Source organism: Lactuca virosa, chromosome 4 (assembly GCF_052849685.1).
Source record: "Lactuca virosa cultivar CGN04683 chromosome 4, Lactuca_virosa_CGN04683_v6, whole genome shotgun sequence".
Lineage (NCBI taxonomy): Eukaryota > Viridiplantae > Streptophyta > Magnoliopsida > Asterales > Asteraceae > Lactuca > Lactuca virosa.
In genome coordinates, this window is record NC_136429.1 from 142,445,494 (window position 1) to 142,517,582 (window position 72,089).

Genomic DNA, 72,089 nt, shown 5'->3' on the forward strand with positions numbered 1-72,089 from the left:
TCTTCGTAGGGACTAAGTTAAGGACATGAGCGGCAGTTTCTAAGGCATACCCCCAGAATGAGATAGGTAGCAAAGCACGACTCATCATGGAACGAACCATGTCTAGCAAGGTTCGATTACGCCTCTCAGCCACACCATTCAACTGTGGTGTCCTAGGTGGCGTTAATTGCGAAACAATTCTGCATTCCTTGAGGTAGTCGTGGAATTCAAGACTTAGGTATTCTCCACCTCGATCAGATCGAAGCATCTTGATTTTCCTGCCCAACTGATTCTCCACTTCTTGCTTGAACTCTTTGAACTTTTAAAAGGTTTCTGACTTATGCCTGATTAAGTAGATATAACCATATCTGCTATAATCATCGGTAAAAGTCACGTAAAAGCGGCACGCATCCCTTGTGGTGGATCTAAAAGGTCCACATACATCTGTATGTATGAGATCCAATAAACCCTCAGCCCTTGCACAAGTGCCAGTGAAGGGTGACTTGGTCATCTTTCCAAGCAAACAAGACTCGCACACGTCATCGTCCCTAAGGTCGAATGACTCCAATACTCCATCCTTTTGGAGTTGGGCTATGCGTTTCTTGTTGACATGTCCAAGACGACAATGCCACAAGCATGCTTTATCCAAATCATTGGAAGAATCAATACACAACACATCATTTCCTAAATTGTCTACAACCATCACAGTTTCATATATTTCATTACAAGGCAATGCTTTAAAATATAAAACACTATTAAGATAAGCATAAATAGAACCCATTTCATTATCAAATGAATATCTAAATCATTGTCTATATAAACAATGAAATGAAATGATGTTTCTTTCCATATCTGGCGAATATCAACAATTATTTAAATCTAAACCTAATCCATTACTAAGCACTAAGCAATATACTCCAATCTTGGTGACAAGCGACGATCTTCTGTTTCCCATGATTAGGTTTATCCTTCCACGCTCCACATCCCTATTTCTTCTTAGTCCCTGCAAATCAGAACATATGTGAAAACCACATCCTGTATCAAGAACCCAAGAAATAGCATGCGATGAATCATTAGATTTAATAGTGTAAATACCTGCGAAGGACGGCTTGATCTTCCCATCCTTGATAGCTTGCAGGTATTCTGGGCAGCTTCTTTTCCAGTGCCCTATCTTGTGGCAGTGGTGGCACTCTGCCTCCTTAGGGTTAGAGTTGGGTTTAGCAGAAACAACTTTGGTTCCACTAGAAGAGGTTCCATCTTGGGACTTTCCCTTGTGGTGGCTCTTTGAGGGAGCCTTCCTCTTCTTACCCTTCCCTTGCCCTATTGCCAAGACAGGGGCAGCAGCGGGAGTTGGAGTTGATGCAACATATTTGTCCTTGAGGTTGCTCTCAGCAGTTCTCAATAAGCCCTGAAGCTTGCTCAAAGAGACCTCCTCCTTGTTCATGTGGTAGGTGATGCAGAACTGGCTATAGCAGGAAGGCAAGGAATGAAGGATGATATCAATTTCCAGCTCTTCATCAAAGTTCACATTCAACTTTAGTAGGTGATCGACATGTCTCTGCATATTTTGCAGATGAGCGGTAAGGGACTCTCCATTACCCATTTTGGTAGTGATCATCGAAGTGATGATCTCGTACCTTTCTTGCCTAGCGCTCTGGTGGTACCGGTCCAACAGATATTGATGCATCTCATAGGGGTACATGTCCTCATAGGACTTCTGGAGTTCTGCAGTCATAGTCGCCAGCATGATGCAATGGACTTTCGTGGCATCACGCTCGTGGGCCTCAAAGGCCACGATCTCTTCAGCAGAGGCCGTGTTGATGTCAATCTCCTTCAGCTTCTCATTGAGGACATACTTTTTGTCCTCGTAACGAGTGACCATTTGAATGTTGCGGATCTAATCATTGAAATTGGTCCCGTCAAAGATCACTCTCCCACACAAGTTCATGAGTGAGAACGAGCCAGAGGAAGTTGAACCAGAAGCGTTGTTGTTGACGTTCGCCATCTAAAAAGAACAAAGAACAAAGTTTGGTTAGAAATGAATCCCCAATTAAACACCCAAATGAGAAATTAGGGCTAGGATCCAACAACATTATTTATAAATTAGAAGAGGGATGCCGTAATCTAACAAGTAAATAATTTGAAGGTAAGTGAATGACGATTAATTAATTCTCCACCATGAAAAACGAAAAAGAGATTAAGTTTTAAATGTATTGAAAAACTCCTAGATCTTTTGAGATTCATTGAACTTTTCAATGACATGTTTAAATCTCGATATGCCCCTCTAGTTTGTGACTGGGATGCCGAGGATCACAAAGCGGGCGTGAATAACCATGCAAATGTACATGGTGCCCTCATTGTTACAGTCACCTATTCGATATGCCGGTTAGCCACGCACGCTCCATCGAACTATGACAAACATTGAGTCACCCTTTGCCACCTTTTCTTAGAGCCCAATTAGTGTGCCGGTTAACCACACACGTTCCACTAACGTCTTAGCAATGGTACAAAGTGTAATTTCATGGAATTGCATCAATTCACTTTTGCCTAATGTAACTAAGATTGAGAATTGTTTTGAAAAACATTTAGTTACTTTTATAATTCATTATACTTTTAATGAAGAAAGGTTTGCCCTATCCTACCCGTTCGGCTAACAACCCTCCACCAATCAAGGAAGCGGTGGGTGAGAGTGGACACCCATTAAACGGCCATTTTATAGGCCATAACCTTATACCCCCTTATAGATCGGCTTCGTGAATGAGGCCTACTAACGATAAGACTAGCTTAATCTAATACATTTATATAATGATTAATCTTATAATATTATAATAGTATAAGGGTGTATTTTAAACATTTCAAAATACTAGGGTTTTAATCATATTTAAAATTTTCGAAAATTATAACCTTTTAATTTTAAAATCTTAAATATTAAAACTTTGATTTAATAATTATCCCCAAATTAAACAATTAATTTAAATTATTAAATCTTGAAGGATTATCTTATTAAATTAAACAATTAATTTAACCTAATCCCTTAAATCCCCTAAAATTCAAAAATCTGGATGGGATAGTTCAAAAATCTTTAATTACCATATTTAAACAATTAAGGTATAATTACAAGATATGGCATTATCCAAATCCCTAAACTTTAGGGATCTTATCTTGGGGAGGAGGCAAATTTCGAAACCCTAGGGTTGGATAACCCTAAAATTCGAAATCTTGGAGGCTAAGGAAAGGGTTTGGGAAACCCTATCAAATTTCGAAATCTAGGGTTTATGAACCCTAATTTCGAAAATCATGCCTTTAGGGTTTATTGGCTATAAACCCTAATATGTCAAATTCATACTTTTGGATAAAACTAATTGAAAACAAAAACCAAATGCTCTGATACCACTGATGGGTTTTATACAAACAATCCTATGTGTGCATGCAACCCTAGTATGGATCTATGTTTTACTATTAGTCATACAACATTATCAACACAAAAAGAAACCTAGCATGCTCCTAGTAATTTCGAAAATCATAAGGAAGAATGAATTACATACCTCTTGTTGTTATATTGTAATAACAACTTGTTTCTTGAATCTTCTTATCTTTGAAAGAAAGTACCACAAGTGTAGTATCTCTAATGGCTCACAAACACCAAGAGCAATTGAAGAAGCAAGAGAGAGAGAGAGAGAGAGAGAGAGGAGAGGTAAAATTCGGCTCTAGGAACTCTAGGGATCAAGTGGCCGAATTTCTTATGCCAAGGGTCCTTTATATAGGTGTAGGAATTAGGGTTTCAGTCCTTATCCTTATCTGGTTGCTTAGCCACAAAGCAGCCCAAAGGATAATTCTAGAACCCTTATTTTGGACGATTCTAAGGCCTTATCCCCTTGAATTCGTCCACCCTATCATATAGGGCTTCCTTGCCCAACTTTGTAACTATCACATAATTACAGTTCAGTCCCCTAAGTTCAATTAACTTCTTTTTGATCACAAAAATCAATTCTTAATTAATTCTTGACCAATGTTAATTAACCAAATATGATTTCTCTTTTAATATATTAATCTTATAATATATTAATAAACCATAATAACCTCCTTCTCTATTATTTCTCCAGTTAAGTTGCTTTGGTGAAGGCAACCCAAAAGGACCATGCACAACCGGGTCAAGTACTTACCAAATATGGTTACGGGCTTAGACACTAAACCAACAACCTCCACCAGTCCTTCGCTCCCAAGCGAAACTGGTTCAGCGTAAATCGAACCTTCAGATCCTCAGGGCATGAGCAAGTATAGAAACATCTCTCGATATCAGAAATCTATCTCATAGCAGAAATCAGGGCCTGGGTCCCGTCGAACTCCGGTGGCTTCGTGTTGCTGAACTCTCGGAGCAACAACGAATCACCCCCTATGGCCTTGCAGCTGCAAGGGCTGCGGCGGCAGCCTCCGTGACAACAACATAACGCTCGTCAAAAGTCTTAATGAACGTGGTCTTAATAGACCCGAACATCTCTGGAATGGCCTCCCTGATAGTTACGGCCACCTCCTCAGCAATGATCCTGCGGATCTCCTCGTCACTGGTACTCCCCCCCCCCCCCGGGGGGGTTGCTGTGAGTAATCACCATAGTCTCTCACTAACACATAAATCATCAGGGACTGGCTAAAACGCACACATAGTTACCCACCCCTACATGCTTCTTAGTATCCTAAGGTTCTTACTTGGGTCGCATATATATCCGGTGCTTTCAGTAGTACGGGCCCAATACTACCTTCCACACAAACCCGTAATTGTCCCAAGTCCTCCTCCAAGGATCCTAATTCAGAAGTACTATATCCCTCACGGATATCAAACTACTCTCTCGGTAGATTCCTCAAATGAACATCTAGGTATCCCTCCTAGATTACTCTTTGAATCAAAACTATCTCTTAAAGATTTCCTGCCATGTACCCCTACTCAGCACACACACACATAGCAAATAGCAGATAATGTTAATCAATAGCATCCTCCTAGGCTAAGGCATCATGAATCAGGAAACTCTAGCTCTAAATTCCTGAAATACCTACCCTACCATCTAGCATGTAACACTAATATCTCATAAGTGTCTCATCTCATAATATAACAAGTAAGGGTATTTTGGGAAATCACCGTTCAGGCTCTGGCTGATTGTACACACTGCTTCATCTCGTTTCCTCTTAAAACCTTTTGCTCGTTTGAAAAATCATTTATTTTTAAAAAAAATTCTCGAATCCTCAGTTTGAGTCCAGACATACCCGAGCGTACATCCTGATCCCTCAAACCAAGGCTTTGATACCAACTTGTTACACTTTAATTTTTCAAATAAAAGTTTCATTTTTAAATCCACACAAAACACAATTTAACATCTCTCATACTCAATTTATAAATATTTCAAACACAAGACATGAAAATCGTTTGTAAAATATCCCATAATCCTCCAAAACACAAATCAACCAGCTAGTGTGTACAATCATGCCGATGCCTTCCCGCGATCCTGAGATGTACCTGAAATACATATCACACAACACTGTAAGCACGAAGCTTAGTGAGTTCCCCAAAATAACACAGACAATAATTAGCCTCTCATGGCTATATCTCGTTAAGGACCCTCCGGTCATGTGTCGCAGTGAAGACCCTCCGCTCTCACGACTCGGTTTGGACCCTATGGTCCTAACTCAATAAATGCACAAAATAATATATTGCATAAATCACAAAGACAGAATGCGTAATATCACATAACTCAGTATAAACACCTAAGACCCTCTGGTCAGTAGCACAAATAAGACCCTCTAGTCGCACAGTAAGTACCACTCAGTTACGTATAGTGAGAAGACTCATCTCGTAAGTAAAGCAAGTATGTCTCGCACTCAAACTGTCGGTGTAGACTCCACCTACATATATCACAATCATCTCTAATTAACAATCTATATTAACAACTCCAAGATGTTAAGCTAACTCCTCTACTAAATCTAAGAAAGGGTGAAAGACCATTTTACCCCTCCACGATCTCCAAAGTCCACAACATGACCAAACCCTAAAAAGTCAACGGAAGTCAACACTCAAGTCAACAGTCCATGTTGACTCAACTCGTCGAGTGCATCTATGCGACTCGTCGAGTTCCTTCTGTTCTCAGAAAATCAGGAAAATTCTAGTCAACTCGCCGATTTGTCTCACCAACTCGCCGAGTTTGTATAATGTCCAGAATATCAAGGAAAACCCTAACCAACTCGTCGAGTTGGCTAACCAACTCGTCGAGTTGGCTAACCAACTCGTCGAGTTCCTTCAGCCCTTTCTCTCATTCAGACGCTTTTAAGCGAGACTAAGGCCCCAAACTCTAGATCTAGCATTCTAGGGTTGAGATACCACGTAAAGCTGCAAGCTTTACCTCCATGCATGGCATTTAGGGGCTAACTTTTCCAAAACAAGGCTCAACAAGGGGTTTAAGGCATGGAGATTGGACAAAGCTTGATAAAGCTTGAGTCCTTAGGCTTAAAGGGCCTAATAGTATCCAGATTTGAAGTCTCAGCTTCAAAGCATGCTCAAAACCAATAATGACTCAAGAAGAAGCTAGAAATGGCCATAAACTCTCTAATGGAGAGATCTAACAAACAAGTGATCAAGGTAATGGATTTTTACCTTCAAATGGTTGCTACAACTGAATGGATGCCGGATCTATAGACTCCTACTTGTTCCAAGCTCTTCACTCTTCAAGGAATGCACCAAAACACACACTCTTAGCCTTACACACTCTCAAAATGGAAGGTAACTCGATTAGGGTTTGTCTCTGGGTGATAAGGTGATGAGGGAGGCAGGATAAAGGACTTAAGGTCCTTTAAATAGGGTGCAAACCCAAAAATTTAGGGTTTACATACTCAGCTCCAACTCGTCGAGTTGGTTCTAAAATCGCGCGGCCAATCTCAGTCTCTACTCGACGAGTTGGGGCCTCCAACTCATCGAGTTGACCTATCAATATGAATATAATAAACATTTAAATTTATACCTGGGAGTCGGGACGTTACAATCTAGACTACCATTATCATCAGGGAATAACTAGACTAAGACTTAGTGACATTCGTATCTAGGTCACGTCAGAAGAAAAGTCAAGGAGTTTGGGGAGCGCTGCTGAATTCTCCTGTCACCCATCTAAGTCAGGTGAGTGCATAGTCCCTTTCATGAACATGATTTTAATACAGGTATTAATTAAAGTATTAAATATTTGTTGGAAAGTTTATATGTGAGCTATATGCTCATTGCCTTGTTTATATATAAGAATGTATTTGAGGATATACGATATGCAAACCATATATATATATATATATATATATATATATATATATATATATATATATATATATATATATATATATATATATATATATATATATATATATATATATATATATATATATATATATATATTATAGAATAACAATAATAGGGATATTATTAGGCAAAAGAATAAAAGTATAATAATGCCTAAATTACTTTGTGCTAAATATATACACCAAGATAAGATAGTGTAGATAAAGTTGGTATTGGGAGTTTAGTAATTATGCCCGTTAATAAAGATAAAACTTATTATAGATATCTAGTTCAATTAAGTTTGATCTCGGATAGTCTCATTCGGGATATGCTTGTGTAGGCTAGGAACGGAGAGTAGAATTTTGTTCCTTGACACTTTCAGGTGTTGATGGTACGAAATACATACCATAATACAATTGTATTCCTTTTTGGATGACCATGAATGGTAGTCCAGATCAGACAACTGTAATGATACATCTGCTTATTCCTTTGGGTGACCAGTAATGGTGGGCCCAGATTAGACAACTGTAATGGTATATCTACATAATCCATTGGATGACCAGAAATTGTGGGTCCAGATCAAGCAACTATAAAAGTATGTTCTGGTCATCTTCCAGATGACAATCTCTTGATTATTCTAAATGATTCGTCAGGAAGGATAATCCTTCTTGATAATCGTAGACTAGGATATGTGAGGATCGATTGGGGTGGGTAAGTTTATATATGAGGGTTTATAGATATCCAAGTCGGAAACACATCTATATATTGTTTGATAACAAATGGTTTTAATATTAAGATATATATATATATATATATATATATATATATATATATATATATATATATATATATATATATATATATATTATAACATTGTGGGATTGAAATCCCTATGTACTCACTAGGTTTCCAAACCTTACTCATTCAGTTTCTTTGTATCACAGGTAGTGATACGAATGTACAATTCACTGAGAGATTCGAGGAGTTTTAGGCCATTAGTACAATAAGATAATGTAAGCCCTGCACTGATTATGCTTATGTTTTGTATCAATTATGACATCCCAATATTTTTATAATCAATGAAAAACATTTTCGAAAATACTTTTACGGGACCCGTTCTACAATTATAAACGAACTCTGATTTAAATAAGCATAAATAAATTTTTTAAAATGATCGTAAATTTGGGTATGTCACAAGATCATTCCAAAAAAATTAAATCCATTTTCGTAAGACCGAATTAAGTTTGATTTATTTTTGAGTTCTTATACTTTGACCTTAATTTTGACCACCAATTAAAGTTTTTGACTAACTATTCATACAGGAAACAAAACATCATAGATCATTTAGCTTCAACATAATTAGATCAATTTTCACCCTTTATACCAATTTTCATACTAACCATGGTATCATCATGTTCAATTCCCACTTTGTTCGATTCAATATCAACAATATACATACATCATATGTTAGAATTGTTAATCAATTTTTCAGCAAAGTTGTGATCAATCGTATACTGACTTTATCATCTCATTTGATTAAGGACAGTTTCAACAGGTGAATTCCCTTGAAAATCCTTTAAAAAGGCTAACTAATCTCTAACGATACTAATCACAATGATCCATTACTAAATTCACAATTTGGACAGTAAAATTTAACATTTGATCATGCTCGGATTGGGTTAACAACAATGTCAGTTAACAATTGTGTAATCAAACTTGATTGAATTAAGCACAATTGAAAAAGTTACATATTATCGAAGGACGCAACCAACGAAAGCAAGGAACTGTCAAACCCTAAGCCACCGAGCTTAGTGACACGATTGAACAACGTCTCATTGACAAGCTTCAACTTAAAGATATCGGCAATGAGTATCCCTGACGTCACCTCGTCGACCTTCAATGTTTAAATGTCACTCTTCACCATTTTCACACTCGAGTTAAGAAATTTTTGTGGTTCCGGCGAAGACAACAACCACAATCACTAGCAACCAAAACTCTGGGAAGCTTATATCGAAACGAGAAGAGAAAGAGGAAGGAAAAAACCGAAGATCGATTAGCAGATCAACGATCGAGCATGACAGAGGAGATGTGAACAAGAAGCAAATCTTCCCAGAGGTTACAAAGGAAAGAAAAACAAAATTGTCGATGAGTGATCAAATGCACCAATTTGGTGGAACGAAGGTGTGATGTGGATGGATGATAGATAACATGGGGTGGATATGATATTGGGGGTAATTATGTATATATAATTTTAATGGTGCTTCTTTTTAATCTAATGGTTAAAAATTTGATCCTAAGATTTCAAAATAGCTAATGATCTCAATAGAACTTTATTCTCTCTCCCTCTCCCCCCCCCCCTCTCTCTCTCTCTCTCTCTCTCTCTATATATATATATATATATATATATATATATATATATATATATATATGAGTAAACTTAACAAATAACCAAATTATGTCACATAACCATATAAAATTGATCCGTATTTATTTATGAACATATATTCATAGATTAACATGAAAACAACGAATGTTCATAAAAAAACATAAGTCATTATCATGCAGTTATGTTGTATAATTTGGGTATATGGTTTATATATAGGGAAATCTACAGAAAAGTCCCAAACTTTTGGGAAAAGTTTCAATAAAGTTTTAAAAGTTTTTTTTTTGAACATAATAGTCCCATTATTTTAAGAAAATCATATAATCTGAATATGTTGTTTGGTAATGTGAATACGTTCAACCTCACACAATTATCGTCATTATCATGCATTCTCATTAATTCTGATTCATTTTTATTCTCACACATTCATTTTTACTCATTTTCATTCTTGCAGAATATGATTATCAATAACACATTCTGACAGAATAAGAATCGCACAAAAAGAAGGTGTATAATTCCCTTTTAGACGATTTAATTAGTGAGAATGAATGATAATTACAATAGTTATGTACGGTTGAGTGTATTCAAATTATCAAACAATATATTTTCTTAGTCATTTTTAAGGAATAACACTAGAATAAGACTGTCTAGATGTTCGCACAATAGATTTCCATCTACATTTGACCATATATATATATATATATATATATATATATATATATATATATATATATATATATTCCAATCATTTTTAATAAACTAATTATATATAAGTTCAATTCTCAAAAAGAATTTGACCAAGTCAATCTAATCCATTTTCAACCATGTAAAAACTTTATTCGTTTTGATCCGTCCAACATCTCATTTTGCTATTATATATATATATATATATATATATATATATATATATATATATATATATATATATATATATATATATATATATATATATATATATTCCAATCATTTTTAATAAACTAATTATAAAAACGAATTTGACCAAGTCAATCTAATCCATTTTGAACCATGTAAAAACTTTATTCGTTTTGATCCGTCCAACATCTCATTTTGCTATTCTATTACTTGTGTAATTTTGAAAATATATAATTATTGGTTAAATACTTTTATCAAATTATAAGTTAAATAATATGTTTTATGTGTCTTAGAGCAAATAACATATTGCTATTTTCACCTTAAAAATAAAACATTTAAATTTATAGTCTAACTACACATAAATAAATTTATTTTTCAGTAGTTTAAATAGAATATATTAAAAATGATATGTTTTAGACTTTAAAATCTATAATATAATTAAAGAGTTGGTTATTAAAAGCATTTGTTTTGGTAACTAGACATTTGTATCTATAAATTTATAATATAAAATCTATATTTATGATTTTATCCACTACAAAAGTTCTGAACTTTTTTGGAAGTAAGTACCACACGTAGCAAATCGAAACTGCTTGGAAGAGAAGGGCGTGGAAGCTTCGTGCCGATTTATAAAGTACCCAGGGGCGTTCAATAAAATATGATAAAATAAAGCAAAAGTGTCACTTACATCCCACAACTATGTGAAGAAAACGGAGATTTTTTGGCCCTCATGTGATGGTAGGAAGCTTCGTGCCGATTTATTCCCAACGGATATAGGGAGACCTTCTTTGGGGGTGAAGCTCCTTGGGGGGGGGGGGGGGCTGTTAGCAGAGACGCAGGGTTTATTAGCGGGCTGGCCATGAAGAGAGCGGTCAATGTTGTTGATTTGATGGGCCTTCTTCCACAACTATGTGACCCGCAGAGTGAACTCCTTTTGCTTCGATCATGTATGGGCATTGCAAAACTTTTCTTTGGTTTAAGAACATGCCAGTCGGTACACATAGAAGAGGCAGCGTTATTCTTTGACAAAGGATTGCGCAGGTCTATCGAGGATATGGTGGTATGTGGAGGCCCCTTCTTTGGAGACATTTAGTGGCGCTTGGCTTCCTTACCTATTCGTTTCAGTGGTTTGGGTTTGTACTCGGCCTACGAGGTTTCCTCCTACACATTTGTAGCCTCGACGGCCCAATCTTGGGCATTACAAGACCACATCTTACATGACAGTGGCGTATGTGGTATGGACTCGGATTACCTATGTGCTATGACTCGTCTTCGCGATACGATTCCGGGATTTGACCGTAGCGGTTTCACTAATAAGGACACCGCTCCCCCTAAATCCCAAAAAGCTTTGACGTGTGCCCTTTTGAGCAAAATCATCCAAGATATGGAAGTCGACTTCGACATGACTGTCAGACAGAAAGCAGTCTTTGAGTGTCTGCGGGCGCCTCATGCTCAGGATTTTCTGCTAACTATCCCTATTGATGGTCTTGGCCAGCATATGTCTCCTGTGGAGTACCGAACTATCCTTCGTTACCGCCTCATGATTCCTATATTCCCAATTGACGAGATATGCCCAGTTTGTCGTAAGGCATGTTTGGATACCTTTGGGGAACACGCGGTTCATTGTAGAGAGCTCCCTGGTTTCAAGTATAGACATGATGTGGTTCAGGATGTCCTCTTTGATGCTTGTCGGCGTGCTGATATTTCTGTGAAAAAAGAAGCGGCAGTGAACTTTTTGACGGACCCGCAGGATGACAGGTCCACACTTAGACCGGCTGACATTTTGGTCTTTGGATGGATAGAAGGGAAGCATGCGTGCGTGGATCTTACTGGGGTCTCTCCTCTCGTTGGTTTGGGGAGCGGGGGTTTCACAGCTGGGCATGCCGCTTTGAAAGCCGCTGCGTGCAAAGTGGTAAAGCACGAGAATGCATGTATAGAAAATCAACGTATGTTTGTTCCTTTTGCATTAAATACATTTGGTTTTCTCGCACCAGAGGCGGTGGAGCTCCTTAATAGATTCCAACGGGTCATGCATTCTAATGTCATATCTCCTAGATCCGCAAATGTTGTTTTCAAAAGAATTGGTTTTGCCATCCAGAAAGGGCTAGCGGCGCAACTTGTTGCCCGTTTGCCTTCAATCGATATGTATTGAACTATAATTTGACATTTGCATACAAATCCCCAAAAATAAGATCAATTATCTTTTTTTTTCCCTCAATGTTATATTCTAAATTTTACACCCATGTTACACTTTTGGTCAATATAAGATTTGGATAATTGTATCCAAAACACCTTTTATAACATATGATTACGAAACTTGTTACTTTAAATATCACGAAATCCGATTTGAATTAATAAGAATGACAATTCGGATTTATATCTCTATTTGGAATCTTAAATAAATATATAATACTTTGTTTGTTTCTGTGAACTTCTGATGAGACAATTATGCGGAGAGAATACACAATTTTGTCCATATGTTTTCTCTCTACAACATTGTAATCTCTCTCTCTCTCTCACACAAATATATATATATATATATATATATATATATATATATATATAAAAGACAATTTTAGTAGAAAAGACGCCCCTTTTGTAATGGACGCAAACCTTGAGTTCTAGCATTATTATTTAGGTGGAGGCGTTGCTCTGCACCTGGCAAGGAAGATCCCTTGATCCTGTCCATTAGGGGCTCTGCCCCTTAGACCCCCGCTAGGACGATACCCATTGGAACCACACCGTGGATGTTGTCTTCCGACCCTTCGTGTTTCCGTGTCCTCATTAGTTATTTGAGTGTGCACTCTACACATCCTATCTCATAATATAACTGTGTGAACTCAGTGTGTCTCAAATACAATCATGACTACACTAAATGTATTGATTCCATTAAAATGACTAACACCTATTAGTCCGCGCATGATGATCCTTTAAAAAGAGTTGAATAATAGAATTATGATCTTACATATTAACAAGTTTTTAATAAAGAATGATGTTTTTGTTGGTATGTAATGTTAGGGTTTAGGCCTAACACCCTTAGGATTTAGATGCTGTCTTTATATATTCTGGTGTAATTAATTAAGAGATAAGCAAGTTATTATATTTAGGCCGACAATCTCTAGTTATCATCGGAGGTGACTTCTCTTGCTATCATTGTTGTTTTTCTTTTACATGTCTAATATTTTCCTTTCTTCATTATCTTTTCCTCTTTCTCATCTAAAAGAAAACCTCTCTTGTAACATCCCAAAATCACGATAAAAGTTTTAATTTTTAAATCAAGAGGAATCATTATTTTGAGACAAAACCCAAATCAAAACCAAACGTTTACAAAACATTGTTCTCAAAAGTAGAAATCATATATCAGAGTCTCCCAAATCAGTATCATCAAAACCAAAAGGATGTGCACAATCACACATTTGCTTTCCCACAGTCATCTGAAGTACATGAAACATAAAGCTAAAACTGTAAGCCAAAGCTTAGTAAGTTCCCCTAAAGTACCACACTCAGCCATACAGATAACGATATGCATACATGAGCCTTCAGCCTGACTGGACCGCCATACCGGGCCTGCAACCTATCTGGACCACTCTCGGAGCCTTCAGCAAGACTGGTCCGCCGCACTAGGCCTACAGTCTATCTGGACCGCTCTATGGGCCTTCGGCCTGACTGGACCACCTCGCAGTCCTTCAGTCGATCCAGACCACCATGGGTGTCTTGGCCTTCAGCATTAAGTAGGACCGCCTCAACCCAACAAACCACAACATGTCAACATATATAATAACATTCAATAACCAACACCACAAATAATCATACAGATCTACTAGTCTAGCACTTACTCAGTGAACACAAGTAATCATACAAATCTACCAATCTAACACATACTTATCATAACATCAATCCAATATACTAAGATACATAATCCAGTGGGCCGACATTGGTGCCTTCGACCCATAAGTACAATGAGGAAAACTCACCTCACAGACAGACAAGATAGGTAAACAGAAAACAACTCCAGATAGTGGCTCTACATGTCACCTAATCAACAAGAAAGGGACATATCTTAACCACAACTCCAAAATACCCAAATTACCCCTAAGTCAAACTTTGTCAAAATCTAGTCAAAGTCGAAAGTCAAAACGTCAGCCGAGTTGACTCAGCTGAGTATGCCTATCGTATTCAGCTCATACGCCCAACGTACTCAAAGCTTGACCAAAACTAGGATGTTGACCACGTACGCCCAACGTACATGCCAGCTATCTTCACCATTAAGAGCTTAATCCCTTAAGCCCTTTTCATCCAAAATACAGATCTAGTCCTCAAATGATGTCCTTAATCATAAAGTTTCCAACTTTATGATCTTGCATGAATATTAGGTGCTCAAAACCAAAACCCTAACTTCTTAACTCATTAAGACATCCTAGTCCATGCATGGGGGAAAACTAAGGACCAAGATTACATTTTTATGGCTCTAAACACTCCAAAATGTCTAAAAGGGCAGCTCAAATGAATTAGAGTAACCCATACTCAAATATATCAAGCTTACGGGACCAAAATGAACAAAATCCATGGCTAATCAATATCTAAGCAAAACTTCATCAAGATCAGAGCTTTTTACCTCCAGGTGGTGTCAAATGATGATGAGTTTCTGGATCTAAAGTGCTTCACTCCTCTAAGATGGTATCCTCTTCCTTCTTCCTCCTTCAAGATCACCAAAATAGACACTCAAGGGTCAAAGATGCTCTAAAAATGGATTAGGGTTTGTAAAGGTCAAATATAAGGCTGAAGGCTGATGAATGAGGGGAGCCTGGAGACTTAAGGATGTATAAATAGTGCACAAAACTTAAATGTTAGGGTTTTGGTCTAGGCCACGTATGCCCAACGTACGTTTGGGTACGCCCAACACATGCAAGCAACTCCCAAAATTACAAAAATGCCAAGTGGGACCAAATTTGCAAATAATACTCATACCAAGGGTCAAAATGTAAAATACCTGGAATCAAGATGTTACATATCTCTTATAAACATCCGCCATAGATGCCTTCTCCTTCCACCATCGTGAGTTTCTGATTCCCTTCTCTTTTGTTGCATCAAGATCTAACCGTCGCCACTGCCTCCGTTTCTTGTCATTGTTGCCGTCGTCTCAATTCTAGCTTCCACTTCCTCGAGACACGTATCTAGAACCGAAAAGCATGTGGTTCCTTGTGTAAGTTAAACCAAAAAAAATAAGAAAGTAAAGAATAATAGTGGCGGCCTTGCGCCTGGCGGAGGGAGGATGGTGGCTGGTGGCGATGCTCGGACGGTGGTCGACATAGGGAGGAACTGGTGGCCGGTGGGAGCAATCAGCTGGGCAACATTGTATGATGCTTTAGAGATTTCGATCACGCCTTAGGCCAAGCGACGTTTCAAATTTTAAGAATTTTGCTATTTTTTTTCTTTTTTTTTGTTTAATTTTAAATAGATCAGACTATTACCTAATGATTAAAGTTTAAGTGGGTTGAGACATTGAGATATTTTAAGTGGATAGAAATATAAATTGTGGGCTTCATATATTTTGATCCATTTTATTTTTAACAACGTTTATAAGGCAGGTCCTTTAAAAACTATAAGGTAGATCCCCATTTTTTCATTAATACCTTATACTATCTTTAAAAAACATAGGTGGGTCATAGGACCCACCTTCACTCTACTTAGCTACGCCCCTTCTTGCAGATGTAGCGCCGTCGTAGCCACTGCTATTAACTCTAGATCTAGTCATCGGTGTTGCCTCCATTTCTTGATCACATTATCTTGGAATCTCCTGTCTCTTTCTTTCTCTTCATCCAATAGTCTCCTATTAAAACTGTGAGAGGATGTTAGCATGTAGGGTTAGGTTTTAAAGCTCAGAACCCTTAAAACCAGATATTGTCTTTATATATTCTGTTATAATTCTTAATTGAGAGACAAACAAGTAATTATATGAAAAAAAAATGCAAAAATGGTCCCTGTGTTTGTCAAAATTATGTGGTTTTGGTCCTAAAAAAGTTTGATGGTGCAACAGTGGTCCGATTTTGGATATCTTGTGTAGTTTTGGACCTTATGGTTATCATTTTTTTGTGGTTTTGGTCCATACCCTACCTAAAATAACGATTATGCCCTTAACTGATTGTTTTATTAATTTCTTTTAATTGATTTCTTATTACTTTAATTAAAAAAAACCAAAAACACCCACCCCACCCCTCTTAAGTCAACACCCCACCCCAACCACATCTCTCTCTCTCTCTCTCTCTCTCTCTCCCTCTCTCTCTCTCTCTCTCTCTCTCTCTCTCTCTCGCTCTCTATCTTTAATGCTGGTAAAGACCCATAATTGGCCTTCAAACGACCCTCGACCTTCAACCCACCACCTCCACCGTCGTCGATAATTGCCACCTCAAACACTTCAATCAACCACCGCCACCACATCTTCCTTCCTCAACATATTCAAATCCATAAAAATCCCTATCATATCTATCATATCAAGTGTTTATGGTGGCATACGATTGGGTCACAACTTCTGCCTGACATGTGAGTCTTTTCCGGCCATATAGAGTCAAGGGAATCTTTGCTCTCGGTATTCCATTGTTTTCTAGATCCCCAATTAATCCAACTCAATTATTCACCAAATCATTTGGATATGATTTATACATATCTCAATTCCAGGTTCTTCTTCTTTCTTTCTTTCACTATGTTTACATGGAGATGAATTTTGTAAAGTTTAGGAAATTAATACATAAATTAGGAAGAGTAGAGAGGGCTTTTGCAAAATATGATTGCTTGACTGTAATCAAGAAGTTTTTGAAAGGGGTAAGAATAAAAGTTCCATCGATGCTATTTATTGGAGATGAAGATATCAGATTTGAAAGCTGGACAAAGGAATTTATAGGAAGGAGCTTGTAGTTGTGAATGATGCAGTGGTGACGAATGGCTTTACTGAAATCATTGGAGTTGTAGGAAGGAAATGGATAGTGTTCTTGTGGCCTGCCTATTACATAAGTTCAACAATGATTTTTGAGTTTAATTTATGGGTTTGTTCTGGGCATGATGTTTGGTTTTAATTTTTGGGTTTGATCACCCCTTGCATCATTGGGTTTAGATATGGGCAAGAAGGGGGGCAAGTGGTGTTGTTTTCCGACTTGTTTTCGGTGGTTTCCGATTTCTTGAGAGGGTGAGTGTGTGTTCTCAAGACTATATGTTTGTGTGTGTGTTTTGAAAAGGATAGAAAGAAGTGAAGTTGGGTGGTGTTAGGTGGAGAGAGATGAGACGGTGGTAGTGGCGAACCATGTAACCCTGGTGAGAATGGAAGCCGTCGACGATGGTTATAGACACCAATGATGGAGGGTGGTGGTGATGATTTGGATTCTCACCTCCTCAGTACTATAACATAGATGAGAGGGTGGCTTGGTTATTTATTTATTTATTTTTTGTTTTAAGTTAAACATAATTAAAATTAATTTAATTAAAGCATTTCAACAATTAAAAAAAATGGAAAATTTAAATTATAAGGGCATAAAAGTAATTTCAAGTGCATAGGGACCAAAATTACTAAAAAGATAAAAATTGAACCACTCATGCACCAACAAACATTTATCGACCAAAACCATATAATTTTAAAAAACACATAAAAAAATTTACAATTTTGTCTTATTATATTTACACTTTTACTATGACAATGTCACATTTGAATAATTATTAATTATGCCCGGAGTATAAAAAACATCATTTATAAGATCAAAACGAACCTTGAATGGATGCATGAAGCCATTTTTAGTTTTGGGTATAAATTATGAATATGAACTAACATGTTACTTCATAAGGCTAAAGGGAGTGGTAGCACTCCTAACACCCTGCCACATCATTTTTTTTGCTGCCATGTCATTTTTTGGAATGCCACCTTGCTAACATCTTTTCCTTAACATTTTATAGGGAGTTGTAGCACCCCTAGTATTCCTTGATTTTTTTTTTATAATTTCTTTACCAAAATTAAATAAATTATATTTTTTAATACACAAACATTTAATATTAAATAAATTATATTTTTATAAAACATAAAAGTTTAATATTAAATAAAAAGGTTTCTATTTTTGGACAAAAATACTAAATGGTTGAAACTTTGGGGACCAAATGTATAACTTTTTTATTTCTTCCTCAATAATTCTCTGTTAAAGGAACAGGAACGCATCTTCTTCCCCAATTCTCTAAACGAAGCGCAACAAAAGCAAAAATTGAACAATCAAACCATTGAAAAGAAATAAAAAAATAAAGCCAACAGCCAATGATTTCCCTTTCTTTCCTCTTGCTCTTTCTCTTTCTTCTCGTTGCCTGGCTAGCGAGTTCTCTTTGACGAGTGACCTAGCGACTTCAATGGGAATGGTGGAGACGAGGCTAGCGAGCTGCAGGCGAGCTTGGCTAGCGAGCCACTCCCTCCAGCCTAATAGATATACACCACCGACTCTTTCTTTTTGGGATAATTTATGAATATCATAACAATGATGTGACTCCAACAAATTTATTTATTTTGTCTTCAAGTAAGGTTGATTTAGATATTAAATGTCATGCATATCACAGCAAATTATGGTTAATTTTTAAGGGGTGTCTTTGCTATATGCATAGAATATAAGATCTGCAGATTAAACTTTTAAAAAGAAAAACATCACCAAGAATATAAGAAAACAACAATTTATATTCATTGGTCGCAGGTTATCTTATTCTTGGAATCTTGAACCTTCTGTCTTTGAATGGTAATGGCCACTTGTCAAACGATCACTACTACCAATAACAAAATTCTATAATAAATTATTTGATACGCTACCTGATAAACTGACACAGATCACCGGTATAGAAAAACGTTGTGTGGCATATCTCCATAGTTATTTGAAGGGTCGAAAAATATTGTTTTAAATAATACATAAATGTGAATCAAGATTCCGACTTTCAGCCAAACGATATACAAACATGTTGTCATGATTTGTAAGTATAATTATATATATGGATTTTACTAAATTAACCTTTGAATAAGCACATGCCATGTTTTTGAAACCAGGGAATGAGGGAAATGAAGTAAATAGTGGGTTGTTTATTTAAAGACATGACATAACACCATACAAATTGTTTTTCTTCTTTCTAACTTTGAGTTTGTATGTGCTTATTGTATTTTAGTGGTTTAACAAATAAGAACCACTGAATTATATATGATTGATGATCAAATAATGACAGTGAAGAGAACAATAAAAAGGATAGGGTACGTGGTTAGAATTTCAAAATGGCTTTGTAGTGGAAGCCCTCATGATAACACCCAGACATGCTATTTTTGGTGTATATACTAGTTGTGATACCCTTTTATATATATATATATATATATATATATATATATATATATATATATATATATATATATATATATATATATATATAGTAGTTGTGATACCCTTATATTATACGAATTGATTAAAACAAAATATCAAATGCAAATGATTAAACAACAAGTTTATTTGAATTTGAAATTTGAAATAAATAAAAATTATGAAAAAAATACATGAAAAAATTAAATTAAAATTATGTGTTTAATTGTCAGACCCGTGTATTAAATGTGGTAATTATAACAAAATGTTAAATACGAAGATTTCAACTGTAAATTTATTTAAAATTGAAATTGAAGTTTGAAATTCGAAATTTAAAATTTGAAATTAATATAGTTATTATGGTATTTTAATGTATAGAAACTAAATTAATGATAGATTTAAAAATGAAAAACAAAGTAAATGACAAGTGAAAAATAAATATCTCAAAATTATAACAAAATGACATGTGACATAATGTATGAGAGAATGACATGTGGCAAAATTATTTTCATTTATTAGGTAGGATATATATATATATATATATATATATATATATATATATATATATATATATATATATATATATATATATATATGTGTGTGTGTGTGTGTGTATGACTTTTGAAAAAATCCCGACTAGGTCCCGATTAATCTTCGATTAATCCCTAGGCGCTACTCGACCGATTAGAGGGCGCCTAACGATTAATCTCTGCATACATAATGAGTGAAACATTATAAAACGATGAAATTTTAACATTTTGAAGAAGTTTTATCTCAATGGAAACTATTTGAGGCATGATTAGTGTTGTACTAATCATATTAACCTATTTTGTTATCATATTAGTGGTATTTACGAACTTTAATATGATATTAGTCATATTTAATTTTTTAAAATTCAACAAATTAGCAATTAATGGTACCCGATTAATCTCTGCCTAGCCGATTAATCCCTTGACCCCAGTCCACCGACTAGCTAACGTCGAGCGGTTTTTGCAACCTTGATATATATATATATATATATATATATATATATATATATATATATATATATATATATATATATATATATATATATATATAGAGAGAGAGAGAGAGAGGAATGATCATTTGAGAACTTAAAGTTTTCCGAGAACCCGGGAACCAAACCAGGGCCGTTAGATCAAAATAATAAAAGGTTAGGATCCTTTGTGGCATTTTTGTAAATACTTGGGAAAAAAACAATACGGGGGCATGATAATTAAATGATTCAGGGGCATTTTAGTGATGAATTACCCTGAATCAGGTCAACCCCCACCCTTCTCTCTCTCTCTCTCTCTCTCTCTCTCCCACCTCCTACCGTCACATCGCCTCCAAAGACGGCCCCTTCACTCATGTTCTTCCTCATCGTCGTTATCTCTGGTCGCCGGAGACGACGTCTTCATCCGTCATGTGTCCAGTCGTTAAACATGGAGGAGCATCGCTTCGGTAAATCATATGTGTCACGGGAAGAAGACGATTACAGGTTCACTTTCTTCAAAACTAACCTCCGTCACGCAAATCGTCACCAAAAGCTTGATCTGTCGACTTATCCATGACGTCACTCGATTCTCCGACATGACTCCATCCGAATTCTGAAAGCATCTCGGACTGAGATCTTGATTTCATCTCAATTTCCACGTCGACATCAGCGAGGCTCTGATCCTCCTGAAGAACGATCTCCCAGAAGATTTCGGTTGGAGAGACCTGTTGGATTAGTGTCTAAGTCCATAACTATAATTGCTATGTACTTGACCCGACTCGGCATGGTCCATTTGGGTTGCATGACATCGGAACATTTGGATAGACCGTTTATGAGGAAAAGACATTTTGTGACATATTAATATATTATAAGTTCTAATATATTAATATGAAATCATGTTATTTAATTCATATTGATCAAGAATTAATTTGGACTTAATTTAGTGATCAAAAAGAGACTAATTAAATATATGGGGATTGATTGTGTAAATCATTCATTCTTATATATGTAGGCTTATGATCCAAGATTCCTTTATGTTGGGTTTAACCCATGTGGTGATCCATGGATACTCCATGGAGGTTAAAACCCATGGAGCATAAGGAATGGGTAAAGTCATGAGTTACATGGTGTAACCCTAATAGCCACACTATATAAGAACCCCTTTAGTTCAAGAAATGGGCACTAGTGATACATATTTTGAGGGCTAGCCAATTTGAACATGTATGTCTTCTTCTCATGGTTATTCCAAGAGTTCATGATGTTGTGTGAACCATTTGAGGTGTCACACTTGGGGCACTAGGCTCTCAAGCTTCATGGAGTCAAGCAACAACAACAAGGTATGTATTCTATCTATTTTAGTATCCTAGTATCAATGCTTTGATATGCTAGTTAGGATAATACCTTGGATAATCATATTTGCATGTATAATAGAGAAAACATAGATCTAAGGTATGTAGGGTTGCATGTACACTTAGGAGTGTTAGAATGCTCAAAACCCAACAGTGGTATCAGAGCCTAGGCTTGTTTTCAATTATACTTGATGCAAATTGCTGAAAAATGCTGAAAAAGTCGAATTTCGGGAATTCTGGGCACTGTACTCGCCGAGTCCACTGATGAACTCGCCGAGTACATGAAGAAAATCATCCTACTCGGCGAGTAGGTTGATACACTCGACGAGTAGGAGCCCCAGACAGCATATTTTCGCGTTTTTTGGCTAGAAATGGACTAGAAACATTACCCTAAGATGTTTTTGAACTTATAAACTTGTTTTTGATGTGGTAATGTTCATACTAATCCAATTTCAAAGATAATTGTCAATAGATTCCTGTTTTGTATTAGTTTAGTGATTAGGCTAATTACATGAAAAAGTTTGATTTGAATTATCTTGTTCTTATGAGTTGCTTAGATTAATAGAAAAGTTAATTGATTATGTGTTTTCAATCCATTTTAATCTAAGAGTTGATTCTAAAATGTGTTTTTGTAACTTGTCCTCAAGTTATATGAAAAGTCACATTTAAGTTTCATAAAACTCATAAAAGTTGGCAATGGTTACAAAAAATGAAGAGTCTTGTCCTCAAGTTATGGAGGTTCAAGAGTCACTTCATTAAGTAATAAAATGTGTAACCTTAATTCATTCCATAAGTTATAAAATAAAGAAAAGTTACATTCTTTTATCAGTTTAAAGTCTTCCATAACTTGTCCTCAAGTTATGGAACTTGAAGAGTTTTTTAATTAAAACTAATTTAAACACATAAGTTATGGAATTAATTAGTTTTGAATAGTTTCAAAACTTGCCCTCAAGTTTTGGAATTTGAAAAGTTTCACTTATGAATACTTTAATTCCAAGTTAGCCCTTAGAATTTTAAAAGTTAAAATTCAAACCCTTATACTATTATTATAATTTTAATTATATAGATATGTATAAGATAAAGTCAATCTTACCGTTAGTAGGCCTCATTCACGAAGCCGGTCTATAAGGGGGGTATAAGGTTACTGCCTATAAAATGACAGTTTAATGGGTGTCCACTCTCACCCACCGCTTCCTTGACTGGTGGAGGGTCGTTAGCCGAACGGGTAGGACAAAGACTATAATTCTCCCTTCATTAAAAGTATTAATGATAAATACTAAGTAACTAAACATTTATAAATTCCCAATTCTTAGTTACTTAGGAAAATGTGAAATTGGTGCTAGCCCATAAAATTACACTTTGTACCTTACCAAGTCGTTAGTGGAGCGTGTGTGGTTAACCGGCACACTAACATGGACTAGTAAGAGTGGCAAAGGGTAACTTAACTTTATTATAGATCGGTGGAGCGTGTGTGGTTAACCGGCACATCGATTAGGTAATATTGTTGAGGGTACCAAGTCAATTTGTATGGTTATTCACACCTTGTTTGTGATCCTCGGCATCCCAGTCACAAACTTGAGAGGGCACAATCGAGATTCAAACATGCCATTGAAAGTTCAATGTATCTCAAAAGATCTAGGAGTTTCAAATCCAATTAAAACTTAATTATATTTCGTTTTTCTATGGTGGAAATTGGTAAATCGTCATTTACCTACCTTTAACTATTTTATAACTTGGATTACAGCATCCCTCTTCTATTTATAAATAGGTTATTGGGTCCTAGCCTTAATATTTCATATTGGGTGTTATATTAAGGACTCTAAATCAACTAACTTGAATATCTCCCAAAAGATGTCTAAGTTCAGACATCTATGATCTTCCCAAATCTCTTGAAACAAACTTTCCTAAATGAAGATGATGTCCCATGGAAATCATACCTCTTTCACCTCCTCCAATTATTCTCCCTAACCCACAAGTTCTTGAAAAGTTTAAGGTCACTCAAGCCCTATTGGCAAGCAAAGGTCTATGTGTGATCACATCTTGGAGATGTAGTCACATATTGACAAGCCGGGAGAGTTGGGTGTCAAAGTCTAGAGGAAGCTGATGATCAATCACTTTCTAAGTCACATAGTGAGTTCCTTTGGGACTCCTATGAAACAGACTATGACAAGACCCTTAATGATCTTATCTATTTGCTAAGATCAACTTCCTAAAACTTTATGGACATTGACAATGATGACGTTGGATATCCAGTAAAGCTCTCTCTTCCCAATGGAAAGGGATCGCCCATAGTCAACTCGGTTGACCAAATGGTAAAGAGAGAGGCTAAGTCTGAGATAGTCCCATTATCAAGGGTCCATTGCCAAAGAAAGGGGCATTAGTTGCGAAGCTGCCAAATTTACCTAAGGATGTTAAAGTCAATAAGTTTGACTCTACTTCAGGTAAAGTCCACTATCTAACTCTACTAAGTTTCTATTATGAGATTCTTGATACATGATGTGACTGGGTCACATGTTGATGTTTTAAGAATCAAAGAAAAAAGTGAAGAAACTTAAAGAAAGATTATGCTGAATCTGATCGCGTAGATGGATTTCTATCGCATAGTTTGAAGATCGGATTCTTAAGCTACATTTTAGGAGTTATGATATATTGCATAGGATTAGATAACAACAAAGTTTTCATGTGCTTTTGCATTGTAAGGATAGTTTTTCCACAAAGTTTTTTAAAATAAAAGGAAAAATGATGATTTTATTTATTTATTTTAAAATATCCTTACAATGGCATTTGAGGAAAAAATTGTTGCTTATAAGATTCCATTAAGAGCAAGAGTGGAAATATGAATTTGATTCTTTCATTTGTGGTAGTGTCTAAATTTACCAAATAAGGAAAGATTCTCATCACCTAAGTTTCAGTTGGATAGAAACTTGGAATCATGCAAGTTGTATAGCATGATGAATAAGAACTTTCAAGCATTGGAAAAATTAAGACTAAGTACTTGTTCACATGGATGTGTGAGTCAAGTAAAGGATCGAGTACACATTCTTGTGCACTGATCAAGCCCACCACGAATAATCGTTGAGACTATTCGTCATTATTTACTAAAATTCAGTAAATATGGTTATACTTACAAGCTTAAGTGTAATTTTGAGACATTGGAAAAGGTTTCAATGTATGGCAGAGCGAATAAGAAGAATCAACTTAGGCAGAAAGATAAAATTTTCTCAAATCTGAAAAGATGGGAGAGTACTTTAGTATCACGTTAGATAATCATCTTAATGATTAAGAGACCTTATCACAATTCATCCTCTAAGTGCATTCTGGTAGCTAAGAAGAGGAGCTATGAACTGTTGAAGTGGTTAAATCAAGAAGATGATTTATACTTCGTTCTAAAAACAATTCTTAGAGTTATACTCTAAGATTGTAACTTGAGTGACATGTCTTAAAGAAGGTTTAAAACACTTGTCAAATGTAAGAGTAAAAGTTTTCTACTCTTGTACATTTGAAATTGGTAAGTTGTGATGTTTTGGATAAAACAAAGACCAACTAAGGCCAATTGTGTGAAGTGTTTGTCCTGATTAGGATCCACACTATCTCTTGAATATCTTACAAGAAAGTCTTATATGTCAAGAGGACAGTGGGAGTCTTAAAGGTCTTGAAAGTCTCAAGAACTAATCAAGAATAAACCTGAAGTTCTTCACTAGCACACGACTTGAGGTTTATAACCTGTCGTGTCGACATGTCTGTGCCTATTCAAGTTGGCTTTGCATAGGAGTTCTGAGAGTTCTCAATTGGTTGCACAGCTACTTGGAAGCAATGGCAAGCCCTTGAGCTGCCAAATGGAAAGAAATTAAGATTGAGTTCAGTCCATATGAGTTTGAATTTGTCATTATCCTTGTGTTGTGATTATGGTTTTGATAAAATTCATATGGATAGGAACTCATACACCATAAAATCTAAGTGTCATAAGGTTTCTCTCCGATTCATGAAAATGATGGTGAGGAAACGCTTTCACTAAGTAGATTTTATATAGATAGCAATTGTGATATTTGCATTCTCAAAGTCGTTAGTGGAGCGTGTGTGGTTAACCGGCACACTAACATGGACGTGTGAGAAGTGGTAAAGGTCTAAACAATCGAGACTATGATTACGGCATCCCTTTTCATAGTTCTTAAAATTGTTTAGACACACCTGTGAGCTATCTAAGATAAGGTGTATGATATTGATAAAGTTTTATCAAAGCAATCTAGTATTAGAAATCTGAACTTTGGTAAGAAAGTCAATAAAGTATTGATTTCTAGAAGTCCAGCTGATTTCTGATTACATGTCAAAGCTAGTGGGAGCATGAGTGTTATGCTAATAATCATCATGTTAGTGGGAGCATGATAATTATGATAAAGATTGCAAGTTAGCAATGTTAATTATAGAAAACAAAAGTTTCAATTCGTGAGGCTGCAGGGGTTGAAAAAGTTGTTTTGCTATAATTAAGGGAGAGAAAATTATACTTCATTTCAATTCTAAAAGCTTAGATTGAGGTTTTAAGTCGTATTTAGTCAAAGATATATATATGAATTTCATGTTGGAATGACTCAACATAAGGAAATTCTATATATGGGTCCATTATTTGCGTTCTAAAATTCGATTATGATTACGGCATCCCTTTTCATAATCTGAATTATGAGAACTTGGCAAATAGAAATAGAAATGTTATAGCAAAAGACTGGTTTAGTCTTTATGTGAGACATCATGACTCGAGTCCCATATGCTTCGGATATAGTATCGATTACATGTGCTATATTTATCCTTTCTAAAATTTTCCAAATGCCTGGGGCATTAAGAAGGGAAAAGGTCTAGAACTGGATATGACTAAAAGGATTAAGCAATTGTCGAGGACAATCTAAGGTTTACCAAAGATTGATTGCTCAAGGACAGTTGGAAGTATAGTGTTAATTCTGGAAGGACCATATTGACATAATCTGTAAGGAGGCAACTCTTGTTCAGAGGTGATAGTCAAAATGGAATAAGGAAATGTTTCAAAGTTGGAAATTATTCAATCTGTGTAAGATTAGGAAACTTAATGCAAGAAGGATGTTTCCAAGGAGTTGATCTCCTTGGAATGCTCTGTAATGGTTGTTGTCAAGTCTTTCTGACTCTGTGCATAATCATTACAGGAGGATCAATGCATATAAGTTTAGAATCTAACAGATTTCAGTAAATGGCATGAATTTGGAATTCTTGCATTTGCAGTAAGGATTTGGGACTGTGAAAGAGGATCATTGGAGGTATGTTCAATTGATCTAATTCACAAAGTGAAGATCATAGACAAACATAGTATGCATACTTGGTGTATGGCATGACTAGTGTTTAGAAAACATAGTGTACATGCTTGGAGCATGGGACAACTATTGTTTTAAATTCAAGAATAAAGTTGATGGCTGAAACAGTATACAATGAATAATGTGTAATCATATGGTGATAAATAAAAGGTGTTTTATTTATGTTCATAGGTTTTCATTGATGGGTTTTATACAAACAATCCTATGTGTGCATGCAACCCTAGAGTTGGATCTATGTTTTCACTATTAGTTATACAACTTTATGAACACAAAAGAACCCTAGCATGCATCTACTATTTTCGAAATTGACATAGGAGAATAGAATACATACCTTTTGTTGTTATGTAGTAATAACAACTAGTTCCTTGAATTTCCTTAGCTCTTGAAAGCAAGTACCACAAGTGTAGTACCTCTAATGGCTCACAAACACACTAGGTGAAAGGATGAATATGGGAGAGAGGAGAGAAGGATATCTTGCCCTAAAATTCGTCCCTTTTAGGGTTTCCCAAGGCTTGGACGAATTCTAGTGCCTTAGGGTGCTATTTATACTTGAGGCTAGCTAGGGTTTCAAGGTGGAAACCCTAATCCCTTAGCTTAGGGCCTAAGCAAGTCCATGGACTCCTTTCCTTAAGCCCTTGGACGAAAACTCCTAGATCCTTCTAGGATTTTCGTTCAAGCCTTAATAAAAGTGATCTAATAGCCCAAAGTCTCAACTATCAAATAATTACAAAACAGCCCCTGTACTTTTAATTAATTCCTTTATTCCCGAAATTAATTCCTAATTAATTTCTGATTAAATACTAATTAATAATATGATTCCAAATTATTATATTAATCATATAATATAATAAATAAATCATATTTATGCCCTAATCAACCTCTCTCCTCAACTGTCATCCTGTCTAGTCACCAGTGTGAAGGCAACCCAAAAGGACCATGCTCACAATCGGGTCAAGTAAATACCAAAATAGTTATGGACTTAGACACTAATCCAACAGTCTCCCACTTGGATAAGTCTAATAACTATTCTGCGTATGACTTCAGAACCTGATCAGCAATCGTAGCTTCCAAAAGCGCTGTCAACTCTGATCTTATCAGATACGCGTGTCCTTTAGATAAGGGATCATATATTCCTCCATTCTACAAGATATCGTATAGACATGAGACATGGATTGAAATCATTCTCTCAGTCTATGTGTCGTTTCCCGATTTCCGATTTATGACGACTGACTAATTGAACAAATCAAATCAGTCCTGGCCCGGCCGAGCACTTTCCTTTGTCATCACTAAATCATCGAGGGGCCCACAGATATCGCTTTTATCCCACCTTGGGTAAAAGGAATGGATAAACTTCGACTCAAATGCTTGCTTGCACCTACTAATCGAATCACACACAACAATAAGTTTTATAACACCAAGTTACTGGTACGTTTACTTATTGTCAATGTGCAACCGACCAGCAAATAACAACTCACACGTCTCGGTTTCAAGAATATACAATGTTATCGTCTCACCAATCACTCGTGATAAAACCATGAAGTGATTCAAATGAGCGTGGGTTTAATCCAATACTCTAATCTTATCAAAGCACTCATGAACTCTGCAGCAAACTTGTGCTATGTCTAAACACTTTAGACAATCTACAGACAGATTCATGACAGTCTTCCTTCATACCTACTTCCAACGTATGACCGACTGTGGATGTTTGAATAACCTAGTCATTCTGGAAGTCAAAACATGCAAAGTGAAACGCAATAATAATATTAATCCTATATGGCCCCAAAACTTTTGAGCGTAAATAAAAACACTTTTATTTAAACACCATATTGATTACTCATTATTCATTGTTTACTGTTTCAGACAATCAACTTATTACTCGAATTATAACCACAATTGTCCCATGCTCCAAGCATGCACACTTTGGTTTCCTATGGTCCATACTTTGTGAAATAGATCAATTGAAAAACTTGCCCAATGAAACTCATTTCACAATCCCCAATTTTTTTTTATTATTAGTATAAGAATACCAAATTCTTGCCACTTTTAGAATATGTCAGATTCTAACACTTTATGCAATGATTCTTTCGTAATGTCATAGCACAAAAGTCACCAAGACCCGGCTAATGAAATTACTAAGTTCTCTATCAGAAATTGTTACAAAACAATTTTATAGATGTGATGTCTCTCACTCAAAGTACATTCCTTTGAACATCCTTTTGCATAAAAGTTTCTAATCTACATAGAGTCTTAATATCCAACTCCCATTAATGGAAACATTTCCATATTTGCTATATGACAACTTATTCTTAATAGAATCTTATCTATTCATAATAATATCAATATAGTCCATCCAGTACTATACTTCCAACTACTCACAAGCGACAAATCCTCAGTGAACCTCAGACCGTCCTTTGATAGTTGTTTAATTATTTTAGTCAAAACCGATTCTAGTCCTTTTTCCCTCTTAATGCCCTAGGCATTTGGAAAATTTAGAATGGTCAAATATTATAACATATGCAATAGGTCCCATACCCGAAGCGTATTAGACACGATGCATAATGTCTCATATAAAGACGTGATACTTTATCAGCCTTCTGCCATAATATTTTATGTGCCATGTTCCCGCAATTCGAACTATGAAGAGGGATGCCGTAATCATAATCGAATTTTGAGAATGCACTATGTATCCTTGACTAAATTTATTAACATTTCTCGATCTAAGCTTTAGAATTTTGAAACGAAGTATAATATTCTCTCCCTTAATTATAGCAAAACAACTTTTCAACCCTTGCAACTTTGCAAAGTGAATCTTTGTTTTCTATAATTAATATTGCTAACTTGCAATACTTACCATAATAATCATGCTCCCACTAACATGATGATTATTTTCTTACCAGCACAACACTTATGCTCCCACTAGCTTTGACATGTATTCAGAAAACAATTGGACTTCTAGAAAACAATGCTTATTGAATTCCTTAAGTTCATATTTCTAATACCTAATGCTTTGATAAGCCTTTATCTAAGCTTTTTAAGCTCATACACCTTTGCCTTAGATAGCTCACATGTGTGTCTAAACAATTCAGAATTTATGTTACTAAGTCCCAAATGTTCAGATCAATTGTCAAATCTCACAATTCGAACTATGAAAAGGGATGCCGTAATCATAATCGAATTTGAGAATACAATTTTCACAATTGCTATCTTCTTAAAATCTCTCTTAGTGAAAGCATTTCCTCACAATCATTTTCATGAAGGAGGAAAACCTTATGACACTTAGATTTTATGATGTATGTGTTCCTATCCATGTGAATTTGTCAAAACGAAAGTTTGCGACAAATCCAAAACATTATGGACTGAACTTGTTCAATCTTGATTTCTTGCCTCATGGTAACATGAATGCCCACCATGTCTTCCAAGCAACTCACCCTTTCATATCAATGTACTTTCCATTGATCGAGGTGCTTTGTCTTTATGCATTCAAATGAGAACTCATAGAACTCACACGCATAATTAACTCAATTGGAATGGCACAGAAAAAGAGTATGTCATCCACGATAGGCTTTAAACCTCAAGTCGTGTGCTAGTGATGATCAACTAGGTTTACTCTTGATTTGTTCTTGAAACTTTTCAAGACTCCCACTGACTCCTTGACATATAAGATTCTCTTGTCAAGAACCATTTCTTGACAAACAAATATTCAAGAGTTAGTGTAGCCTTTTGTCAAGTTCAACACTTCACACAATTGGTCCTGGTTGGTCTTTGTCTTATCCAAGACATCACAACTTACCAATTTCAAATGTGCAAGAATAAGAAAACTTTTCCAAATTCCACATTTGTCGAGTGTTATAAACCTACTTAAGACTTGTCACTCATGTCAGAATCTTGACTCTACGACTTGATATTGGAACGAAGTATGATTGACTTCTTGATTTAACCATTTCTACAATTCTTGATTCCTCTTCTTAGACATGCAATTGTACTAAGACTCACTTAGAGGATCAATTGAGATATGATTCTTAATCATTAAGACTTATCATGAAACACAATAAAAGGTACTCTCCCTTCTTCTTAGAATAGAGAAACTTTTATCTTTCTGCCTACTTAATTCTTCTTATTCGTTCTGCTATTGATTTAAACTCTTTCAATCAACTCAGAATTATACTTAATCTTATAAGTATAATCATATTTACTAACCTATAGTAAATCATGACGAATATCTTTATCACTCTTGTGGTGGACTTGATCAACGCACAACCTAGTGTACTCGATCTCCTGGTCCTTCTCTTGACACTTTGCCAAAGAATTAGTCTAATTTCCAAAATATGAAGTTTCTCATTCATCACGCAACCAAGTTGTATGATTCCAAGTTTCTGTCCAATTGAAACTTGGGTGATGAGAATCTTCCTTTATTTGGCAAATCCTCGACATTTCACAAATAACATAATCAAGAATCACATCCAATTCAAGATTGCTAAAATTAGAAATACATAAACATCCATTTTCACATATGCCATTGCAAGGATAAATAAATAGGACGAAATCAAAATTCATTCTATTGCGGAAAAACTTGTCCTTACAATGCAATTCAAATGAAAACTATGCTATTTCAATTTCTAAGCAATCTATTCTAACTCTAAAGTAGTAGCTCAAAAATCCGATCTTCAAGCAATGCGATCGAAATCCATTTCTTCACGATCAGATTCAGCTTACTTCTTCCCTTAAGCTTCCTCTCTTTTCTTCGATCCTACAAAACATCAAAATGTAATCTTATCACATCATGTATTGAAAATCAAAGAATAGGAACTTATAGAGTTAGTTATTGGATTTTACCTGAAGTAGAGCCATACGTCTTGACTCTCCCATCTCTTAGATCTCTCAGGTAAAAAGGGCAGCTTTGTCTCCAATGCCCCTTCTCTTGGCAGTAGAAGCAGATGGACTCTTTTGAAATGGCACAAGGAACTATCTCAGAATTTACCTTTTTCTGGATTTCCAATGTCACTATTTTCAATTTCCATTGAAGTTTGAGAGTTTGATTTGCCAGACAAATTTACTCGATTAGCACGCCAAATCATTTCTGATTCAGCAGCTATAAGCAAATAGGTCAAATCAATGAGGGTCACGTCATGGTCCATCATATAGTACTCTCTAACAAACTCACTATATGATTCAGGAAGTGACTGAAGAACCCAGTCAACAGCCAACATTTCTGAGATATCGACACCCATCATCCTTAACCTATCAATGTGTGACTTCATCTCTAAGATGTGTGCACACACAGGTTTCCCATCTTCGTGTTTACTTGCCAATAGGGCTTGAGTGAGCTTGAACTTTTCAAGCCTTTGAACTTGTGGGTTAGGGAGAATAATTGGAGGAGGTGGAGGAAGTGAAGCATGACTCTCATTTCCTTGATCGTATCGTGGAACGTCATTTTCATTTGGAAAGCTTGTTCCAAGGGATTTGGGAAGACCATAGTTGTCATACTTTGACATCTACAAAACGGGAGAAAATCCAAGTTAAGTTGATTAGAATCCTTGATGTGACACCCAAATGAAACATCAAGGCTAGGATCCAACACAATACTCTACAACCTAGAAGAGGGATGCCGTAATCTAGTTGCAGAATATTTGAAGGTAGGTAAATGACGATTTACCAATTCCCACCATGAAAAACGAAAAAGAAATTTAAGTTTTAAATGAATTGAAAACTCCTAGATCTTTTGAGATTCATTGAACCTTTCAATGGCATGTTTAAATCTCGATATGCACTTCAAATTTTGCGACTGGGATGCCGAGGATCACAAACAAGTTTGTGAATAACCATGCGAACCAACATGGTGCACTCAATGTCTTCATCACCTAATCAATGTGCCGGTTAGCCACACACGCTCCATTGATCTATGATAAAACATCGAACCACCCTTTGTCGCCAATGTCAATCCCAAATTAGTGTGCCGGTTAACCACACGCGCTCCACCAACGATTGACAGGGGCACAAAGTGTAATTCCATGGATTAGCATCACTTTCACATTTTATCCTAGAGTAACTAAGATTTGGGAATTTGTAAAAGCATTTAGTTACTTTGTACTTCATTATACTTATAATGGAAGGTTTCTGTCCTATCCTACCTGTTCGGCTAACGACCCTCCACTAGTCAAGAGTGCGGTGGGTAAGAGTGGATACCCATTCAATCGCCATTTTATAGGCAATTTCCTTAAACACCCCTTATAGATCAGCTTCGTGAATGAGGCCTACTAACGGTAAGACTGACTTTTACTCATATATAATATTAGACTTTTAATGTTACATATATAGTATAGGGTGTATTTTATACTTTTAAAATACTAGGTGGTTTTATTAACTTTCCAAAACCATAAGGGTGTAATTTGAACTTATTCAAAATACGAGGGTTTTAGAATTTAACATTTCAAAATTAAACTTTTAATCAACTTTTAAATTCCAAAACTTGAGGGCAAGTTTTGAAACTTTTCAAAACATAAGCAAGAACATTCTAGATCAAATTATTAATAATAATTAACCAATTAATTAGTAATTATCTTAATATGACCTAATTCAATTTCTTGCAAGATAATCTATCAAATAATTCAAATAAATCAAGTTTATCACCTAAAGAAATGATTATCTAATTAATTTGACAATTATCTTTTACTTTGGTAAGGATATCTCTTAAATTAAACAATTAATTTAACCTAATCCCTTAAATCCCCTAGAATTCGAAATTATGGGATGGGATATTCAAAATCTTTAATTACCAAATTTAAACATTTAAAGGATAATTACAAGATATGGCAATATCCAAATCCCTAAAATTTAGGATCTAATCATGGGGAAAGAGGCAATTTCGAAATTCTAGGGTTAGACAACCCTAAAATCGAAATCTTAGGGCCAAAGAAAAAAGGTTTAGGAAATCTTACCAAAAATTTCGAAATCTAGGGTTTAGAAACCCTAATTTCGAAAATCAAGCCTCCAGGGTTTATTAGCCATAAACCCTAATATGTCAAGTTCATACATTTGAATAAAGCTAATTGAAAACAAAAACCAATAGCTCTGATACCACTGATGGGTTTTATACAAACAATCCTATGTGTGCATGCAACCCTAGAGTTGGATCTATGTTTTCACTATTAGTTATACAACTTTATGAACACAAAAGAACCCTAGCATGCATCTACTATTTTCGAAATTGACATAGGAGAATAGAATACATACCTTTTGTTGTTATGTAGTAATAACAACTAGTTCCTTGAATTTCCTTAGCTCTTGAAAGCAAGTACCACAAGTGTAGTACCTCTAATGGCTCACAAACACACTAGGTGAAAGGATGAATATGGGAGAGAGGAGAGAAGGATATCTTGCCCTAAAATTCGTCCCTTTTAGGGTTTCCCAAGGCTTGGACGAATTCTAGTGCCTTAGGGTGCTATTTATACTTGAGGCTAGCTAGGGTTTCAAGGTGGAAACCCTAATCCCTTAGCTTAGGGCCTAAGCAAGTCCATGGACTCCTTTCCTTAAGCCCTTGGACGAAAACTCCTAGATCCTTCTAGGATTTTCGTTCAAGCCTTAATAAAAGTGATCTAATAGCCCAAAGTCTCAACTATCAAATAATTACAAAACAGCCCCTGTACTTTTAATTAATTCCTTTATTCCCGAAATTAATTCCTAATTAATTTCTGATTAAATACTAATTAATAATATGATTCCAAATTATTATATTAATCATATAATATAATAAATAAATCATATTTATGCCCTAATCAACCTCTCTCCTCAACTGTCATCCTGTCTAGTCACCAGTGTGAAGGCAACCCAAAAGGACCATGCTCACAATCGGGTCAAGTAAATACCAAAATAGTTATGGACTTAGACACTAATCCAACATTCATACCATATTAGATTCTATTATTATTGTGTTTCATTTTGCATGTTTTGACTTCCAGAATAACTAGGTCGTTCTTCCTGATTGACTAAGTTATTCAAACTATCCACAGTCGGTCATATGTTGGAAGTAGATATGAATCAAGACTGTCATGGGTTGGCTTGTAGAGGTCTAAGATGTTGGACAAGGGGCTACAACACTCATGAGTGCTCATAAGTTCTGAGTATTGGATTCAACCCGCGCTCATTAGAATCACTTCATGGATTTTATCACGAGTGATCATGAGACGATAATATCTTATATTCTTCAAACCTAGAGATATGAGTTGTTACTATGAGTTGGTTGTACATTGATTGCACGAAAACGCATTCGGTAACTCGGTGTTATAAAACGTGCCTTTGTGTATGATTCAACAAGTAGTAGAACAAGCCATATGAGTCGAAGTTTATCCATTCCTTTTACCTTCGGGATAAAAGCGATATCTGTGGGCCCCTCGATGATTTGGTGATGACAAATGTAAGTGCTCGGCCGGGCCTGAACTGATTTGATTTGTTCAATTAGTCAATCGTCATAAATCGGAAATCGGGAAACAACAAATGGACAGAGAGAATGATTATAATCCATGTCTCAGTCCATATGATATCTAGAATGGAGGAATATATGATCCCTTATCTAATGGACAAGTCATTGACAAAGGTCAGAGTTTATCTACAAGGTCAGAGTTCGACAGCGGCTTTTGAGAGCTACGATTGCCAGTTGGTTCCTAAAGTCATACGCAATAATAGTTTTAGACTTATCAAAGTGGGAGACTGTTGGATTAGTGTCTAAGTCCATAACTATAATTGCTATGTACTTGACCCGACTCGGCATGGTCCATTTGGGTTGCATGGCATCGGAACATTTGGATAGACCGTTTATGAGGAAAAGACATTTTGTGACATATTAATATATTATAAGTTCTAATATATTAATATGAAATCATGTTATTTAATTAGTATTGATCAAGAATTAATTTGGACTTAATTTAGTGATCAAAAAGAGACTAATTAAATATATGGGGATTGATTGTGTAAATCATTCATTCTTATATATGTGGGCTTATGATCCAAGATTCCTTTATGTTGGGTTTAACCCATGTGGTGATCCATGGATACTCCATGGAGGTTAAAACCCATGGAGCATAAGGAATGGGTAAAGTCATGAGTTACATGGTGTAACCCTAATAGCCACACTATATAAGAACCCCTTTAGTTCAAGAAATGGGCACTAGTGATACATATTTTGAGGGCTAGCCAATTTGAACATGTATGTCTTCTTCTCATGGTTATTCCAAGAGTTCATGATGTTGTGTGAACCATTTGAGGTGTCACACTTGGGGCACTAGGCTCTCAAGCTTCATGGAGTCAAGCAACAACAACAAGGTATGTATTCTATCTATTTTAGTATCCTAGTATCAATGCTTTGATATGCTAGTTAGGATAATACCTTGGATAATCATATTTGCATGTATAATAGAGAAAACATAGATCCAAGGTATTTAGGGTTGCATGTACACTTAGGAGTGTTAGAATGCTCAAAACCCAACAAGACCATGGTGCAGTCACCGATGTGAAGAATCAGGTACTCTAATTTAAACTATCTGTATCTCGATACTTTATTTCTAATTTTGATTTTTCAAATGATGAATGCTAAATTAGGGTTCATGTGGATCATAGTGGTTGTTTAGTACAACTGGATCACTTAAATGTGCTAATTTCCTTGCTACGGGGAAGCTTAAAAGCCTTAGTGAACAACAATTTATTGATTGCGGCCATGAGGTTTGATTCGATTGTGCCTTTATGTCGATTTTTGTTATTTTATTGATAATAATAGTTTCTAAAGCTTGATTTGTAACAGTTTAAGAAGAATATGATGATTCTTTTGCCACTTTCCAAAAGGTGGACGACAGACTCGTGAAAAGATGATACGTTTTGTTGAATGTTGTTTGTTTTCTGTTTTTATGTTTTTTAATTAAAGCTTGATGTCAATACAAAAGACCAGGATGGTAATTTCTTATGTTAGACTGTTACTTAAGCACGGTTTACAACACAACATATCTGACTTGTTATTGGTGTTGATTTCCCTACTTGCTGCCTTGTTGCATTGTTTCAAGTGAGACCCCTCTTATTCATGCGGAAAGACAAGGGCATACCTCCACTGCCAAATACCCGATTGAACATGGTGGTAATCCTGCACTATCAAGTGAATTAGGAGCTACAGCTCTACATCATGTTGCTGGAATAGGTGAGTTGTTTTTTAGTTATTACTATCTTATTTACTTTATTGTGGAAGTTTTGGTTTGAATATATGTAAGTTGATTTTTGTAGGAAATAATGAGTTGATGGAAGATTTGTTGTCCATTGGTGTTGAAATTGATTCATAAAGTGATGCTGGCATACCTATTGTTTGGGATGCTGGTCATGGACAACAAGATGCTTTAAAACTTCTTCTAAAACATAAGGCTAATGTAAGACTTCATTGATGGCTTCATAACAATCTTTTTATACTTGTATTCATTCAATTTCTTTATTGATATGTGTATTGTTTGTGGAGTGATGATGGAAGATGTAAAATTGATGAAAACAAGATTGTAGCATTTGTGAGTAATTTCAGTGTGGTGTCCCTTCAAGAAGACCAGATTGTTGCTAATCTTTTGATTCACATTGGAGATTTCAACCATGTCTTGATTTATTATTGTTTATTAATAAAGAATGTAGATATACTATTTTGTTGTTTTGTCTATCTTTCAGCCTCTCAGATTCACTAGATTGAATTGCAGGTCAAAATCTACCAACATAAAGCTTTGGACATCAATGAGAGAGAATTGGGATTGGATCATCCTGATACCATGAAAAGTTATGGGGATCTTGTTGTGTTCTACTATCACCTTCAACATACAACGTTGGATCTCAAGTATGTTTAATTTTCATATTTTTGTCCCCTTTATACAACTTGGTTTTCTTACTTACTATAATATTAGGTATGTAGTGATTCACATGCGAATCACATATGATTCACATGTAAATCAAATATGATTCACATATGAATCAGTATCACATATGATTCACATGTGATTCATACGTGAATCACATATGATTTACATGTGAATCACATGTGATTTACATGTGAATCAAATATGATTAATATGTGAATCACATGTGATTCACATATGAATCACATGTGAATCACAAAATTAATTACATGTGATTTACATATGAATCACATGTGATTAACATATGAATCACATGTGATTCACTTATGAATCACATATGCTTCATATGAAAATCAAATGTAATTCACATATGATGTCATATGTATGTGATTCATATGTGAATCACATGTGATTCATATGTTAATCACATGTAAATCACATATGTATTTTTGTGACTGTTTTTGCATCAATCAATTTTTTTTAAAGTTTCATGTAGATTTGGAAGAAATTGTGGTGAATATTGAAGATGTGAAAAATGATAAATTGAAGAAAATATGGAAATATTGACATGAAGACATGAAAACGCTTTGAAATTTTATATAATTTTTTTGTTTTTTATATTTTATTTTGTATCAAATAAAATACTTATTCTATTGTGTTTATAGATTAATAAATAAAATGAGTTTTCTTATGATCTCCTTACAAATATTATAATATATGAAATATGCATATATGCATTTGTAAAAATTATAGTATTTTTTAAATATTCCAGATTTTTTTTTAAATTTTATTGATTTTTAAATGCTTTTAAAAAAATTGTATATTTTTTTTAAAAAAAAAATATATATATATTTTTTAAAAAATATATATATATATTTTTAAAAAAAATATATATTTTTTTCAATTTTTTTTCAAAAATTTATGTTTTCTATAAAAAATACAAAAGTATGCACTTTTTACAAAAAAAAAAATCAAAAAAAATACTATTTTTAAAAAAAATCCGAAAATTTGATTTTTTATGTAAATTTTTAGACATTTCTATTAATATTTCCAATAACACAAAAAATTAAACATTAAATGAGATTGGTAAGATGACGATCATGCCCTTAATGAATTAATTTTAATCTAACGCTCAACTTTTAGTTCTCGGGTAACTATGAGTTCTTAAACGATCTCACTCCTATATATATATATATATATATATATATATATATATATATATATATATATATATATAACATTAGGTACCCCAAATACTAAACTACGTCGTTTAACAAAAAATAACTTCACAAGCTTTTCTCCTTTGCCTCTCTGATCGTCATGCGTAGTCTCCCGTCCCTCTCTCAAAATTAGATTTTGTCATTCTCCTTTTTGACCTCCCAAAACTTCATAAGTCGTGATAGTACTGATCCAAAACAAATTGATTTCATGCAGTTCTTTGGTTGGAGTTTTATTTTATGAGATTTGATGCACATGCCGACAATAACCTAGCGTCAGTCAACAAAGCCAGCAGGACCAAACGAGAGAACGACTTCTATTTCTCAGCAAGAAATCAAACGACTTCCATTTCTCATGACACCCAATGGTTAGTTATCCTTGCTCTATTTCTTATTCAAGTTAATCGATTTCTTCTTCTATTTTTTTATTTAATCTGAAGCTCTGATGCAGAAAACTAGATCTTTAATGTTTATCGCTCGATTTATTAACTTGGAGTTGAAATTGGTTTATTATTCTGATTGAGTGTGTGAATTCAATTTTTTATTTTAAGTTGTGATTTGTGAATCTCACATGGTTTTGATTTCGTTGTTTTGAATGAACGTTACTACAGATAATGTGGACTAAGCATTACTACAGGCAGTACTTTTTTCCTTCGCAACTATATTAAGAGAATCCCACCAGGTGTTCGACAAAATGTCATCTCATATCATAACACTATATTTTTTTATATGAATCAAATTGTATTTTTCCCTCTATATTAGAAAGTTAATTTATACCCTTGTCTTCTATGGATGTGATGTTGTTCATGGCAATAACAAAGTTTATGGCACAACTATTTTCCCTCACAATATCGGCCTTAGAGCCACCAGGTTGGTGTTAAACATTCTCTTTTACCTCTCATTATCCAGTATACATCAATGATCTTCGTTCACAACCATTTGAATGCCAATTCCTCTAATCCTACCAATCTCTCAAAGTAACTTAGCCTCTTAATCTTTCTGCTAATTTGTTGAATTGATGTTGATTGTAGGTACGTAGAGATCCTAGCTGGGGAAGATACTATGAAAGCTATGGTGAAGACACCCAAAGTCTGAGGCGTTAGTTTCAGTTCGATCTCCCAATATATCAAACTCATTTGTAATGGGTTTGACCAACCAACTTCGAAAAAAAAATAGTTTGAATACTTGAATGATATTGCCTTACTTTTTCATGGAATATATGAATATGATTATACAATATATATAGGCTGATTTTTAGATATATATATTTTTTCTTTTTCTAACCATGGAAATACAATAAATAAAGTGACCGTATGCTGATTTCCAGACTAAATATTGGTTTTTATTATGATAGTTGTCTATTCTAACATGGAAATACAACATTGACTGTATACCATCATAATTCTACATTTAAACCATATATATTCTTACAGTAGTTTCTTATTCTTAATCTATGTATTGTGATTTACTTTAATGTAATGAAAGAAAATATGCACAGGGTATTGTGATTTCAGATTGGGAAGCACTTGATTGGTTTCACAGTCCTCATGGATCAAACTACATCAGTGTTGTTTTATTTACACATAAGTCTCATGGTTTCTCACATTGCTGGACAATTTTGCCCCTGTCTCAAAGATGGTAGGGTCAAAAAATGAAATTAGGCTGTAATTTTGGTTTAAAACGAAAGAAGCATTCAACAACATCAATGTAACAAACATTTATTGTTTAGAATTTAATCAAATTTGACCATTCAAACAGAATCTGAAAGCAAAATTAACTCTATTGTAACAAAACCATCAAAAATTTTGAACATTCCAAAATATTAAAAATACTCATATCATAAAACTAGTCTTAGCATACTTAGTTTTAAACAAGACGAAAATTAAAGTTCACCACATAAGAACACTCTTGTCTCATTCCCTATTTGATTCACACTGCAAACAAGTCGCTGAGTTCGATTCCCCACCATTAATCCATCATTCAATATCCCCCTTCCTCGATAAGAACAATTACTAAACATCATCTGTCCTTTACCAAAAGAACCCATCTGGCTCCCATTATGCATGACTGGACTCATGAATGATCTCTCTGACCTATCAAGAGGTATGCCAGGTAGTGTAGAGCCTACATGATGATGTGGTGGTCCAAGGAATGCATCATGCATACTAGGACTAAAAGGGCCCACCGGAGATGCCTTTCAAGAATTACTTTGGTGGTCAGAATAAGTAGTTGGACTACCCCAAAGAAACTCAATGCCAGATAGGGTACGAATACTAGAAGAAGGTTCAAATTTAGAAGATAATTAATTTTTGGGTTAAGCTCCGAAGCTGACACGTGGCAAGATTTGGACCGTTTCTTCCTCTCCACGCCTTGCCACCAGATGGTGACACCTGTCCACGTACGCCTAGCGTAACATGCAGTACGTCCATCGTACCTATTCTGTACGCCCCGCGTACGCGCAACTTGCAGCCTATAAATAAGACCTCGTTTCTTCTCATTTTTCAACACCAATTCACTCCAATTCTCTCCCAAACACCCCCAAACCCTCAAGGTATTTCCCTAGCCCCTCGTAGGTGTTAGTAGCAAGTCCCGGAGCGCCAGAAGGCTCCGAGAAGAAGAGCTCTCGACTCAGAAGTTCTACCCGCGCAAATCCCGATTCTTTGCTAAACTCCCTTGTAAGTGAGTTATGCTTACTCTACTTTAAGTATAACTTATGTTTAAGTTCTAGGGTGTGATTTAGTGAGGTGTTTAAAGTGGGCTTTCCAAACAGTATACTTCGTATGTCAAACAGACTCTGCCTCCAATATGATCCTACCTGGTTGTTCCTTACTTGATAGATCATGAAAGTAGATTTTGAGTTAATGATGAGTCTAGACTAATAACTAGTCGCAATAAATATTAGACTAAACTCTAGTAATAATGATACTAGGTTTCATAGAAGGAAAAGAAATTTGTTAGAAGCGAAGCGCTGCCCGAATTTGGAGTCATCACTTTAACAAGTGAGTGCATCGTTACTTTCATCATACACATAGATATGAAGTATTTAATATTAATACATGTTATATGTGCTTATTATCTGTGTTCCTGATATCTATGCTAGATAAACGATTTATACATGTTTTATGTGATTTAAACTGTATACGTATTTTTATACCTATAAATCTATTGGGCAAAGATGGGTAGATGAATGATGAGAGATAAAAGTGTTGGATTAGGTGTCTAAGCCCATAACTATAATTGGTATGTACTTGATTTGATTGTAGCATGGTCCTTTTGGGTTGCCTTCACCATAGCAACTTGACATGATGACAAGTGGAGAAAGAGTATGATTTATTATTTTAAATAATAAATTGGTACTCAAATGATTTTATTAAATATTACAAGATTAATATATTATTTGGAAATCATATTATTTAATTAGTATTTAATAAAAATTAATTTTGGGATTAAAGGAACTGATTAAAAGAACGGGGACTGGTTTTGCAAATCATTGATAGTTGCAAAGTTGGGCTGATGGACTCATTTGGGAGGATTGGATGAACTCTATAGGAGGCCCTATAGAATTCTTCTAAGGCTTCTATTGTGGAGGTCCATGGACTGCTTAAGGCCTAAGCAAGGAAATTAGGGTTTCCACTTGAAAACCCTAGTAGCCTCAACTATACAAGGAACCCCTTAGCATGAGATTTTTGCTCTAACGCTTTCTTGGAGAACCCTAGCCGAAAATTGTAGTGCTTCACCACCTCTCTCCTCTCATCCTTTTCTATTTGTGTTTGTGACTCCATTAGAGGTGCAACACTTGGGGCACTAAGCTTTCAAAAGTCAAGGATCTTCAAGGATTGTCTTGTTGTTACAATATAACAAGTAAGGTAATATTCTAACCCTAATTTCATATGAATTTTGAATCTTGTATGCTAGATCTAGGGTTATTGCTTTGATATTCAATTTGCATGTTCAATAGAGAAAAGCTTAGATCCAAAGCAATTAGGGTTACATGATCACATAGGAATGTGGATATGCTCATAACCCAACAGTGGTATCAGAGCCTAGGATGTTTTTCAATTGGATTGATGCAATAGTGAATTGTCCAAAGAAAAAGAAAGTCGAAATTTGCTGTCTGGAGCTTAAACTCGACGAGTTCAATATGAACTCGACGAGTTGCTTGAACACGACGAGTTCACTTGCCAACTCGACGAGTTGACTCGTCAGTTTCCAGATTTTTTGATTTTCTAATCAGTTATCCTTATCAAAACTAAAAGATTTGGTTAAATATGGATAATAATAAGATTATTTTAATTTGAAATTTAACCTAGTGTTTTTGAAATGTTTTAAAATACACCTTTAAGGTTTCATAGTTTAAATTTGAAATTAAAAGTTTTAATTTTTGGGATTAAAGGAACTGATTAAAAGAACGGGGACTGGTTTTGCAAATCATTGATAGTTGCAAAGTTGGGCTGATGGACTCATTTGGGAGGACTGGACGAACTCTATAGGAGGCCCTATAGAATTCTTCTAAGGCTTCTATTGTGGAGGTCCATGGACTGCTTAAGGCCTAAGCAAGGAAATTAGGGTTTCCACTTGAAAACCCTAGTAGCCTCAACTATACAAGGAACCCCTTAGCATGAGATTTTTGCTCTAAAGCTTTCTTGGAGAACCCTAGCCGAAAATTGTAGTGCTTCACCACCTCTCTCCTCTCATCCTTTTCTATTTGTGTTTGTGACTCCATTAGAGGTGCAACACTTGGGGCACTAAGCTTTCAAAAGTCAAGGATCTTCAAGGATTGTCTTGTTGTTACAATATAACAAGTAAGGTAATATTCTAACCCTAATTTCGTATGAATTTTGAATCTTGTATGCTAGATCTAGTGTTATTTCTTTGATATTCAATTTGCATGTTCAATAGAGAAAAGCTTAGATCCAAAGCAATTAGGGTTGCATGATCATATAGGAATGTGGATATGCTCATAACCCAACAGTGGTATCAGAGCCTAGGATGTTTTTCAATTGGATTGATGCAATAGTGAATTGTCCAAAGAAAAAGAAAGTCGAAATTTGCTGTCTGGAGCTTAAACTCGACGAGTTCAATATGAACTCGACGAGTTGCTTGAACTCGACGAGTTCACTTGCCAACTCGACGAGTTGACTCGTCAGTTTCCAGATTTTTTGATTTTCTAATCAGTTATCCTTATCAAAACTAAAAGATTTGGTTAAATATGGATAATAATAAGATTATTTTAATTTGAAATTTAATCTAGTGTTTTTGAAATGTTTTAAAATACACCCTTATGGTTTCATAGTTTAAATTTGAAATTAAAAGTTTTAATTTTTGGAAATTTAAATGGTTAAACCCTAGTATTTTTTGAACTGTTTAAAAAAATAATACACCCTCATGGATTTTATTAAATTAATTAAGTGTTTAATTAATAGAGAATTAATAAATCCATATATGGTTTAAGTTTAACTAAATTAAAATTTTAATTTATTAAAGGATTAAACCACTTGGTATTTTAAAAGTTAAAATACACCCTTATACTATAGAAAATTAAAAGTCTAATATATTATATATGTATAAGGAAAGTCAGTCTTGCTGTTAGTAGGCCTCATTCACGAAGCTAGTCTATAAGGGGTGTTTAAGGAAGCGGCCTGTAAAATGACCGCCATTGGGTATGCACTCTTACCCACCGCACTATTGACTAGTGGATGGTCGTTAGCCGAACGGGTAGGATAGGACTCTAAATCATCATTAAAAGTATAATTAATTACAAAGTAACTAAATGCTTTTATAAATTCCCAATCTTAGTTGCTTTAGGAAAAATGTGATTTTGATGCTAACCCATGAAATTACACATTGCACCTTATTGGTCGTTAGTGGAGCGTGTGTGGTTAACCGACACACTAATATGGGACTAATGAAGGATGGAAATGGGTAGCTCGTAACTTATCGTTGATCAATGGAGCATGTGTGGTTAACCGGCACATTGATTAGATGATAAATGACATCGAGAGTACCAAGCTAATTTGCATGGTTATTCACACCTTGTTTGTGATCCTCGGTATCCCAGTCAAAAACTTGAAGGGCATAATCGAGATTAAACATACCATTGAAAAGTTCAATGAATCTCAAAAAATCTAGGAATTTCATCTAAAACCTAATTCGTTAAAAATTTCGTTTTCGTGATGGAATTGGTAAATCGTCATTTACCTACCTTCAAATAACTTACAATTGGATTACGGCATCCCTCTTTCGAATTGTGAATTATTGTGTTGGGGCCTAGCCTTAATATTTCATTGGGTGTTATATTAAGGATTAAATCAACTAACTTGAATTTCTCCCTTTTGTAGATGTCTAGTTCTGATAACTATGGTTCTCCTAAATCCTTTGGAAAAGGTTTTCCTTCTGAAAAGATTTACCTCCCAAATTTCCATGGGCATAGGCACTGACAATGATGATAGTCCAGAAAAGATTTCTTCTCCCAAGGGAAAGAAATTGGCCAAGGTCAAAAAGTTTGAGCGTAAGAGAAAGGCCAGTTCTGTGATAGTTTCACGTGTCACTCCTAAAGAGTCCATCTGTTTCTATTGTCAATCAAAGGGGCATTAGAAGTGAAGCTGCCCTGACTACCTGAGAGATCTTAGAGATGGTAAAGTCAAATTATATGACTTTACTTCAGGTACATCCGCTATCTAACTCTATTAAGTTCCTGTTTATAGATTCTTATTACATGATGTGTTAATCACATTTTGATGTTTTGTAGGATCGAAGAAAATAAAGGAAGTTTAAGAGGAAGTAAAGGTTGATTCTGATATGAAGAAATGGATTTCAGTCACATGGTTCAAAAGATCGGAATTTGGAGCTGCTACTTAGGAGTTATGATAGATTGCTTAGGCATATTTAGAAACATAGTTTTTATATGTATTTACATTGTAAGGACAAGTTTTCTGCATTTTATCAATAAAATAAAATTTGATTTGATTTTATTTTACGTTTCCTTGCAATGGCATTTATGAAAATTGGTGTTTGTATTTCTATTATTAGCAATGTTGAGAATGGATTTGATTCTTAGTTATATCGCTTGTGGTAGTGTCATAATTTACCAAGTGAGGAAGGATTCTCATCACCCAAGTTTCAATTGGACAGAAACTTAGAATCATGCGATTTGTATTGTGTGATGTATGAGAAACTTGGTCTTTGGGAAAGTAAGACTAATTCCTTGTTCACATGTATATGTGAGTCAAGTGAAGGATTAAAGAATCTAGTACACATTGATGTGAACTAGTAAGATCCACCACAAAGTCTATTCGTCATGAGTTACTGTTGATTCTGTAAATATGGTTATGATTACAAGATTAAGTATAATTCTGATACCTTGAAAAGTTTCAAGGTGTAGCAGAACGAATAAGAAAAATCCATTGGGCAGAAAGATAAAAGTTTCTTCAATCTGAAAGGAAAGAAGAGTACTTTAGTATCATGTTTTATGATCATCCTAAAGATTTTAAAACCACGTCACAATTGATCCTATAAGGATACCTTAGTGCATTTATATGAGTAAGAAGAGGAATCAAGTATTGTTGAAATGGTTAGATCAAGAAGATGAGTCATACTTCGTTCCGATATCAAGTTTTAGGGTTATACTCTAGTTAATCCAAGTTGTACCTTGAGTAACATGTTCTAAGTAGGTTTACAACACTTCATGAAATGTGGAGTAGAAATGTTTTCTTACTCTTGTACATTTGAAATTGGCAGTTGTGATGTTTTGGTTTAAACAAAGACCAACTAAGACCAATTTTATGAAGTGTTTTCTTGATAAGAACCCACACTTGAATATTTTATTGTTGAGAAATGTTCTTTGACAGAGAATCTTATATGTCAAGAAGCCAGTGGGAGTCTTGTTGATCTTGAAAAGTTTCAAGAATAAACCTTTTAGTAATCACTAGAATACAACTTGAGGTTGATAACCTATCGTGTTGACATGATCTTGTTTCGGTGCCCATTCCAGTTAAGTAGACCATGCATGTGACTTCTATGAGTTCTCATTTGATCGCATAAGGCAAAGACCCTTGATCAGTGAAAGTACATTGATTTGTATGGGTGTGCTGCTCAATGACTTGGAAGCAATGGTAGGCCCTTGTGCTACCGGATGGCAAGAAATTAAGATTAAGCAAGTTCAGTCCATATTAGTTTGAATTTGTCATAAACCTTGTCTTATGATAGTGGTTGGAAATGACAAATTAACATGGATAGGAACACATACACTATAAAATCTAAGTGGCAAGAGGTTTCTTTACTTCATGAAAATGATTGTGAGGAAACACTTTCACTAGTAGATTTTAAAGGATTGATAGAGTTAGCAGTTGTGATAATTGCGTTATCAAATTCGAGTATGATTACGGCATCCCTTTCATACTTCGAATTGTGAGAAATGGAAAATAGTTTGAACATTCAGGACTTATTGCTATAAGTTCTGAAACGGTTTAGACACACACATAAGCTGTCTAATGAAAGGTGTATGATCTTGAGAAGTCTAGATAGAGACTTATCGAAGCGCCACGTATCTGAAATCTGAACTTTGGTAAGAAAGTCAATAGGTATTGATTTCTAGAAGTCCAACTGATTTCTGGGTACATGTCAAAGCTAGTGCGAGCATAATTGTTATGCTGATGAGAACATAATTGTTATGCTGGTGGGAGCGTGATTATCATGTGAGGTGTTGCAAGTTAGCAATGCTATTTATAGGAAACAAAGTTTTCAATTTGCAAAGTTGCAAAGTTTGGAAATTGTTTCACTACAGTAAGGATTCAGGGAGAGGGTACTAATACTTCATTTCAAATCTAAAAGTTTAGATTGAAGTTTTTAATGGAAATTAGTCATGAACGTATATGAATATCGTGTTGAAATGATTCAACATAGGAAATTCTATATATGGAAATATTATAGCAAGAGACTGATCAAGTGTCATGTCTGTATGTGAGACATCATGAATCGAATCCCATATGCTTCGGATATAGGATCGATTACATGTGCTATAATATTCACACGTTCTGATTTTCCAAATGCCTAGCGCATTAAGAGGGAAAAGAACAAGAACCGTATATGACTAAAGTCATTAAATATCTGTTAAGGACAATCTGAGGTTTACCGAAGATTGGTTGCTTGTGGACAGTTAGAAGTATAGAATAATTTTTGGAAGTACCATATTGACTTGTTCTAAATAGAGGTAACTCTTGTTCATAATTGATAGTCATATGGAAATATGGAAATGTTTCATTATGGGAGTTGGATATTGAGATCTATGTGCGAGTTAGAAACTTTAATGCAAAAAGGATGTTCAAGGAATGCTCTTTGAATGTGAGACTTCATTTCCATGGAATTGGTTTTGTAACCAATCTCCAATGGAATGCTTTGTAATATCATTGGCAAAGTCTCTGTGACTTTGGTGCTTTGACATTACAAAAGGATCATTGCATATAAACTTAGACTCTGACAGATTCTAATAGTGGCAAGAATTTGGTATTCTTACACTTGTGATAAAGATTTGGAATTGTGAAATGAGAATCATTGGAAATGTGTTCAATTGATCTATTTCACAAAGAAAGGACCATAGATAAACATAGTGTGCATGCTTGGAGCATGGGATGACTATTGTTTTAATTCAAGTATTAGGTTGATTGTTCGAAACATTATACAATGAATAAGGTCTAATGAATATGGTGATTAAATAATAAGTGTTTTATTTATATTCAAAAGTTTTGAGACCATATTGGATTAGGTTATTCTTGTGTTTCACTTCGCATGTTTTACTTCCCGAATAATAAGATTATTCAAACATCCACAGTCGATCATACTTTTGGAAGTAAGTAGTGAATTAAGACTGTCATGAATCTGACTGTAGATTGTCTAAGAGCTTAGACATGGCACAAGTTTGCTGCAGTGTTCATGAGTACTCCTAAAATAGGAATTTGAGTATTGGATTAACCCACGCTCAAGTATTACTTCATGGATTTTATCACGAGTAATTTTGAGACAATAATATCTTATATTCTTGAAACGGAGACATATGGGTTGTTGTTTACGAGTCAGTTGTGCATTGATAATACGTAAACGCATCAGTAACTTGATGTTATAAACCATATTGTTGTGTGTGATTTGATGAGTAAATTATGCAAGCATATGAGTCGAAGTTTATCCATTCCTTTTACCCTAAATGGGATAAAAGCGATATGTGTGGGCCCTTCGATGATTTAGTGATGACAACCTAAGCGCTTGGCCAAGCCTGAACTGATTTGATTTGTTCAATTAGTCAGTCCTCATAAATCGAAAATAAGGAAACCAACCTTGGACAGAGAGAATGATTATAATCCATGTCTCGTGTCCATACGATATCTTGTAGAACGGAGGAATATTTGATCACTTATCTAATGGACGCATTGCCGATAAGATCAGAGTTCGACAACGGCTTTTGAAAGCTACAATTGCTAATCAGATTCTGAAGTCATACTTGCAATAACTGTTATTAGACTTATCCAAATGGGTGACTATTGGATTAGGTGTCTAAACCCATAACTATAATTGGTATGTACTTGATTTCATTGTAGCATGGTCCTTTTGGGTTGCCTTCACCATAGCAACTTGACAGGATGACAAGTGGAGAGAGAGTAGGATTTATTATTTGAAATAATAAATTGGTACTCAAAATGATTTTATTAATATATTACAAGATTAATATATTATTTGGAAATCATATTATTTAATTAGTATTTAATCAGAAATTAATTTTGGGATTAAAGGAACTGATTAAAAGAACGGGGACTGGTTTTGCAAATCTCTGATAGTTGCAAAGTTGGGCTGATGGACTCCTTTAGGAGGACTGGACGAAATCTATAGGAGGCCCTATAGAATTCGTCCAAGGCTTCTATTGTGGAGGTGCATGGACTACTTAAGGCCTAAGCAAGGAAATTAGGGTTTCCACCTGAAAACCCTAGGAGCCTTAACTATATAAGGAACCCCTTAGCATGAGATTTTCGGTCTAACACTTTCTTGGAGAACCCTATCCGAAAGATGTAGTGCTTCACCACCTCTCTCCTCTCATCCTTTGCTATTGGTGTTTGTGACTCCATTAGAGGTGCAATACTTGGGGCACTAAGCTTTCAAGAGTTAAGGATCTTCAAGGATTGTCTTGTTATTACAATATAACAAGTAAGGTAATATTCTAACCCTAATTTCATTTGAATTTTGAATCTTGTATGCTAGATCTAGGTGTATTGCTTTGATATTCAATTTGCATGTTCAATAGAGAAAAACTCAGATCCAAAGCAACTAGGGTTGCATGATCACATAGGAATGTAGATATGCTCATAACCCAAGAGAAAGATGATGAAAAGTGAAAGATGATGAGAAGCCTTGAGCTTAATGATGATCCAATCATCTAGCAGAGTATCGATGACGACCACAGACTATTCTAGACAGTCCAATGGAACGCTAGCAGGCTTGCAACCTGTAGGTGTTATGAACGATGTGTTCACTAGATGTACTCTAAAAACCCTGGCAGCTATGGACTTAGTGCCTTACTAATGAACAATGGCAGCTATGGACTTAGTACCTAACAGATAACATCAGCAGCTATGGACTTAGTGTCTGTTGGATAAACCGTGGCAGCAATGGACTTCGTGCCTATTGCTTAGGACAATCCTTAGGAATGAATGAATGAAGAATAGATGATTCTTAGGGTAGATCCTTAAGAATAAAGAAGATAACTGGGATGGGAAGTTGGGTTAATTGTTTGATGATTAAACATAATAATTATATTATTGTGGGTTGAAAACCCTATGTACTCACCAGGTTTCCCAACCTGACCCACTCAGTTTATTTGTATCACAGGTGTCGTTACGAAGATACATTACACTGAGAGATTAAAGGAGATGTAAATCATTAGTGTAAATGAATGTAAGGTCTGTTTATGCTTATGTTTATGTATTGACGGTGACATCCCAATGTTTTAATATAAACAAAATACATTTCTTCGGAAATGATTTGATAATATCTTTATCATGTTTTATGGGAACAAATTCCGCAATATTATTTTTTAAAATGGATACTCTAATTTTTAAATAAGCATAAATAAATTTTTTAAAATGACCATGAAAATGGGGATGTCATAGTTGGTACCAGAGCAGTAGTTTAAGTGAACTAGGAATTTGAAGGAAATTTCTATACTTCAACTTAGAATGCTAAGCCATGATTGTGAGATGAGTGTCTGCTATATTTAGGATGTATGCCTGAATAGACACGAGCACTAGCTTATTTAGGGGAGATGACTAAATTGCTTTTATGTGATAAATGATTTATTCTATAATATGCCTTATATGCTTTATGATGCTATCATATCTATGGTCTATTACCGACCGGATTTGGAAATTTTATGTGTTCAGATTTCTAAACGTTTAATTACAGTATTAGAACTGACATATAACTTTTCAGAATGATAAAGAGATTTTTACGTCTATCATAAATAAAGATTTCCCTATCTTAATTCTCGACACTGCACACCGAACGTCTGATTTTGTGTATAGATCGACATGGTAAGAACTCGAAGCGGATTGGGAAACGGTAACCAGCAGCCTGAGCCCCGAGTGATTGAGCGTGCACCAGAGGTAGCAGCTGCACCCGAGCCAATCACAATGGCAGGAGTACAGGAAATGATACAAATGATGTTGGATCGTCAGATGGAAGAGACAAGGCTTCTACTTCAATAGAATAAGGATGAACCTATTGTGCCTATTGTGCAACGCGAACTGAATGGAGAGCTGTCAGAGGAGGGAAATTACAGTCGTACTATGAGTCAAGTTGAACCCTGAGTGGTCAAAAGGAACGACCTAGACAGAGGGATTAACAGGGATGGGAGTATGTATAAGAACTTTTTAGGTGCCAAGCCACCAAGTCTTTATGGAAGCCCAAAGCCAGTAGAAATCATGGAATGGATCTCCGATATGGAGTTGGTATTTGAAATTTGCAATTGCAGTAACAAACCGAAAACCGTCTTTGCAGTCAGACAACTAAAGACCGGAGTTTTAAGTTGGTGGAAGTTGTTGGCAGATACAATGCCACAGGGAGAAGCCACAAGGATGTCTTGGGAAACATTCCTGGAGTAGTTAAAAATGCAATACTGCTCAGAGATAGATCTAATCGACCTAAACAAGGAGCTTCAGAACATGAAGAAAGGGAAGATGAGTGTTGACGAGTATGCCGCCGTATTCACCGAGAAGATGAAGCTATTCCCCTACTTAGTTCCTGCTGAACTCTCCAAGATAGATAGGTTTGCTAACGGATTGCCAACAGACTTTGGTGCAATAGTAAAAATGGCAACTACCTTGAAGACAACCGTTAGAGCAGCCAAGAATATGGAGACCCAACTTTGGGAAAAGGGTTTGGAAAGAGCTGGGGTATGAGAGAAGAGGAAGTTTGAGGGGTCTTCAAGATCCGACAAGAGAAATAGGTTCCTGAAGTCTGACCCCAACAACAAGAAATATGGGGATAGCAATGAAGAAAAATGGTGTGAGAAGTGCAAAAAGAAGCACTATGGGAGATGCAACGAAGAAGTTACTTGTTATAAGTGTGGGAGGATCAGTCATTACTTGAAGGATTGTACATTTAATGACAAGGTATGCTACGGATGTGGAGACAAGGGACATATGTCAAAAGATTGCCCGAAGAAAAATGAAGCAGCAAGACCGAATGCGCCAAAGCCAAAGGCAAGAGCATTCTAGATGATCCTTAACGAAGTAGGCGACAATGCAAGGGATTAGGAGTAAGGATCTATAAAGTAGCCATATAGATAGTATCATGTTGTGTAGCCTAATATAAGAGGCATAGTGTAGGGTGAATTTGAATATCTATGTAATCATTTCAAGAAGTAATATAAGCCTTAGTTATGTTATCCGATGTGTTAAATGACTATGTGAAATTCTTGTATAGTGACTTGGAGAACTGCGAGAAAATACTTGGGATGAGTATGAGTAGGTGTGAAAGGTAGTAGAGGCCTATACTACCGGAAGCACATGACCCACACTTGGATCAGGGAAAGTCACAAGGTTACCAAGGCGCTAGTAATTGATTCTGTTTTGTTCATATCTATCGTTATCATCGTTTCGGTAAAGACTAAGAAGATGATTGGTATCCCGGCCCTAGTGTTCATATCAAATCGAGTCTGACTAAGATAAGTATGTTACATGGTTCAAAGAACCAAGATCAATGTAACATCCGACTTAAACCAGAAGATTGAAGTGAAAGATAATTAAAGCGATCAGTAGAAGTATCGCGATCGTTGTTAAAGTAAGAAGCTTGTAGCTAGAAGTGCTACATGCTTGAATGTGATTATATCACAATAGAACATGAAGGAAGGTATATTCCATTCTGGAATCCGACTCAAAAGAGATCTGAGTCTAAGCGTTGCATCATACGATGAGAGGTCATTAGAACATGACCCATTGATGTGTTAATAGAAGTAAATAACTTATCTTAAGTTAAAACTATTTAAGAAGGAGCAGGAGTCTCCAATAAAGATCAAGTTTGTAACTCAAAGGTTACAATTGAAAGTCCAACGTAGTACGAAGAGCAAGTGCAAGATTGAGCACCGTCAATAGTCAAGAAGTCCAACAGTTAGATACTCATTTGAAAGGACATAAGAGTTACAGTTATTACCTAGGATGAAAAGATAACATATGGCGTCATTATACAAGCCCTGTTTTGTTGATGATTCTGGGACATAGTCATCCTAAGGGGGAGATAATTGTAACGCCCGCAGATTCGGGATAGTCAATTTAGAGACAATAAGCGTTAAAAATGAATTTTTGATAGAGGATTATTTAGAGTAAATAATCTTAACCAAAGTTATAGTATATGTCACAAGGATTCCGTACATATAAAGAACGATGAAATCCGACTTATAACGAAGAAGTTACGACCCATCTAAGTTTTGCGACAAAACTGGCACAATGTCACGTATCGTAAAAAGTGGTTTTTTTGATAAACTACTTTTTATCCTTAGCGATCTAAAAGAAAGTCGTAGTAGATGTTAACCCGAGAGCGTTCATATACAGAACATCCAAATCTGTCTTCGTTAGAGGAAGTTATGATTTTCCTAAGATTTAGCGTAACAGTACACAGCCCGGAAACCGAATTTTAGATCGATCGATTTTTAGCCGACACAACCTAAATGAGAATCGAAGATCTCTTTAATAGGAGCTCAACGATATTAAGACAGACGGAAACGAACGTCGGATGACAAAGTTATGAATTTTTAACAGACTTTAACTGTCTAATCTTGTTAAAATATAACTTTGAAAATAAAGTCAAAATTAGCCGACAGAGTCTAAACAAAAGTTGTAGATCACGTCACTACCTACGCGTGGATATAAAGAACGTAAAAAACGGAGCTTGTACGCAAAAGTTACGTAATTTGGAATATAATTAATTTTTGTGTTAAGCTCCGAAGCTGACACGTGGCAAGATCTGGACCGTTACTTCCTCCCCACGCCTTGCCACCAGATGGTGACACCTGTCCATGTACGCCCAGCGTAATAGGCAGTACGCCCAACGTACCTACTCTGTACACCCCGTGTACGCATAACTTGCAACCTATTAATAAGAGCTCGTTTCTTCTCATTTTTCCACACCAATGCACTCCAATTCTCTCCCAAACACCCCCAAACTCTCAAGGTTTTTCCCTAGCACCTCCTAGGTGTTAGTAGCGATTCTTGGAGTTCCAGAAGGCTCCGAGAAGAAGAGCTTTCGGCGCAGAAGTTCTACCCGTGCAGAGCCCGATTCTTCGCTAAACTCCCTTGTAAGTGAGTTATGCTTACCCTAAATTAAGTATAACTTATGTTTAAGTTCATTGTCGTATTTATGAACCTATAAACAAGATTTATCAGTGATTCCAAGTCTTTATATCGATTGATCTACTTACGAGGATGATATCTAGGCTGTGATTTAGTGAGGTGTTTAAAGTGGGCTTTCCAAACTGTATACTTTATATACCAAACGGACCCTACCTCCGATATGATCCTACCTGGCTGTTCCTTACTTGATAGATCATGAAAGTAGACTTTGAGTTAATGATGAATTTAGACTAATAATTAGTCGCAATAAATATTAGACTAAAATCTAGTAAAAATGATACTAGGTTTCGTCGAAGGAAAATAAATTTGTTAGAAGCGAAGCGCTGCCCGAATTTTTAGTCGTCACTTTAACAAGTGAGTGCATAGTTACTTTCATCTTACACATATATGATTTATTTAATATTAATACATGCTATATGTGCTTATTATCTGTGTTCCTGATATCTATGCTAGATGAACGATTTATACGTGTTTTACGTGATTTAAACTGTATATGTATTTTTATACTTATAAATATATTGGGCAAAGATGGGTAGATGAATGATGAGAGATGAAAGATGATATAGATGATGAGAGGTGAAAGATGATGAGAAGCCTTGACCTTAACGATGATCCAATCATCTAGCAAAGTATAGATGACGACCACAGACTATTCTAGACAGTCCAGTGGAACGCTAGCAGGCTCGCAACCTGTAGGTGTTGTGAACGATGTGTTCACCAGATGTACTCTACAAACCCTGACAGTTATGGACTTAGTGTCTTACAAATGAACATTGGCAGCTATGGACTTAGTGCCTAACATATATCATCAGCAAGTATGGAATTAGTGCTTGTTGGATAAACCCTGGCAACGATGGACTTCGTGCCTATTCCTTAGAACAATACTTAGGAATGAATGAATGAAGAATAGATGATTCTTAGGGTAGATCCTTAAGAATAAAGAAGATAATGGGGATGGGAAGTTGGGCTAATTGTTTGATAATTAAACATAATAATTATATTATTGTGGGTTGAAAACCTTATGTACTCACCAGGTTTCCCAATCTGACCCACTCAGTTTATTTGTATCACATGTGTCGATACGAAGATACATTACACTGAGAGATTAAAGGAGCTGTAAATCATTAGTGTAAATGAATGTAAGGTATGTTTATGCTTATGTTTTTGTATTGACGATGACATCCCAATGTTTTAATATAAACAAAATACATTTATTCGGAAATGTTTTGATAATATCTTTATCATGTTTTCTGGGAACAAATTCCATAATATTATTCTTTAAAATGGATACTCTAATTTTTAAATAAGCATAAATAAAAATTTTAAAATGACCGTGAAAGTGGGGATGTCACATATGAAAACCACAAGGAGTGTAGAATGCTCTAGGGTTACTATCTAACAATCGTTTTTGTACGCCTTGATGTTTTCCTTTCATATTTGATCCATTGTCATAACCTTGATGCCTAACATCAATTATATCTAGTCCTATATTTTTAATTTCATCAACTACAACATCATATAAGCCTTTACCGGTTGTATTATCTACAATTAAAAATTCTAGAAAGTACTCTTTAACTTCTAAGTTGTTGAAAGATCTAAGAATCGTAAGATAACTGACATTTGTTCCTTATGACTTGTGTCAGGAGTACAATCAAGTATTATGGAAAAGTATTTAGCTTCTTTTACTTTTTTAATAATTTTACTTTTAACTTCTTCTGCTAATAAACTGATTAGTTCATTTTGACTATTGTGTCCAAGATAACGATTTTGAATTTCTCTGTCCTTAATACGCCTAATATGTTCTTGCATAATAAGATCAAATCCTGCAATCATTTCAATTGTACTTAAAAAATTACCATTATTTTCTTCATAAATTATTTCATTTGTTCCACGAAATGCTAAATTGTTTTTTCCTAAAGTTTTTATTACATAGATGATTCTTATTAACACATTTTTTCCAATATTCTTTTTCTTTATTTATTTGTTCTTGAGCTTGCTTGTCAATTGTTTTATTATTTGCTAATCTAGTTTGTAATTCAACCCATACCCTCATATTAAGAATGTGTCTGTTACTTTCTTCATGTCTTTTTAGTATACTAGAAATATTGTTTCAATCATTGTTATCTTGATCTGCTATTGAACATGTAGATGTATTCACATTAAAAAATTTACAACAAAAACAAAAAACTCTATCTACATCTATGGAATAAACCAACCATGTTCGTTCGAATTTTTATCCATTTGGTATTTTTTGCATATAAAGAGATGTACTAAAGCTTCTTAAATGTTGATCTTTTGGAAAGTTAAAATTAGATATCTTAATAGGACCTTTTTCTATGATTAAATCTCTTCAATTAGTATTAATATTATTCCATCTACTTGGTATGTACTCAACCCGAGAGTAGCATGGTCCATTTGGGTTGCATAACATCAGGACAATTTGTTCGGATGGACTTCTGAGAAGAGGTTATATATGATTTATTAATATATTATAAGTTCTAATATATTAATATGAAATCATATGATTTAATTAGTATTGATCAAGAATTAGTTTGGAATTAATTTAGTGATCAAAAGAGACTAATTAAATCTATGGGGACTAATTATGGTAATTGGTTATATTTATATGTGTTAGGCTTATGATCCATATTGGACTAAGTTTATGTATGGATACATAAAGAGTTGGGCCACATGAACCATGAAGCATAAAACCCATGGGTATGGATTTGGGTTATACCCATGACTCGTGGAATCCTACATATAAATATAAGCTCCATAACCTAAAAACTCCATACTTCTAGTTCTTGGAGTTCATGGAGGTGTTTTTGGTGAATGGAAATTCTCTCTCAAGAGTCACCTTTGTCCTAGGTGAGTTGTGATTCCATTTGAGGTGCAACACTTGGGGAACTAAGTTCTTATAGGCCAAAGTCTTCCTAGCAACATCAAAAACATCAAGAGGTATGTCTAAAACTTGTCTTATTATACATATGTTATTTGTATGCTAGTTGTAGGCTTAAAGCTTTGGAAACCATATGCATGTATAATTAGAGAAAATATAGATCCAAAGCTTTTAGGGTTGTATGTGCACCATAGGATGTTGTAGTATACAAAACCTAACAGTGGTATCAGAGCCATGGGTTGTTTTCTATTATATTTGATGCTTGGTTATGTTTTCAAAGCTTGAAAAAAATCGTTTTTTTTGGATTCTGCCTGATCACCACGAGGTGGTCAAAATTACCACGAGGTGGTGACGGGTCTGGCAGATTTTTGGATTTCTTAGCTTAATTTGGATTTGGATAATTACTATAAAATGTTTTCTTGATAAAAATTCGATTTTATGTTGTGAAAATAATTATGCTCATCCAAATAAAAGATAATTGTCATAGTTTCAAGATTTTATTAGTTTATGTAATAGCCTAAGTTCTTGTAAAATAGTTGATATGAATTATCTTGTTATTATGAGTTTAATCTAGATCATGGAAAAATTATTTGATTATTGTGTTAATCGGAATATTTAATCTTAATGGTTTTTAAGAACTCCATAACTTGTCCTCAAGTTATGGAAAATGAAGAGTTTTTTCTTTTAAAAGTTCATTAAGATTCATAGGTTATGAAAAATGAAAGGTCTTGTTGTAACACCCTATTTATTAAATAAACAATTAAATAAATAAATGAATGTATAGTAGCCCAAAAATCAATAATTATATAGCAAGGTGTTGGTTTCGAGGAGCTAATTGTCAATTTTAGAAGTTGGGGGTTGAAAGTGTAAGTGTCAGATTGATTTCGTAAATAATTGTGAAGGCGGGGACTACTTGGTAAATTATTGGGATTTAATTTGATAAGATTTTGAAAAACTAAGGGCTAAAGGGTAACTTATGGACTTTATTTGAAAATAAATTGTAGAGGAGGGGCTATTCGGTAACTGTTGGATTGATTATGAAAAGAATTACAAGAATAAGGGTGTAATGGGTAAATATGAGATCTGTTTTGAAAAGATTTGTATGGGGAGGGGTTATTCTTGGCATTATGGAAAATGGTTATAGGGACCGGGTATATAACCTTAGCACTACCGGTTACCAAAACCCTAACCCTAAACACCCTCCCAGCCGCCACCTTATCACCCCTTCTTCTCTAGCCGCCGTTCCTCCACCGATTGAAGCCGGAAGCCGCCAACCTTTCCGTTACCGGCGAAGACGAAGAGCCATACATCGATGCCGTGTTATTCAGGAGGAGCGTGAGAGCGTGGATCGTGGGAGTTGCAACTGTTACCAACGTCGCGTCAGTCGGAGACGGAGGAGCGGTTCGTCTCTGTCGCTGCTCCTTTACTCCATCCTTTCTTTTCCCTCAATTCGTCGAAGTGTCACCGTCCCTCCGTATCTTCTTCTTCTTATTTTGCCTGCCGTCGCTGCCTTATCTCGTCACCACCAACCACCATAGGAGGTGGCTGTGAGTTTGTGTGGGTGTGTGATGTTGCTTCAAGATTCGTGTGGTTGTTACCTTGCTGTCATCGGGAATGAGCTCTTGAAGACCACCCTTCGTTGTGTGCTGCTGCCTACCGCCGTCAACCGCCGCTGTGCCGCCATTGCTGTCGTTTGTGTTGTCGCTTCCGTCGTTGTGAACCACCAGGTGGGTGGCAGGGTCCAATTCAAAATCCATAGGGTGGGTGTGAGTTCTGTTTGGTCAGAAAGCCAAGAAAAGGCCACCACCACCACCGTGAGGTGGTGGCTGCCACCATTTATCACCGCTGGCCACCACAAGGTGGCTGTGTGTGTGTTTATTCTCTTAAGTGTGTGTTTATTTTGGGATTAAAGATTTGTACAATGTAATTAGAAAGTGAATAATAAAAAGAAAGCTCAAAACCACCACCGTATGGTGGTGGCTGCCGCCACTTGCCGCCGTGTCGGGTGGCGGTGTGCCTCGTTTGTATTGTGACTCGGTTGGGATGTTTGGAAAAGGGACTAAAACCCTAATTGGCCTAATAAACCCTAGTAGGCCTAATGAAACCCTAATGGGCCCAATGAAGCCCTAATTGACCTAAAAGCCCAAACATGTGACTAATGGGCCTAGTGAAACCCTAATGGATCTAAAGACTTAGCTATTGGGCCTATTGGGTTGGATACTCTAATTAGGGTTTAGAAAACCCTAATATTGGATTTATGAGCCTTGGACTTATTGGGACCCACATTTGGGCCATGGGAATGGCATTGTGAATTACACCCAATCACCATATGACTTATCTAGTAGAGTGATGGACTTAATGGATTAAGTCCTTAATGGGTTAAGTGAGAAAGACTTAACCCTAATTGTCATTTTATGTGAAACCCTAATTTCACTTGGGCTTTCTGTTGGGCCTTTCTATTGGGCTTTGGTGATTGGGCCAATATTAGGCCATCCAAGAACAATCAAATAGACTAGAATAATTTAATGGGCTTCAGGGTAAGGCCCATGTAAGGGGTTTGGGCCCAATTTGGAAAATTGGGCCATAGATAGGCCATAGTTTGGGCCTTAATGATTATATGATATTAGGCCATTAGAATATAAAATGTTGGACTGGAATAAATGGTTGGGCCTTAGAATAAGACCATGTAAAGTTTTGGGCCCAATTTGGAAAATTGGGCCATATGTTGGGCTTTGATTCCTAGTTTGACTTTTGCACCTTTGGGTTGGGCCTTGGGCTTGAATCAAGCCGAGATGGGGTAATGTAGCTTGTTACTCCAAGAACTTATGGTTATGTGTTGGGACCCAATTATTAATTGGGTGATGTTTTGATATTGACAGTTCGGGAATCTGTCATCCAGCAGCTACGAGACTTCAGCAGTGTGACGTGAGTTATCTTCTAGTAGTGGTGGGTCTACGGCCACAATGTCGGCCCACTAGTAGGAGTTGTATGTTAGATGATTGTCTTTGTGATAATTATATAGGTTTGCTACTACCTGATGTTTTAGCCTGATATGATGTTATGTGATAGTAGCAGTAGGGGGAATAGTCCCCATATTATGGTCGTTAGGACCGAAGGGTAGGTCGGGCACCCCAGATATGCCTGACAGTATGTTCATGATATGATGTAATGTGATAGTGGTAGTAGGGGGGATAGTCCCCGATTACCAGTCGATAGGGCCGAAGGGGTAGTCTAGTACCCAACTATGCTAGACAGTATGTTTATGTTATGTTATGTTATTATGTGGTAGTGGTAGGGGGTGAAATACTCCCCGTAACCGGTTGAGATACACCGGAGGGTAGGTCGGGCACCCAGATATGCCTGACAGTAGGGTAGGTTGAGCACGCCGGTATGCTCAGCAGGGTAGGTCGGACACCCAGTTATGCCTGACAGGGTAGGCCGAGCACCCAGATATACCCGACAGTATGTGATTGGTATGATATGTGGCATGATGGGGGAACTCACTAAGCTTCGTGCTTACGGTTACAGTTTTGGTTTCAGGTACTTGTTTTCAAAGGAAAGGAGTGGACTTGATCACATCGCATCACACTATGTTTTCCGTACATGAGATCTTTGGGATTACACTCTGATATGGTTTTATGATATTATGTTTTGATTATTTACACTTTGGTTTTGACATGAGATATTATTATGAATGTTTTTATATTGTTGGTTTTATATAATAACTTAATTAAAATGAAATTTTTGATCTTGAATTTTGGGATGTTACAAGTTGGTATCAGAGCCTTGGTTTGAGGGATTCGGGCACACTCTCGGGTGTGTCTGAACTCAGACTAAGGACTTGGTATGAAAATTTTCAAAAGAAGAATAATTTTCTAAAAAGAAATTTGAAAAACATTTGAAAAGGAGAAAAGAACTTTGAAAAGAACAATGTGTGTGATGCGTGCAATCAGCCGAGCTCAAGTAAGTTTTCTCCAAGATACCCATACATGTTATGATTTGTTATGTTTTGATATGATTATGAGAACTGCATGCTAGATTAGGGTTGAGGATCTAGGAGGATGCCTTATATGCCTATTGTATGTGCTTGTAGACTTGTATGCTAGTACTGATCAGTCAGTGATAGGGTAGTCTGTTTAGGTTATGCCTGATTGTATGAGCCTTTGAATTGCATGTATAAATTCCTGATTAGAGGATATAATGATTTGATTGGAATATGATGGTTAGATTTTCCATTGTCTGAATGCTACTTGCTTTGTGCTTTGTGGGACTTTTAGTAATGTGAGCTAACTATTAAGTGAATATGCTAAGTCACATGTGGTACAGGCTGGATAATATCAGAGTGATAGATTTGACCCTATTGCGCAGCTCTTGTTTGAGTCCAACCGTTCTAGGGATGGGTCTTTTACTCGAAGGATTATCTGATCTCTGTTGCATGTGGCTATATTTATGAGGTAGCTAGTTGACATTGCTAGGAATCTTTCAGCAGCTGAGGACTGAGTGAGTTTGGGAACCTAGGAAAGCCTAGGATATGTTTCAGTGGGTTAGTAGTGAGGATTAGTGAGACTTGGGTGCATCAGTTTGAGGAAGTGACTTGGAGGATTCGGGATGATTACTGAGGAAAGTATGGATAAGTGTGGAAGGTAGTATTGGGCCCGTATTACTGAAATAACAGGATCCATACTCGAATCGGTGAGAGTCTTGGAGAATCTGAGAAGCTTCGGGGAGAAGTTTATGACCCGGTTTGGGGACAGAGGATGTTCCAGTTATTGCAGAATAGCCATTGGCAAGTGAGTTAGTGAGCGTGCCAGGGTGTCAGATCCTGAAGGATATGATTTCCAAAAGTTGCAGATGCGAGATCGATTTGGAGCACTTTGAGAAGAGAGGTTCGTGCCAGGTTCATATAGTAGAGAGTCCTGGGAAGAGATCCATGACTTCTGATCATCAGGTAAAAGGCCAGCAGGGCCGGAGTCAGTGCAACACGTACGAGAAAGTGCACCAGGGAGTTTGACACTCCAAGGGTTTAGGTTGCTACAGGTGTGGCAGGGTTGATCATGACAGTTGAAGGTGATTCGTATTCCTCCAGATCTTGCGGGTATGTCATCTTTTACTGCTATTAGGAGGATGTTGGGAATACATATCACTTTGGAATTTGATTGAGTTTGGACAAGTCAGATCTTGGGTCGGTTCTCTGCTAGTGTTTGGGTTATCAAGGATCATATATGCCATTTTGCATGTCAAAAATTCCTTGATGAACCTACAGAGGGACGCATGTTGCAGAGTGGGTTCCGCGTGTACAATTGTCATTCCTGATCTTCGTCAGGATCTGTGCGGGGTATTATTCATAGGGTATTCGGTCAGGGTTAGAGCGATAGTTCAACAGTGAAGTCAGCGTTCAATGGTTCAATCATGGTTCAGGTATGGTTGACAATTGTCTATGGATGAACTTTGGAATTCAAGGCACTACCGTTTCTAGGAAAGGATTGGTAGCATGAAGATAGTAGAGTCAGTTGGGAATGTTAGACGCATGGGTGTTCTGTCATTGGAGGTTCAAGAGAATTGCATTTCTCTCATGGGTTGTGTTCGGTCAGAGTTCGGTAGTGCTGCGAGATTGGGAGTGGGAACGAGGATTCGTCAGCCAGAGTGAAGATTAAGGCCTCTAGTTGTCAGCATGGGAGGTGGATTGAAGTGTCAGACTAAACCAGATTTCAAGACTACTCATCAAGATTTCCGAGGACGGGCGACCTCAAGGTTTAACCGGTGATTGATCGTTAGCATTGGTACGCTCAGATTGTCGACATTGGTCTATTAGGAAGTAAGAAGGATTGGGAATCCTTCAATTCTCACGTACAGTGAAGACTTAGTCGAATTTAAGTGGGGGAGAGACTTTTTGTAAGGTTCTCCAAATGTGAGTTCTGGTTGCGTGAGGTGCAATATTTTGGGCACGTTGTCAACTCGAAGGGTATTCTGGTCGATCCGGCCAAGATAGAGGCCTTGATGTAGTGGGAGATTCCGAGGTCTCCAACTGAGATTCAGAGCTTCCTGGGTCTAGCGGGTTATTACCGGAGATTTATACGGAACTTCTCCGAGATTGCGGTTCCTTTGACCCGACTGACCAAGAAGTCGGTGGCCTTTCGCTGGGGGCCTGAGCAGCTAGCAGCCTTCGAGACTCTGAAACAGCAGGTTTCGGGAACTAGGTTAGAGCTTCATTTAGGACTCAAGTTCAGTTGAGTGTTAGGTCGAGTGCGTGTTCGACCCGGTTTGGACAGTATTGTAAGACTATGAGGGTAACCATAGCATTCACTAGCAATCAGGTAGTATGGAAAGTGTTGTAAGACTGCGAGGGTAGCCGTAGCATTCACTAGCAGCAGATAGTGTGAGAAGTGTTGTAAGACTGCGGGGGTAGCCGTAGCATTCACTGGCAGCAGATAGTGTGAGAAGTGTTGTAAGTATGTGGGTGTAGTCGTATCATTCACAAGGTTAGCAGATAGTGATAGAGTGGTGTAAGTCTTCGGGTGTAGCCGTAGCATTCACTAGGTTGATAGATAGCATGAGTGCGTTGTTAGGACGCGAAAGGAACAGTAGTACCCACCAGTCGGGTGTAGCAGTGAGGGCGTGGCAAATCCACGGATTGGTTTATGGATTTACCCAGAGGGATTAAACCTGGTTAAGCAGTGATAAGTGTGACAACCCGAAATTTCTATTATGTACAACCATTCACTTCAATAGAAGTCAGTCTAGTTTCTGCTAACTTTTAAGCTGTTTGGTGTCAATTTGAGTGTTCTAAAGCCTAGTACTTCAAGCGGTAATTATAGGAAGTATACTTGAGAGTCATTTGTGCAACATTTAAGTCCCAAAACTCCAAAAGTTTGGAGTTTACCGCCCAAAAATGGTGTTAGGGCCGTAAACTCTAAAGAGTTTACCTAAGCCTTCCGTCAGTTTGAAACATTCAAAGCTAGCTGTGAAATACACGATCTAGAGTTAGAGGGAATCGATAGAGAAGATCGTTCAGATTAGTGGACGATTGAAAGCCTCTAGAGACCAACAGAAAAGTTACGCAGGGCTTTTCGAGATTCTCGCTAGAATCGGACCTGTAGCTTACAGACTCAACCTACCCCGCAAACTTAGTAACGTACATTCTACTTTCCACGTCTCGAACTTGAAAAAGTGTCTGTCCGATGAGACTCTTGTAATTCCACTCGACGAGATCGAGATCAACGAGAGCCTCAACTTCGTGGAAGAACCTGTAGAGATCATGGACCGAGGGGTCAAGCAAACGAAACAAAGCCAAATCCTGATAGTGAAGGTTCGCTGGAACGCCAAGCGAGGACCTGAATTCACTTGGGAGCGCGAGGGTCAGTTAAAACTGAAATACCCTCATCTTTTTACTTAGTTATTTGTAACTACTTATTTGCTTAAACTCTAATTTCTGGACGAAATTCCCTCTAACGGGGGGATGATGTGACAACCCGAAATTTCTATTCTATAAAACCATTCACTTAAATAGAAGTCAGTCTAGTTTCTGCTAACTTTTAAGCTATTTGGTGTTAGTTTGAGTGTTCTAAAGCCTAGTACTTCAAGCGGTAATTATAGGAAGTATACTTGAGAGTCATTTGTGCAACATTTAAGTCCCAAAACTCCAAAAGTTTGGAGTTTACGGCCCAAAAATGGTGTTAGGGCCGTAAACTCTAAAGAGTATAAATATGACACTTAGTCATTTTTAGCAATTTTTACCATTTTCAAGCCAAGAACCCATTCTCTCTCAAGTATCATCCGATTTTTCTTCAAAATCTTCAAGAAAGTAAGTGTTTCTTTCCTTGATTAGTTGATATCTTTCATTATCTAGTGATCTTACATGATTTCATCCATGAAATCATTCCATTTTCTTAGATCTTCAAGTGTTCTTCATTTCACCAAGAACACACACTAGTGTTCTTGGGCCGTGAACCCCCTTACAAGCTCCTATATTGTAAGTACACTTACCTTAGCTTGTTATAGGCTTGATTCACTTGTTAAACAACTAGAAAACATCAAGAAATACAAGTTCATAAGGTGTTTACGACCAAGACAATGTTCTTGAGCCGTAAACCCTAATAAAGGGGGCATAGTGAGCCCTAGTCCCTTCCTAAGCCCTGAATACAAGTCTAGATCACTTCCTTGAAGAGTTTAGGACCTTAAACATCAAAAAGATCAAGAACACATGGAGTTTACGGCCGTAAACTCAAAGGGAAATGACCATGGGCCGTAAACTCTAAGAAGTGGTGCAATTGTGCCACTATTACTTCCTAAGGCTTGGACTTGATCATAGGATACTAAACCTTGACTTATAAGACCTTTAGACACAAAATTGTACATAATAACATGAGTTTACGGCCGTAAAGTCATGGGTAAATTACCATGGGCCGTAAACTCATGTGTTACACCCATATTGGCCATAAAATCCAATGAGAGGCCATACTCCCCTTAGATGCAACCCTAATGTACTCCTAGCACTTGAATCAAAGTGTTATCCATGTTTTAGGGTGTCTTTACTTGATTAGTTAGTTGTTAATTGACTAATTGGATACATATATGTGTTATTATATGTTAAATAGGATCCGTGTGTGTGCTCAAGTCTTCACTTGACACTTAGCATCCTATACCATCCGTTCATCCAAACCACTCACTATAGGTGAGTTCATACCCCTTAATCAACCTTTTAAATGATTTTAAATGCTTTTATGGGGGGGGGGGGATACAAGTAGATACATTATAGTTATTATATCAATCACATGTGATTAATAACTATCAAACATATGGATTTTCTTACTATTCAAACTGTATTATCAAACAAACTACTTCAGAATGTTTATCAAACTCTTTGACATGTTAAACTCTTTATCAAACTTGTTTCTTTATGCCCAACTGCTTTCAAATCGTTTTATGAAAATGACATCAAGTCATCAATGGTTATTTAAACTCTTCAAAAGGTTTTACAAAACTTCTTTGTCTTTTAAACTAATATATTTTGTTACATGTGTATCTATTTAGATATAGTTATATAAGTAGGATTCAAAGGACTTATGACTGATAACTCACCCTACCTCCTGTTCCTTGTTTGGTTGTGGTCTTAGGGTATCGGTTGTTTGTCCGAAGGTCGTTTGAATCTTAGTTATATATTATGTATATGTATATAGATACAAAAGTTCCTTCTTCAGTTCAATACCTTTGGGTAGCAAAGGTATACAAACATGTTCATTTATACAAACAACATTGCTAGTAAACTATAATAGGTATATTTTAGGAAGTTACAAATACTATTACTAGAACAATGAAACATACAACGAGTCAGTTCATTCATGAGTCATAACAGATAGTGATGAGAAACAAACATAACAGATAGTGATGAGAAACAAACATAACATGTAGTGATGAGAAACAAACATAACATACATTGATGAGAAACAAACATAACATGCTAGACAGAGAGAGCATACATTATACTAGTACATACATTGCATATACAAGTACATTACAACAGAAATGTGAGCCACGTAACGGGTCATGGCATCACCTGTCATGGATCGTTTTGTATCTAGAGTCTCCTAGAAGGAGAGCGTTGAATTTGTGTATAGATCTATACTGGATTGACTATCCTACACCTTGCTGCTAGCTACAGTGGGACTTGCAAGTCTACGGGTGCCAAATGTCATTTCTTCAGACGTCTTTCATCGTCGTGTTTATAGTCGGTAGTATGGTACAAGCATATCACATGATACTTTAGATAACAATTGGTTTAAAGTAGTTAGTACAGCAGTAGTTACTTAATACAACACTACAGTACTATTTTATTTCCCCATTGCATTCACTTTGTGATCTTCACACAATGAACGGTAATGTAAAAACTATATTTTTGGTTAATGATAGTTAGATTTGGGAAAATACATACTCTTCAAGAGACATACATACAAACATTTGATGTCTTGGTAGAAGGCTACTTTTAGTAGAAAACATAGGGTTTTCTAGGAGATACAAACATTTTCAAACATTTACAAACTTATACAACACATACTTACAAACACTTTCATACAAACAATGACACTAAAATACTTATGATCTCACCAGCTTTAAAGCTGATAAACTCTTTCAAAATAACTTGTATTCTCAGGTCACCAGTAGACAGGTACCGGTGCCAGGTTTTGAGAAGATGGAGCTCGTTCAAGACTCATCTTTTATTTTGATTTACATTTTTAGTGTCTCATACACTTCACAGAACACACTTGTATTAAATTATATTATTAATGCAATGGATGATGTTGTTGCTTGTTTACTACTATTCATTGTTGTGATACTATACATGACGTCCTCCACCCCCGAACATTTCCGCCGTTCTGGTTTTGGGGTGTGACAGATTGGTATCAGAGCATTGTTTATAGTGAATCGAGTATATCAACCCATAAAAGATATACAAACTATAAACACATCGGGATTTAAAAATACTCTGACAAAGTGTTTATACTTTTAAATAATAAAATATTTAACCAAGTATAATCACCTGCATTCATACTAAAATCAGTGTCACTAGGACAGAACAAAAGTATTACGATTGTTGGGCAGCACAAGTAGACTTAGAGACATGTAGTCAAATCTGGGAAGATATAGCCTGATCAACTATATTATCCGAGGAGTGACTAGCATGTGCCTAAGAGTGGTTGTGAGGTTGCAACAAGTCTAAAAACTTTCCAACAATACCACAACGAAAACCTTAGAACAAAACATAAGCTTAAAATACTATAGGAGTATTTTGTGTTACTATAATTTACTTATGTGCAAACTAAAAAGGCCTTATAACTACCTAATTAGTACTTTTATTTAGTTATTTCTTATACCCCTTTTCTCGCGTAGATAACATGGTTGGATTCCATCCCCACGGCGACTTGTACTTCCCTAACCAAGGTAATGGAGGAGGGTTTGAAGCAGAGCCAGAAAATGATCACACAATCCCTGTGGATGATCACCAGGCTGAAGGCTTTGCAGATGGTTCTGACTCTGAGCCTGAAGTTGAGAACCTACCCCCGGTGGCTCCTGTCCCAAATCCTAACCCTCGTCCGGCTTTTCAAGGCCCGACGCCTCCGTGGGTGGAAAGCTTGGAAACATGGAGCCAAGAGCAGGATCAACCCATGCCATTCAATGGAGACCGAAGCTTTTATGACCTGGGCGAAGGAGGCTCATCAGACAGAGTCTTGCCAATACTGGTCCGCAGAGTTGCCCGGAACGACATTTAGGGCAGGACAGCACTCAATCAAATCATAGAAGTTGACGCCAATGCGAGAATGCATACCATCCGCACCATTCATCTGGAAGATGCTCGTGAGAGATCTAGGGTAGACCATGAGGCCCTGCAGCAAGCGCTAGCTGAAACACGAGCTGAAGTCATAGAGCTCTAAGTACACCAAAGGGTGTACGAAAGGCACCTACTTGATGTGGAGCGTCAGCTGGCTGAGCTAAGGGCTCACCCAAGGGATAACCGTCACCAGTAGGATATATTCTACCTTTCTTTCATTGGTTGAAAGAATAGTCTTCCTATCTATGCTCCAAGTAGCACATTTCTATGTAACTAACCTTGTACTGTAAGTACTTTCTAGTTAGGCTAGTATGCCGTCAAAACTTTTCTACTTCGGATATGATGTAAGACCTACTCCAAGGTCATTTTTCCCAAACGTATTACATCTTAAATATCAATGATATTGACAATCGGCTAATTTCTGTGCCAATCCTTGTTCAAATACTTTCATTCTGCTATCGTTAGAATTCTAACTAAACCTCACTTTCGTCAAATTTCCGAGCTGTGGTAAATTAGCTCAAGGCTCACTTCCAATTCTTGTCAAAGGTTGGATCATGTTATCCACCAACCAATGATAGCCTAGTTCAAAATAGCAATTATATAGTGAACATTCTCCGAACTGACTTCAACTCTTTTCCAGTACTGCATCATAGGGATGTAGGTCAAACCATCGAGAACAGTTTAACAAAACAAAAACTTTACATTTACATGAATGAGTAGAATACATCTAGGGCCGGCCATAATTACTCACAAACTCCTTTTCTTGTCAAATAGCATAATCATGTCGTCATCTAGAGGTAATCAGCCGAACGACAAAACCCCGATCCTTCATATAGACGCTGCCACCTTCCAAGCAGTGGTAACAGCTGCCGTGGCAGCTGTCCTTGCACACTTCAACACTAGTAACGAAAGCAAGGCTGTAAAAGGTGTTGACAGTTCAAATTGTTGTAACCACCCGGGAAATCAACAAATGATAACTGTTATGAACACCCAAAGCCGCAAAGCAGAGGGTAAGAAACGAAGGCGCCAAGCCTACAAGGAGTGCAAACGATCTCAAAAAGTTGCCAAGCAACAGCAACAAGTGGCGACCCCTGCCACTTCAACACCGTTCAGACCATATGAGGGAAAACTCCCGAAGTGTATAAAGTGTACTTTTCATCATACCGGAGTTTGCCGTGATCCGCAATGCATAGATTGCAATCAAATGGGGCACACTATTGGTGTCTGTAGGGCGCCGGCACGAACCGTCTTCCAAATCACTAACCTCGGGGTCATCCCGGCTTGCTATGGTTGTGGTGAGACCGGACACTATAAAAGGAATTGTCCAAAGGGGAAGAGCAACGCAAGCGCTCGTGTACACATAACTCCGACTCGACACTTCACTTCCACCACCGATGCTGGGGCAAGCCAGATTTGTCATTTATGCGGTGAGATAGGACATCTCAAGAAGGATTGTCCAATAACAAAGAACTGTGGCGCAGACGGGAAGATTCTAAGGATCACTGCTGAAGGAGAGACTACTCCGGACCCACGTTGAAATTCTAGGACGTTTTCGTTATATTAGACTTATAAGCTGTTAAAAACTAGTGCAACCCGAGTCGTATCTTTTGCGAGATCCCGTCAGTCAAGGGACTCTCGTGCTGCGTGTACTTGCTTTTGTAGTATACCTTGTTCGTAGCAGCAGTCTTGTAAGATAAGCTAAAGTACTGAAACTCTCTCAAGTTGCACCATTATGTTTTTGTAACACCATTATAATCTAATCTAACGCCTTTTATTTCGAGTAGTCTGACATTATCATGTAACATGAGTCAATTCGATCCTCCCAATGCCAGTCTCATGCGAAAATCCTTTTCCCCATAGTCTCCTTTCTAGCGAAACCGTCATTGCAGAACTCCGAGATACTCATGCGAAGGGTATCTTATATTTCATATTCTTCCCGAAGAAACCTCCCCGGAATACCACTCGTGCAGTACGTGAAGTTCAATCCGAAGACCCATACGGTTAATCTATCGCTCATGAATGTATACGCAAGGGTGGTATATAATCAAGGTTCTACAGGCTTAGAAGTGATGATTCCGCTTTAACTTCTTTTCCTTGTTTGGATGTGAGCGTAGAGAAGAATCATTTATTCGACAGCCTTTTCAATCTTAATTATATACGACTCGTGTACGCGAAGCTGTGATTGATGAAGCAAATATGACTTCCAGAAAAGAACTTCAGGACGAAGACTGCTCCAGAATACGAGTGATCGCACTGCCATGCGAATAAACTTAGGAGCCAATCAAATGCCTTTCCCACCGATCGAGACAAGCGATTCAGATAGAACAGAAAACT

General features: G+C 36.3%; 1 long non-coding RNA gene across 2 annotated transcripts; it reads left to right on the plus strand.

Moving 5' to 3' along the window:
* The first annotated feature begins 39,680 nt into the window (after positions 1-39,680).
* On the plus strand, positions 39,681-40,910 carry LOC145168541 (uncharacterized). 2 transcript variants are annotated; one of them, XR_013741920.1, is made up of 4 exons: positions 39,681-39,756; positions 39,867-40,017; positions 40,261-40,519; positions 40,681-40,910. It is a non-coding gene; the product is annotated as an uncharacterized LOC145168541 (long non-coding RNA). The 2 variants fall into 2 exon arrangements; XR_013741919.1 differs by lacking the exon at positions 39,681-39,756 and having other exon boundaries at positions 39,764-40,017.
* Positions 40,911-72,089: the final 31,179 nt, after the last annotated feature.